Raw genomic sequence first — 72,089 nt, 5'->3', positions numbered from 1 at the left:
TGGTTTCAGCTGGATAGCTTTGAACAGATTATGCAGAACTTCCAAAGGGAGTAGCGAACAGCATTTCTCATCGATACAGAGCACTAAAGGAAATGTCAGAATATTTAATCCACTACACCCAAAGTAGTTAAATACTAAAATAGAAAAAACTGCGCTAAACCCAAAGAAATATATCAGAAAAAAGCAGCACACACTCAAACAAACAAATTAAAAAAGTTCAAGAGCAAAAAGAAAGTTTAGCGCTAATTACTGCAAACAATATATCAAAGTACTCAAACAGTGATGATATGATAAAATGGTGAATACTACAAAGAAAATAATAATGAAGTGTCAATGTGCTCAGACAGTGACAATGTGTAAATAGCAGCAGTATATGCAATGCTTATCCCAGATCAGAAATCAGTGTATATAAACAAATATACATGCATAAACTGTTTAGGGGATAACCCACGATGATATTAAAATAAAAAGTCCCACACAGTGAATAGTCCAATCAAGTGATCTGTGATTCAATTGCCCAAAGTTGTGGTGATATAACAGAAAATCCCACACAATGAATAGTCCAATTAAGTGATCAGTAACTCAATCGCCAGAAATTGTAGTCAGAGTGAATCTTGAATCAATCTCGGTAGCTTCACAGGTGGAAATCAGATAGAGAGATAAAACATTCTTACCAGATAAGTTGGATACAAGTACTATACAGCAATATATCATACAGGCTTGAAGTGCTAGAGCCACTAGCACACAGGGGGGACGGAGCCAGACGATCCAGGCTACAAAGGCGGCCATCATGGAGAGCAGCACCTATCCACACTAAACGTCTTGTGATGAAAATGTCTCAGCAAAGGTTCCAGAATGGCTCAGAACAATCCCATGGTGTAAAAAAACAAAAAGGCAAAGAACGCCAATAGTGTAGGTGAAAAATTATCTAAAACGTTATTCACATCTTAAAGTAAAACAGATGTGACATTAAATGTGATCACATAAAAAGATTAAAAGCAATGTGGGAAGCGTAAGATAAGCGTAGCCCAACACGCATCGACTGGGGTATATCTCAGACCACCCACATTGCCAGATTATAAATAGACAAAATCATAAAACCACCCCTTGGTGGCCACACCTACCAGGGCGTGACCTAAGGTGGGGCCTGCATCACTGTTTAAATCCCTCAATGGGATAATAAATATAATTCCCTATATATTCAACAGTAATTGTACAAAATAAATAAATAAATAAACACATCAATAAATATGTTCATAAATGCATACATATAAATACTCACTGTCAATCATAATAAAATTCCCGAAGGCAGATATCAACCATCCACTGTGTGTATGGGCAAAATGTATGTAGGCGTGATGGGGTTCTATACCAGCGAGTCTCTATTTTATAACAGTTTTCCTGTATGGCAACATTAAGGGAACCCTTGTGAACATACTCATTGATGCGGCCCCAATCATTGGCAGTGAAGGAAATCTGAAGGTCAGATGTCCATGCTATGCACGCTGGGTCTGAGGCGCCGAGGTTTTCGTCCAAAAGTATATTATTAATGAGTGAGATCAAGTGCCTTTGTGGAGGAGGTCATGATCACAATGTTTCAAATCGCCTCAACTGTCTTGTCCATAACTCTGTTATCGCCTCAGTGGAGAGAAAGTGTCTAATCTGCCTATATGACCAGAAGGGCAAGAAGTTGGAATGGGAGGAAGAAACGAAGTCCTCGTAGGGGCGGGGAGAGCCATGGGCAAAGAATTGATGCTCTACAACTTTGCCCACCTAAAGGTGCTAAGAGACGAATAAATAAAAGGGTGTGCCAAGATCTCTGAGGGCCAATGTCGGGGTAGTAACCAGGGTAAGGATCCAAGGGAGAGTCCTGGGAATGATTTTTCTAGAGTTACCCATACCTTTCCAGCCTTGTGAATGGGGCATGTGAGACGAATGTACTTAATGCGGGGTGGAGCATTCCTCCATATGAATAGGGAAGATGCTTTCTTGTATGTTGCAAAGAAGGATGTTGGCAGGGTGATGGGAATGCACTGGATAAGATATAGAAGGCATGGTAGAATTATCATTTTCAGAAGGGCCGATCGACCAAACCACAAGACGTTGAGATTTCCCCATTCAGGGCTACCAGAAAATTCTCATTATATAGATCGGTCATTCTTGTCATGATTCATATACCCAGATACGTGATGGCCTTCTGATTCCATAAGAAGGGGAAAGGGCTTTGGCAACATTCTACCTCTTTATTTGTAAGGGAGACATTCAGGGCAGGCAATTTCATGTAATTAATCTTTCTATACTCCCTATCTTGTATCGTAAAGGCCTTTAATATTGGGAATATCTCTAAGTCTATTAAAGTGGATGTAAACCCAGTGTCATCCTTTCTAAACTACTGCCATAGGAGTTATCTATAAGGATATACATGCCTCCTGCATGTATCTTTACCTGTCAAATGTCTCCCCTCTGTCTGCTATGAGACCCGAAAAACTGCATATTCTGTGGGTGGGCCTGTTGTCTGGAGCTTGGTGGGTGGAGTCATGATGTCTGTAGACTCCCCGCCCATCTCTACACTCCCCTTGTCAATATGCATATTCTACGGTCCAGTGTATTTCTTACATGGACTTCTGCTATGATCTCTAACATCCAGTTAAAAGACAAGAAAGTAACCACATGACTACAGCATGTCAAATCATGCTGAGGTGAGGCGAGGTGAGGCCTTTCACATTGATCAACACACATTTCAACGATAAAGAGTCATGGGTCCTTGCGTCTTTCTGCATGGCACTAGGGAATCGAGACCACTTGCCTTTGTTTACTGAATACTTGCCTTTACTGAGGCGGCTGAGCTGAAGGGAGAGCAAATGTAGTTGAAGGGAAGGCGGAGGGGGTCAAGGCGTGTGGACCAGGGGTAAGGGGGATGAGATAGTAGGGCAGGGGAGTGTGGAGAAAGGGAGAGAGGGAGAACAGAAGGATAGGGGGAAGGGGGCGGTAAAGAAAGAGGAGAAAGAGAAGGATAAAGGAAAAGATGAGGGGGGAAGAAGAGAAGGGAGAAGGTCAGAAATATGAAAAAACTGGAGATGAGGAGGGAGAGGAGACCTTAAGAGTAAGAGTAGAAGGAACACGAGGGGGAAAAGAGTTTGTATATATCACAGGAAAAAGAGGAAGAAGGGTACCAGAGGTAGAAATGGGGGTACCCACTCACCTAGAGAAAAGTAGGCTGGATGGGCAGCAGACTAGTTTAAAAGACCACTGCAGGGGGAGAGTGAAAATGTCTGGGATCAAATGTTGCTGCAGTATGGAGGACCTTGCGTACAGTAGGGTAGCAGGGAACAGCGAGACAGAAAGGGGGGCGGGCAAGCCCTAGTGACGTGAATCTGTTCAACAGCATCCAGAGGACACAGAGGAAACATACCCTTGGTATCAATCTGTAGGTGTCATACAAAACATAAACAACAATTCAACAATATTTAACTATAAGTAAAATAAATATGACCTCAATAACCCTTCCATCGCATATCCTGTTTTGCGGTCCTTATATAGGAAGGATATATATGTACTTGGGTAGAGCACTGTTGGGCACAGTATAGGGCCATGTTTAATGCGTGAATATGGGCACATTTAGTTCCCTCTGGAAAAAATGGCCCAGGGAAAAACGTGGCCCTTTCTGGAAGGGAATCTTATGTGCTAGAGATTCTGGTGGTTTTCACTTTTATGACCAACTTCTAGAGGCCGAGCTAAACTCAAGTTAAAGTTAAGATTACACCACTTCATTCTGATTTGAGAAAAGAAAATGGTGATCTTGTGTTCCCCCCCAAGCATAATTGCAGCATCTGCACACTCTAGAGTCAACCCCCCCCCCACCGCTAAAAGCTATTTGTAGTTTATGGAGTGCCCCTGGAGCGTCAATGTGTATTTAAATTTTTCTTCTGTAGAGTAATACTGCAGGATCCTATCAGATTTCCCTGTGTTGCTTATGCAGAAACTGATTTGGACAATTTTACATTGTTGAGGAAAGGACTGAGATTTGCCAGGGGGTGGAGAAGAATACCCCAATATATTGACTCAAGATGCCTATAATAATACACACGACCAGACTTTTCGAGGGATTAAGTCCGACAGACTTTCGAAGGAGTTCTGACGGAGTTCTGGCAGAATTCTGACGGACTTTCCGAATGAGCGGACTTGGCCACACACAATCACACCAAACTCCGACGGATTCGAACGTGATGATGTACGACTGGACTCGAATAAGGAAGTTCATAGCCAGTAGCCAATAGCTGCCCTAGCGTCGGTTTTAGTCCGTCGGAATAGCATACACACGAGCGAATTTTTCGGTAGGAACACGGTCTGGCAGAGTTCTGGCGGAAAAATTTGAAGCATGTTCCATTTCTAAAGTCTGTCAGACTTTTGCGAATCAAAAGTCCGTTGCAGCCCACACACGATCGAATAGTCTGCCGGAATCATTCCATCAGACTTTGGATGTTGAAAAGTCCCCTCGTGTGTACGGGGTTTTAGAAAGCGTGTATGGTGGCATGCGGTGAGGCATGTAAAGAGAAAGAAATTGCCTCAGCTCTTCAATGCCTCCCACTCTTCGCAAAGCAATTATGAATGTGGCTACATTTGCGTACCTTAGATACTCTGCGGTCCAGTTTATGCAAGCTTACTAGACTGTACTTGAACATTCTCTTACAACATACTCATTAGCAAGTGCGGATACGAGGCATTCATACCTTTAAGAAGAGGAGAGATCAAAATAGATTTACCTTTGTGGTCCTTAGATTAAGCCAACGCATATATATAATTCCCAGGGGCAACAAACAAACAAAACAAAGGGGGGTGGGGGGGCGGCCCCCCAAGCGATGGTGTGATCACTCCTGTATCCTTGGGCCTCAGATGAGCGTTAGATGTCCTTGTATGCGTGGCGGTGACATAGTGGATACTGAATCACAGTGGATGTGTCTTAAGCCTATAGTGATGATCAGTTCTCCTTGCACATTGGAGGGGGTCTGTGTATGAATAACCAAACCCGGTCCCAGGTATCAGTAGAAAATATCTTTTTTTTTTTAATTTTCAGTCTTTTTCCTTTTCTATCGTAAAAAATAAATATCGCACAGGCAATCAAATACCATCAAAAGAAAGCTCTATTTGTGGGAAGAAAAGGACGCAAATTTCGTTTGGGTACAACATTGCATGACCGTGCAATTACCAGTTAAAGCAGTGCAGTGCGAAATTGTAACAGTCTCAAGTTCCTTCTATGGCAGGCACGACTCATCACCCATTGCTAACAGCACGGGTGGAGGTTCAGGGTCTATTTGATGGTCAGGGCGGGGGTCATTGGAACAGACAGGCATGTAACAACGTTAACTTCCTCGGTATGCACTTATGGACTGGCAGGGTCCCAGCACCCGAAGGGACCTCATGCTTACAGGCAGTCTCTGCACGGAGTTTCAGGGGTCCCGGGGGTCTAGGGGGTCCAGGGGAGTGTTTGTTTGAATTTTGACGAGATGCCTGGGCTCCAGGAGAGGGAGGTCCTGATCTCCTGCGACTTAAGCGATGTCTCTGCGCTTTAGGAGATACGTTGTGTGACACCGGGCACCATGGTTCTGTCGGGAAGTGGAAAGCACACCACTCCGGAAGTTCCATTAGGGGTAAATCAAGTTGCTTGCAGAAGGCTGGCAGGTCGTCTGATGATCGCAGGAGGGCAGTGTGACCCCTAGCGGAGGCTGCAAAGCAAAACGGAAACTTCCAGCGATATTGCGAGCACTTAGTTGGTCCAGCAGGAGGCGCAAAGCCCTTCTGTTCTGCAAAGCAATTGGGGAGAGATCCTGAAAGAGCTTAATCTCAGTACCATTGTGCAATATTTCCCTGGCCTTTCGCAATATTTCTTCTTTTAAAGGGAAGTTCACTATGCAGCATTTTACATCCCTTGGGGACTCATTGTCATGGGGTGGAGGTCTCAGGGCTCTGTGGAGCCTCTCCATCTCAATAGGGGATCCAGGAACTCATTAAAAATGGTGCAAATTGTTTGCGGCAAGGGGACGGCTTCCAAGCCCTTGGGCACCCCTCTGACACTCACGTTGTGTCTGCAGCCCTGGTTGTCGATGTCTTCGACTTGTCAGTGTAAATCAAATTGATAAGAAAGCTGTGTATCATACGTGCGCTGAACTTGCCTTATAGCTGCTGAGTGGAGCTATGTGGCTTGTTCCACGTCTGATAGGCGGGAGGCTACTGCCTGAATGTCCCTTTTAAGGTCAAGAATTACGGCCGATAGGGTCAAACAGGCATGACCGAAAAAGGTCTGCTGACTGGATCCCAATCAGCACTCTCAGCCAATGGCTGAGAGCACTGACTGGAGTGTTCTGTCTGAAGTGTTCTGTCAGACCACAACAGAACAGCAGGGGAGATCGCTGTACCATGTCATGTAATTAGTATAGTGTCTCCTCTTTAACTGTCAGGTTTTTTTTGTTCAGCCCTACTGGGTTGAAGGAAAAAAAACTACTAGTGCATATGGGGCTAAGGGTCACTATACATGTTACAATCTGACCATACGATTTGTGTACAGGCACTTGCATTACATAGTTGTTGATAGATCTAAAGGAGATTGTACAAACATGTTGTAAGTTGTGTAATGAGTTTAACATGCTTGAAAAAAAAGAGGCGGTGGAACAGAATTATATCTTCTTGTGCAGGTAAGACTAGTTACAGTACATTGAAAAAGATAGTGGTATCCATCAAGTTTACTGTCCTACAGCCACTGCAGCTGTGGTCCACAGGAAAGCAGCAGATCCATTTGAAAATCCTCCCTGACACCCCAGAGGACAGTTGGATCAATTACCTAGATCAAATTTTTTTTATATAAGCCTTTAGTAATTTAATTTAATTTAATTTAATTAGTGGATATTTTTAGTTGCAAAAAAAATACACATAGCCTACTAATGCTGCCTACAGTGGTAAACCATTCTAGAGATTAACCAAGCTGGCTGTAAACAAATCTTTCCTAAATGGATACATAGCATATCTTCTTTCCTACGTATACAACTGCCACTTTTTTGTCTTTGGATAAAAAAAAAAATCCAAATCTTTCTACTTGCCTATTAAATACTGTGGATAATGAGAGAACTCTGGACGCCACACTCCAATGCTAAAATTATGCTTTATTCAAATAATATTTAGCATTTAGTGTGAAACGCGTCAGTGTTAGTATCTTTCGCTGTGATGTCATTTGCTGTGTCCTAAATATTATTTGAATAAAGCATTGTTTTAGCATTGGAGTGCGGCCATTCAGAGTTCTCTCATTATCCACATTATCTGCATGCTGTGGCTCACACCCGGATCCCTTCACCTGGAGCAATTATCTCTGAGTTCCCAGGACCTGCCTTTGAGCGGTGGTGTATATCTCTGTTGCCTTTTAAATATGTTGAGTATCTTTCACTGTAATATTTTACACTTTATTAATTCTAATACTATTACATTATAGTAGGTATCATTATTTATAATATAATGTAATACTGTAGTTATACATGTATTATTATTATTATTATTATTATTATTATTAGTATTATTATTATTATTATTATTACACATATCTTGATACCTTTTAATACACCTGCATATTTAGAATGAAATCTGTTGAAAAGACCCTGCAACATATGATATGCATTTACATAAAATATCTTGGATTGGGCCTATCATTTGTGTACCAACTAATATGAAAAACTATTCTCCAAAGGCACCTGCAATTTTCAGCTGATCATGGCAAGTGATTAAAATAATTATTTTGTTTTACATGCACCAACAGGGATTTTACACTTTTAGACCATTAGATGTCTTGTGATTTTAATCACTAGTTAATTCCTTAATGTGCTGAATTAAACATGGTTCCAAGAATCAAGGCTGGTGCTATCCAGAGTGTGAACACTTAAAACAGACATGTAATGATTCAGCCAAATTCCTTCGGGATGACCTGAAGCTCTTGCTAGATATTTAAGTTTAATTATTTTGAAAAAACGAAGATGCAAGTGTCAAGTAACTTTTTGCTTTTACGGTAAAAAAAAAACTTTATAGCTATATTCCTAGTACAAGAACATCAGTGCAGATTTACATGTAAATGTACTTTTTTTTTTTTGCATTATGTCTAATACTTTCAAAATTATGTATATTATGACAGTTACAATATTACTGCAGAATATCATTTCCAAACAGAGAAAGGGACTGCCCATCCAGATCTTGCTAGCTGGGGTCACAATTAATGTATAACATATTAAGAAGAAGAGAAAACCCACATACAAACCTGCACTGATGAGTTATAATGTCAAATGTTTATCTCCATACAAAAAATGTTTTAACCAACAATCGAGAACCCTAACTCATAAAATCATCCAAAAAGTCCCCATAACATAAATGACATCTGAAAGATCTTTCAGAAGTTTAATGGAAACGTCAACAATAATGCTGCTGTTTTGATCTATCTCCCCTGCAGGACCCATGAGTGCCTCTATACCAATTTTGGATTTGAATTTACCTCAAACACAGAGTGTCATGGCTTCCATGGGAATATGTGTGTGTGTGTGTATATATATATATATAAAGGAAGGCCAGTATGGTGGCCTGAAATTATGGGAGGAGCCCGGGAGTATTTAAGCAGACCACCCACACTGGTCTTTGTTGGTTCCAGTGAGCGGTACTACACGTCACTAGGCTGACTCTTACCGCTCACCTCATGTTCGTGACTCTTTGCATTCGATCGCAAGTGTCTCGCTGCTTCTCCGGTCTTCGTTGGCGGCTCCCGCTCACTGTTTCAGGTAGGATTCAAACCTTTTCGTAACATGTGCAATCTTGCTGTTTGTTATGCTTCTATGCTTCCTATCCCCCATCCCTTTTGTTAAAAAAACTGCAGCCGAGTTGTTGTCACTCATGTCCCTACATCATTTGGCACAGGCGTAGTACATTCATAGGTTCTTCTGCCTTGCTTGTCATCCGTCTGCAAACATACAATTAATTTGTAGATCCAAGCCTCCAAGCCGCTGTCGGTCATTGTCCGATATCACTCGACATAGGCTTCATTGCTTATAGGATTCACTGTCCATGGGGTTGCCGTCTCATCCATTTGGAGGTGAGCATGTATTGCTTGTACGGGTTCTGTGGCTGATTGAGGTGGTAATTAGACCCACCTGGTGCCTTGCCTGCTCCTTGATTAGCCTTGGGGGTTGGGTGGTTGGTTGTGTTTGGTTTCAGCGCTAGGGGTGGCATACACTCTACACCAATTCACATCAGATCCATTTAATACTACTTCCTAATGATTTCTATCGGATTTGTTTCATACATTTATAACCAATGTGTACCGGAGTCATCTCTCTTTACAAACCAATTCATAGCAGATATAATTTCATACATTCAAACAATTGCTATCATGTTCCCCATTGGTAAAACTGTCATCACCTCATGTTGTATGTCCCTTGCCTCATTCTCACTGCTTCGTAGAAATTTCACCATATAATTCGTATGCATTTGTACTTATTTATACCTCATTCAAGCCCAGTCACATCAGCGATGTAACAACACATGGCAGCCCACTGCTCGGAACCATTCGTATCTAGTCGTCTAGGTGACAGGAATGTCACAAATCCACATAACTCACTCACACTACAGCCACTTCTGAATCAAGTTGCATCGGCTGGGTATGTCCCAAATCCTCTGCCCTACATACCACACCTCCTACAAACACTATACCTCCTACAAACTCCACCATTACTCACCTTAAGCATTCATCAGTCGACCTAGCCATTCAAGCCATCGTTTGTATAGAAGTAGGCACTTGGCAGTCCAAAGTGGACATCCAAAGTGGACATCTCAGGCGCTTTCAAATTACTGCCTATCGAGCCATCCCTCTAGCGATGGCAGAGGGATCAAATGGAAAGGCTTATATTATTTTAACACCAAATTGTCATTTGGTACTAGAAAAAAAAAACACAACCCGTGGTTGTTCGATACTTTTGCCCAGTCACTTTTCTGGACCCTGTTGCATCAGGAACATTGCCAGAAAAGTCATCCACTATCTTAATGACTTCCTGCGCATCGAAATAACCGGTGAGCCCCCCAGTAGACTTTGACAGCTTAAGAAGGAAATTTGGTGATTTAATGTGCCCATAGCAGAGAAATAGTGTAATGCCCGGCACAGGCCATCACCTTCTTGGCTGTCACGCTAGACTCATGGTCCATGCAGGCCAGCTTGCCCCCGGTCAATTTGACCTGCATCAGGTCGGTCATTCACACCTTCACCCTTACTCACGGGTGTACCAAGAGACAGCTACAATCCTTGCTGGGCATGCTTAATTTCGCCATTAGGATCATCCCTCAGGGGTGGTCCTTCATCTCATGCCTCTTAGTTTCCTTTGGTCTCCCGACCAAATTCCTAGGCTAGACACAGCAGCAATAGTGGATTTGTCAATGTGGGACAAATTTCTCATGAACTGGAATGGCATATCAATGTTCATTCCATTGGCATCCTCTTCATGACCTCGGGTAGCCACGGATGCCACAGCCTCTACAGGCTCTGCGGCAATTTTTGGCTATCATTGCTTACAGGCATGGCAACCAGAAATCCTCCTGATCCTCGGGTTCAGTCAGTCCTTCTCACTATTCAAACTCTACCCCGTTGTGGCTGCAGCTCAAGTCTGGGGCAGTGCCCGGGCAGGGAAGACAGTGACATTTGCTACATATGATAAATATATGCAGGTCTAAATCGCTAGCCATCATGTCCTTCCAATGCAGGTTGGTGCAACTACAGTATCCCTGCAGCATCAGTTCAAAGTGCACTGCTTCTATATCTCAGGCAAGTGCAAAGACTCGGCTGAAGCACTATCCCGCTTTAACTTTGCGGAATTTTTCTCGTAAGAACCTGAAACCAACCCGACCACATCTCTTATCCCACCTTGGTCACAGCTGACATTGGATTAAAGCAACACCTACGCAATGCAACCCGCCTTGTAAATCAGTCGTTATCCCGCAACACCCTGTATGCCTATCATACAGCCTGGAATTCCTAAGTCAGGTTACTAGCCCCAAAACCTGGGCCAGTGTTGGGAGATCTTAAACAAATCCTAGCTTTCATATCGTACTGCCACACACAGCTGGCTCTATCACATAATACCATCAGACTCTACTTAGCTGGCATCCATCATTTTGTCTCCTTACAGGACCCTACCAAGCCATCCTTGTTCTCTACCTATGCAGTCAAAACCATCCTATGCGGTATACACAGAGAGCAACCCCAAAACTAGTAGCAAGTGCCTACCAGGCACTAGCGCTATCTTCAGAGACATGTCTCCCATCCTGTCATGTTCCCCCTTCGGGTTACTGCCCAGCCTAGTCCTCCAAGCAGCCATCTACCTGGCCTTTTATGGCTTTTTACATCCGAGTGAGTTCACCGCCACCAGCCCCGGCTGTCGGGTACTACGCAGATGCCATCTGACACGCCATCAGACTCACGTCATCTTGCACCTCGTAGTGTCCAAAAATGCAACAGTCCGGTCACAGGCTAGATTTCAAGCTATTTCAGACTCACAACATCTGGTGCCCTGTGCCCATTCTAGACCAGTCATCATCTTATCTGCCTGTCGGAGTCTAGCCCATTGCTACCTTTCCTTACCAACCCTCTGAGTGGTAACCAGTTCACCAGACACATTAGGATCCTTTCACTTAACTTAAGCCTTGACTTGGCCAATAATATGAATATTCCTTCTGGATCGGAGCAGCGTCAGCAGCATCACAACACAGGGTACCGGACCATTTTATTAAGAGAATGGGCTTGCTTTGCCTGATACAGTCTGAATCCACAAGCAGAGACGTTACAAGCCTTCAGCAAGCTTGCCCAGTAGTATATTATCAGCTCAAATAAATAATTACCTCCCTAAACAAGTGTTTTACCCCCTTCTCTTGGCATACCTTCCAGCAGACCAGGGCACAATTCAGGTCTATTTTATGTTGTTAGTCTTGTGACGTGTTTATGTGGTTCACATCTCTCATGGACTTAGAGCTCCGACCATAAATGGGAAGGTCAGTATGGGGTCCTGAAATTATAGGATGAGACCGGGTGTTATTTAAACAGACCTCCCACAATGGTATTTGTTGGTTCCAGTGTGTGGTACCCACTCACCCATCCCCCTTCCTAGGGCACTTTTCTTAAAACACTTTCTCTAAAAAACCATCTACTCACTTATCTGGGTATGCCCCCTTCTCTTGGCATACCTTCCAGTATACCAGGACACACTTCAGGTCTACTTTATGTTGTTAGTCTTGTGACGTGTTTATGTGGTTCACATCCCTCCTGGAAGTAGAGCTCCGACCATATATATACTTTATTTGAACACCGTTTTCATATGTGGGCGGGACTTATGTATGCGTTCGCTTCTGCGTGCGAGCACATGGGGACAGGGGCGCTTTAAAAAAAATTATTATTGTTAATTATACTTTCTTTTTTTAGTTTGGCACTTTTTTGAAAAAAAAAGATTTTTGATCACTTTTATTCCTATTACAAGGAATGTAAACATCCCTTGTAATAGAAATATGACATGACAGGTCCTCTTTACAGTGATATATGGGGTCAATAAGACCCAACATCTCACCACTAGGCTGGGAAGCCTGAAATAAAATAAAAAATAAACCAATCACGGCTCCTTAGCCAAGACGCCAACGTTTTTTTGAATGCAGAGGCTGGGCGTGACATCATAACATCGCGCCTGGCCTCCAACGATCATAGAGACTCCAGCAACCATCTGGTCCACCGGAAATCTCTATGATCAACATCTGGGGCCGGCGGATCCTATCTCCAACTCACCGATCGTAGCGGTGAGTCGGTAGAAGCACTGGAGGGCAGTGGGAGGGGGGCGTCCCCTCTTGCCTCCCGTAAGAATGATCAAGCAGCAGAACATCTGTTACGATCATTCTAATGGTGTAGGGAATCGCTGGCTGAAAACGGAAATATCTGAATGATGTCTGTAGCTACAGGCATCATTCAGATATCCCCACTCAAAGTCCATCACGTCATATGACGGTGGACGGGCAGCAACAGGTTAATGTAATTAACCCTTTTTTGGTTTCAGATGATGTCTAAAACCCGACTTGTATCTTAGTGCAGGGTTCTGGGAAAATCAGTGAGTTACTCGCACAAGCAAGAAATTACATTTCTGGGGGAGGTACATACACCAACTGTGTACATAATGCCTCCAGGTCATTGTAATGCATTGAGTTTTACAGAAAAGTTCAGAAGCTGCAGATTAAAAAACAAAGTTCATTTTAATAACATTCAATTACAATATTGCCTGTGTAGCAATAGTAAATGCTATATAATTATTTTTGAATTTCCTCTTTTTCCCCCAAAATTAGAGTTACCCTTTAACTGTATAAATTAGTAAACAATGTAAAATTTGAGAAAACGCCCCCCAAGCTAATAAATATACATATTTATGTGCATGAGCAGTAATAAACTTAAAGTGTTACTAAACCCAGAACCTGCATTCACTATATCTGGTCTCCCACAGTACACAGAACATGGAAATGGCAATAGTTTTAGTAAATATAAACTGTTAAATACTTTTTCTCATCAGCAGTATATAGGAGTCTTAAGAACTCTATCACTTTCTGCTTAAGCTTCATTCTCCCCTGATCCTCTGTCTGGACAGTGCTAATTGGCCCTGTGCTGATCAATGCACCCTCCCAAGAAAAAAAAAAAAACAACTCTATAGTAAAACACACAACTGAGCATGTGCAGTCTGACTCCTAATGCTCTGTTCTATTGAGAGATGGGCTGGAGTCCGCTAAAAAAAGAGGAGGATCAAAGAGACAGGATCACACATTCTTTATACACAGAGCAGAGGATTAACCCCTCAGGTTCCACAGTGAGTATAACAAGCATGTGTTACTGCATATACACACTGATTTTACTGTTGTGGGTTTAGTAACACTTTAAGATAGAGAAAGTAGTATTGTGGAAATTTATCTGGTTAACCAAAAGACTACTACCAGTACATAAGGGAATGCTAAGAGAGGGGATATTAAGAAATTTGTATACACTGGTTATATTACGCTAATATCCCACATCTCAAATGTACAAGGTGATTCACCTTTTGAATGCTGATCATGTTTTTGGGTTTTTGAGGTTTTAGATGATTTTTTTTCTAATCTTACTACGCTTCCGATATTGTAACCAAAGCAGCATGATTTTGGTTTTCTCTTATTCTTCATATGTTGTAGAATAGAATTATGGGATTCCCTTATGGCACATGGACAAAGATCACAGATGTATTTAAATGTTTATTTATTTATTTATTTATTACAGATACTTTAAAGTGGTTGTAAACCCTTACAAACCACTTTGACCTACAGGTAAGCCTAGATTAAGGCTTACCTGTAGGTCCAAGCAATATCTCCTAAACCTACACGGTTTAGGAGATATTTACTAAAAGGCAGGCACCGCTGTGTACAGCGCATGCACCGTAGACAGCGGTGCCTGTCTTTTACAGCCACTATCGCCGTTAGCAGCATGCCGCTGCTAACAGCGATATGCCGTTAGTGGCAGCACCTGTGTGCATGCGCGTGAGTGACGTCATCGCTGCTCCGGCACTGTGAGTGGCCGAAGCAGGGACACCCGGAAGAAGATGGGCGCTCCGAATTACAGGGGACAACTGTGACATTGCTGGCTCCTGTGTCAGGTAAGTGACACATAATGGGCTACTATGCAATGCATAGTAGCCCATTATGCTTTATCTTTGCAGGGAGACAAAGAAGAAGTAAACCCATCAGGGTTTACTTCCTCTTTAATAGCACTGCCAGTTACGCAGTGCTTTCATACTGTATACATTAATCATCTGCATCAGTAATGAGTAATCATCTCCAAAAACATGTAGCAAATTTAACATGTCCACAAGAGTTTACTATCATGTAAATCAAATGCAAAAAGTCATCAAATGTTTAAATAGCATATTTTTTTTAACTGCACCTTGTTACAGCCTGCTCATAAACAACAGTAGGCCTCCACCCAGCTGTTATTTACTCTGTGCAGCAGACTAAATTTTAATGTTTCTCATTCACAGTTTTTTTTTTTCTTGGAAGTCAGTTTTAAAGTATGTTTTAAAGTCGATCCTTTTTCTCCCTTTTAGTTTTGGATAGAGTATAGAAGGGTTAGTCCCCCTATCTATTACTGATGTCCGTGTTCCCACTAGGGAGATTTGCCCTCTCTAATTCACTGGTGTGAATCTCCAGGATGGAAAATGAAGGGAAATCTCCCTATAAGGTCACAGACAGGAAAAATCAAACCCGACAGGAGATTGATTTACTGAGGGAATGGAGGCTGTTCATCTATCAAAGTGTGTGTATGGAAAGTGCATGTTCTTTGTGCAATGTGAACATCAGTAAATCCAGTTAAGCTATACTCACCTGAATACTTACATTTGTGAGGGAAATAAAAACACAGAATTTTTGCTTGCACATGATAGAGTATTCAAATAGAACACATCTTATTTATTTTAATTCTTACAGGTAATTATATAGTACCAACAATTTATGCAGAGCTTTACATTTACATATACTGCACAATGACTTCACCTTATTTTCAAACATTTGCTTTGCAAAGTGAACATACACTTTATATGTTGAACATTCACTTTGCTAGGTAAAAGGCTTTAGTTTAGTAAGTTTAGTAAATCAACCCCACTGCCAACCCTATCCAAAAGCTAAAATAATATGCTTTGCATTTAGGTCCACTTTAGGTTATGCTCAAGTGTGTATGCTTTATATATTTAACATCCAAATTTCATTCTGTGTCATACAAAATGACTGCATTCATCTATGAAAGGAGTGGACAATGTTAATTTTGCAAAGTTAATATTAGCTTAGTAAATACGATGTAGCTTTGAAGCTTTGTTTTTTTTTAGTTTTGGATAGAGTGGATGGGAATTGAAACATCTGTCAGGTTTTTAATGCTGTCTGTGCCTTCATTAGGGAAATGCGTCCTCTCTATTTTTCCTGTTTACTGGTTATCCTGTTTAGAGATTTCTTCTCATGTTTTGCTTTGGCTATGGGACATGAATTAAAGAGAAATATTCCCAATGGGACACAGATGACAAAAAAACCCTGGTCAAAGGTTGTAATTCTCCCTTACCCCATCCAAAGTGAAAAAAAAAAAAACTGAAATTTGTATCATACTTACCGTAATTTTCTTTTCATGGTGCCTATCCATGGCAGCACACATATGATAATAGCCCTGCCTACTTTCGCCAATTACTTTCACCCACACAACAGCCCATTTCCTGTACATCGCTAGGAACAAACTTGGTGAGTTCAGTATGCTGCCATGGATGGGCACCAGGAAAAGAAAATTGATACAATTTTCTGTTTTACTGGTGCCTCCATGACATCATATATATGATGCCATGACAACAGCAAAGCTATGAACTTCCTGCAGCTCGAACAGCCTCCCCGAGAATTCTTATGCCAAAAGCTGGCTTCAGATGTCCACCCTGTATAAAAAATTATTGAGGTCTATCCGCAATACCCTCTCCATCTGCATCAACATACAAATCCCCAGGACAGGCCCTGGAATGCACCCCACTCAAGGGGGCACACCCCTAAAGCCTACCCCAAAAAATGCCAGAGCAAATGGAAAAAGGACAACAGGCAGCACCTAAATACCCCTGTAGCAAGTGCACTAATCCAGCTACAACCACCTCAAACCCCTGGTAAAACAAAGGGAAAGTGAGGATAGAAGCATAGGTGGCAGCCTTGTCTATCTAAGAAACAGTAATCTGCAGCTAAATGCTGAGGACACACTCATAGATTTAGTAAGGTGCACCTTTTCAGGACATGATGTAGCCTCAACCCTAGACCATGGAGTTATTTGATGGTTTGCTGAGTCAACTTGACATGATGGAGCTAGTACAGGGTCTATCTTGAAAAGCAAGAGGAAATTAAAGGCTGAGATAAACTTTCCATCCCGACCATGTCCAACCAAGAGATGGAAACTTCCTTTGGGTGAACTGGATGCAGACCAAAGAACAAGGATGTCCTGTTTGAGGAAACAGATAGAAACTACCCCGAGTAAGATGAAGAACTGGGGGCTTTAACAAGAGGGCCCCCAGATCCCGCCCCCCCCATGTGTATGAATGCCACTGCCATACTCATCCACCTTACCAGCCATTCAGTGTCCTCCACCCCTCTCTGCCAATCCCTCCACTGGCTTCCACTCCCCCAATGAATAAAATTCAAAGTACTAACAATAATTTACAAAGCCATCCATAAATCTGCCACTAGTTACATCACTAACCTAGTCCCAAAATACCAACCAAGCCGCTCTCTTCGGTCATCCCAAGACCTCCTGCTCTCTAGCTCCCTTGTCACCACCTCCCATGCTCGCCTCCAGGATTTCTCCAGAGCTTCTTTAGACGATCCCTGAAAACCTTTCTCTTCAAAAAAGCCTATCCTGCTTCTAACTAACATTGTTTTACTTCCATCAGCTCATCCCCCCATAGCTATTACCTTTGTATCAATTGACCCTTCCTTTTTAGATTGTAAGCTCTAATGAGCAGGGCCCTCTGATTCCTCTTGTACCAAATTGTAAAACTAGGTTAGACATAGGGCATTCACAGTCCTATCCTGGGAATGCCCTATCTGTAAGCCGCTGGGTCTTTAAATCCATGTTCCTCAACTCTTCTGTCTGCCTCCCACTCCTGGCAACCTTCGCACCTTGCCCAATTCAGAGCTGGCTTCCAGGCAGTCTTGCCCAGCTCCAAGATGGCCATTGGGGTAGTACTTGCCCAAACCAAAGATGGCCCCTTGTGAGCTCTATCCACTTCACATGTTCAACATAGTGTATCATTCCCTTGAATGTAGACACTTAGCTTTTAGTTCTACAATTGTCACTAGAATGCATACTGAAACATGGTGCAGCTGCAGTCCATCCGAGAGGAGATGTAACACACAACTTATGAGACCATTCACAGATAAATTCCAAAAAACTAGAAAACATATCTTATCTTGGAAATGGGTTGTCACAGTTCTTTGGATCCACTCACTTCTGGGAGGCAAGCTCCAGACACTGACAGATCTTCTAAGTAGTGATTTTGGAAAAATAGCTTATACCACAAAATGAATGATTTAGCTGTCAGAGAAGTAGAAACTCTCAATGTTGCTTATTGAGTTGCTTAGGCAAAATGTTGTGCACTGTTGGTTTACTTTTTTTTTCCACTGATTGTTATTATTTCCTTTCTTTAAAAATTAAAAAGCTTAAATAATGAAGCTAATGAAGAATTTTCTGGTACAAGAGCAAGTCCAGTGTAGTTGACAGAAGCTTCCATAACCCTCTAGGAGTAAAAACCTTCCAGGTTTTAAGCCCATTATACTCATAAACCACCAAAAATACCTTAACTTGACTATCCCTACTGGCTCAAATACATTTCATAAATTTTACAATTGTTTTCCTAAAGCTCTAGATTTTCACTAAAATTTCCATAAATTTAAGACAAATTAAGTATCTTTATGTTCTCAGATGACCTTTGTTTATAGTTTCTATAACAAGTAAAGGTTATTACCATTTTTGTTTTAAATGACACAGACTGATTAACTAATGCCCTGTCACTATCTAACTAGTTTTAACTGATTCATTTTAATTATTTATAATATACACTAACAATTCCATATTTATTTATTTTTAATTGAAACCTTGAAACATTTCAAATAATAAGTAAGTTAATTTGTATTTTACAGAACTTTCCAAATTGTTACATTATTTTCATCCCTACAATGACTTGCTGAGAAAATTAATATCTTCACCTTCCAATTAAATTATATCTTGGTAATAATTGCAGTAACTTATACTCTTGTGGCAGATATTTCTTTTCCCTAAGGGAGAAACAAAAGTGTTAGTTATTCATTACAAGCCCTGTAGAGTCTCCTTAGCATTCTAAATGGTCACTAACTGCTCGCAGGTTTATTACCTGACAGCCATCCATCACTTTTTCCGCACACTTTTTCCCTATGGATATATTTGGAACCAAGTCACAATGCATGAAAGTTCATTACTCAAAAAACAACCTATACCTTAACATTTAGATTTTAGTATGAAAAATTAGGGCAGATATAAAAATAATCACAGTTAAAATTAAATAGCTGAATTTAACATTTTACTTGAGTAAGCAGGTAAATAGTTAAAGTAAAGTATTTGTACTTTGTTGCCTGCTTATTGCTGACCTTGGCTTGACTGTGCTTCTGCCTCCGATTCTGCTTTACTCCATTGTCGAGTGCCTATTTACCTTGCATTGCTGATGTAACTACCTGTTTCTGTGCATTGTCCTGCTATACACCAGCTGACATCTTCTGTGAGCTCTGCCATCCAGAACTTTCACACAAGCCAGAATTCCCCTTTAACTTCTGGTGATTACTTTGTTGACTTCTTATCTGATGCTCCTGCCTGCACATCCTGCTGAATCTTCCAGGTCAGCATTTCCAGTTCGATGTTCCTACTGTCCCTTTGCACCCTCTTTTCCACTTTCCCCAGGCTAGTGTCCAACTCCCCATGCCATTTCTTTAACAAGCCTGTGCCTATTAGCCTGAAAAACAGCCATGACTATTTTTTAACACCCAACCCTTCAATTGACATTCATGGGGATTTGGTACACAAACCCACCTTGAACCAAATCCAGGCACATTCGGCTTTCTTTAGTATATAAACGAATGTGTAAACAGGAAACAGCAGACCTCTTGTAATATAACTGCCAAGAAATGTGCCCTGTAAAGATACTTGGGCTAAAGCTCATTTATGGTAGCAAAAAATGTCATAGATATTTGCCATATGTTGCAGTGACCAGTATACCCTCTGTTGGAATGTTTGCCAACTCCATGCAAAAAAAAAAATGCCTGCAGGAAATGTACATTTGATTCTTCTTATGCAGGTTTAGTTGAGCTGTGTAATTAAATACATATACATAAAGATGGATGCATAAATATTAAACATTCATATCTCTAAACTATGCTGTAGCACAAGTGATGGAATGAACTGCATTCAAATTGCTATCTGCCCATCCAGGATGGACCTAGTGCCTTTATGCAACATAATCCAGGATACAAACTAAATCAAGGTGAATATAGTGAACTGGAATAGAGAATCCATGTGTGGTCTTAAACCAAGGTGGCCAGAGTGAGCTCTTGCTGTGGTCGTGGGTAGGACAGATTCCTGCTCAAACAGTGTCATAGAATGATGGAGCTATTTTTGTTCAGACACTCTCCAGGGTAAGCATCTACTTACAAGGCTTAGATGTTGGCTCAGAGTCTACTCAACTGTAAATTCTGTTGCGCGTGCAGCTCTTTGCTGTATTCGCAAATGTATGAGCCTCTCACCTTTTGTTGCAGAGTGATGAGATAATTTCAGCATAGACAAGTCACCAAATTGGAATTTAATGTATTTAATAATATTTGTCAGGAAAGTATTCATGCAGTCACTAAAAGGTTCACATTATCCAGTTGCCCTTTAGCACATTTACTGCTACAGGGCAGCCACGCTGTGCAGGATTTGTGATCTTGCCCTTCTGTCTATTGGATGCGAGTGCACTCCGCTTGCTTCCACTGTGAATCTACACAGCATGAGCTTATCAGCGGGTCCCGTGAACATGATGTCCGCCGGTACCCACTGATCATTTTGTACACAGACAGAACAGTGATCTGCCTAAAGTATGTACACAAGGCAGATTGTCTTTCTGCCAGTAAAAAAGGCATGGATCCTGTTTTCCCATAAAGCAAGAACAACGATTCATGCCTTCCACTAGTAAATGCACCTCCCCCACTACACTGAAACACCAGCTAGGCACACATTTAACCCTTTGATCACCCCTGATGTTAAACCCTTCCCAGCCAGTGTCATTAGTATGGTGACAGTGCATATTTTTAGCACTGATGACTGTATTAGTGTCACTGGTTCCCACAAAAGTGTCAAAGGTGTCAGTTAGGTGTCCAATATCAGCAATATCGCCAGAAGAGAGCTATAAGTTGCTGATCGCCACCATTACTAGAGAAAAAATGTATGGATTCCGTAAATATATACCATAGTTTGCAGATGCTATAACTTTTGCGCAAACCAATCAATATATGCTTATTGAGATTTTTTTTACCAAAAATATGTAGTAGAATACATATTGGTCTAAATTGATGAATAAATAAACTTTTTTACTTTTTTATTTTATTGGATATTCAAATTAGTCAGTTGTTTTTTGTTTATGGTGCAAAAAATTAAAAACCGCAGAGGTGATCAAATACCACCAAAAGAAAGCTCTATTTGTGAGAAAAAAGGGCATCAATTTTAATTGGGTACAGTGTCACACGACTGCGCAACTGTCAGTTAAAGTAATGCAGTGCCGCATCGCAAAAAATGATCTGGTCATGAAGGGGGGGGGTGAATATTCTGGAGCTGAAGTGGTTATTAGGTTTAACTCTATTTTTATGGTGCTAAATTTGGGGAATTACTTTTTTTTTTGTTGAGTCTTCTTACCCAGATGCATTGCTTTGTAATGGATGGTAATTCCCTTTAAGCCTTAGTCCTTGTACACACGGTCGGAGATTCCGACAACCAAATCCGTCGGATTTTGTCCGAAACTATTGCATACACACGGTCGGACAAAGTTGTCGGAAAATCCGACGTGATTACGTTATTTCATTACGACGGTACTACGTTCACGCTAGTAGCCAATAGCTTTGGTGTAGGAATTTGATCTGAGCATGCGTGGCACTTTGTCGGATCGGAATTCTCTACACATGATTGGAGTATGTCCGATCGGAGCATTTGGTCAGAAAATTTTACCAAGAAGTTGGAAAACTTGGCCTGTCGGATACTCCGACGGAAACAGTCCGATGTAGACCACACACAGTCGGAATATCCGACAAAACGGTCCGATCGGACAAATTCCGTCGGAATCTCCGACCGTGTGTACAAGGGCTTAGTGGAACAATAAATAGTTCATGTTGGTAAGTGGGTAGTTTTTCATTTTAGTTTTGCTGTATTCTGCAAAACAAATACGATTTTAATTGCAGACAACATACTCATCTACAATACATACTATAATTGAATTAGACTTTTATTAATTTTTTATTTTTATACAGGACATATTTCGAGACTTGCAATTTTATGTACACTTGGCTAATTCATACAAATCCCCAGTCTTGCCTACATCAGTATTTCAATAGAATTTTAATTTGTTAGCATATCCCCTTTACTTGTTTTAATAAAGAGAATAAAGTGAAAGGGGTCCATTTCAATCACTTTCCATCATAACAATTCCTTGTGTTTTACTGGAACATGAAACCTTAGAGAGTTATGCCAATAGATGCACTGAAACAACATTCTTTTATTTGAAAATATGTTTATGAGAAGAACAAAACAGACAAGAGGAAGTAACTGCTCCCAAATTTTTCACGGGCACTTTAATTTTTTATTAATATGCAAATTTTGTTCTCTAGAAAGTCAATGTTGAATAAGATTTTTTTTTCTTAAGACTGCTTCAAAATTGTCCTATTTTCCCAAAAGTCTCTTCTGAATGATTCTAAGTGAAACTCTGTTTTTATGCAAATTCCCTGGAGGATTTTGAATGCATTACTTTTCTTTGAAAGTATATGAATTTCACATTTGTAAAACATTTAATAATTTATTTATCTTAAATATCCTTTCTAATAGACATGTCCCCTGGAGAGACTGTCAATGTAGTGTAGATATTTAAAGAAATTTAACTCCTGATACAAATAAAATAAAAGAAAATATTTACTTAAAAAGCATGTATTTTCTTGATTTTTGAAAGCTTAGTGAAATGACATGCAGTACAGTATTTTTACCAAAATGTATGTGCAGATATTCAGATAGTGAAGACAGTGCACAGCTAACAGACTCCATATTACTCACACAGTACTGTAGTGTAACATTTTATAGATTTCTGACCTAATGATATTCAGAACTTAAAGAGCCATCACATACAGTATATCCCCCAGCTATACTGAAAGAGTATGTAGATTGTCATTGCTGATCTACCCTTCTGGAAATGCTAGTTCCTGCCATGCTAATCTATTATATTCAGTGCTTGTTGACCTGAAGTATCCATTTCTGAAGTGAATGAATGAATTGTATAGCGCTACCTATGCAAACTGAATTGCCTCAAGGCACTTTGCAGCCGGTGTCCATCTGCGGTATAGTGCGGTCCTTTACCCTGCAGGGTCCCAATGTGCTTATAAACACATACACATATTTTGGCCAATTTTTAGACAGGGTCTAATTAACCTATCAGCATGTCTTTGGAGTGTGGGAGGAAACCGGAGTAGCCAGAGGAAACCCACGCAAGCACAGGGAGAACATGCAAGTTCTTAAACTGCTACTTGCTTCCATTTCAGTAAAAAAAAAGTGGTTGGCAGTCACTGCCTAAAAATTTCTTTGATTAAAATTTTCCTTTACTCTCTCTGTACTAGATCATAAAAATGTATCATCAGCACACATAACTCTGCCATGTTATAGCCCATGATCTGTACCCTAGTGTAGATTAGCTGGCTGTGAAACTGAATTCAAAAGGTATGGAAAGTTTGAGTCTTCTGGTATCTGCCTCCTCATTTTCAGAAGCAGTTGCATCATATATCCAATGCAATGTCTGTGCAATGCAAGCTCAGCCATACAGATTGTATGGCTGAATTCACATCCCCTTCAGACCAAATTCGCACAGGACCCTTTTTTGGGTCCGCACCAAAATCGCATTGCACGGATTGTTCACACCCACTGTTAAGTAAAACATGGCTTCCAGAACAGAATGTGATGGGAAATCTCTCGAATAGAGCCCCAAATGATAGTAAAAAATGACAGGGGTTCTAACCCTTTCCCATTGTATCCAAAAACACAAACATTCCAAATTTGAAATGAAACCCTATTGAAGTCTATGGGGGGAGAAGGCAGGACTTTAAAAACCTATCTTGGCATTTTTCAAGGCTAATAGACAATGCGTTGAAAAAAAAAAGGCATAGGGAACTAGGAAATGCCATGGGTCACATATATCAATTCAAAGCATGTAAAAAATACTTTATAGTAGGAGAATGTTTTCCTCTTAGGGCTCATTTACACTTGCTTAAAAATGTGCCATTGTGGGGGCATGGCCAGCGCACGCCTCAAATAGCAGCATAGGAGCCAAGCTCCAGAGCTAACAGTTTCATCAGCAGCTATAGGGGGACATACGCCAACAACACCACAAAACCTGCCTGGCACATGTAGAATCACAATAGCAATGTCCCGGAAACAAAAGGACAACCAACGCCCTCAAAAGCTGACGGCATTCTTTCTTCAGCCCGCAAGAGGAGGGTGACAAGACGGCGACACTCCTGTTCCAGCCCCTGCCTCCTCCTCTATGCACGCAAGGTACTACTCTGATTAACCTGGGGCTGAAGGAAGCCATGGAAGGGACACCTCACTAACCTCTCCCTCTTTACCAAGCCCAGCAAAAGTTTTGATGCGACTAGATGAGTGGATGCCTATGATGATAATTTGGAGGAAAGGCAGTTTATGAAAGCAAAAATAGCAGACCTTGAGAATAGGTTACGATGGAATAACTTCAAGCTGAGGGAAGTCCCTAAATCAGTTCTGCCAGGTGACCTACTGTGGTATACCAAATATATGTTCAGTTCTCTCATACCTGAGGCAACTCCTTTCTGATCTTACCATAGACCGCATCCATCGCCAGTCCAAGCCTCCTCATTTTCTAGACAACGTCCATGCAATGTTATCATGCGTATCCATTTTTCCTCATTAAAGAGCAACTCCTAGCTCTGAGTGTTGAATGAAATGTCACACAGTATTACTACTGTCAACAAAGGCTTGGTTCACCTCCATACCTGGGACATTATACCTGAGCTGCCACAACAAATGCCTCTCTTAAATCTCAATGCACCAATAGATAACTCTATAATAGGACCCCTCCAATTCAAGTTACAACCCTATCAGCCCTTGGCTCCAGCTGAACCTGTACTGTGTCCCATTCTTGGCCTTATGGGCCTTTCCCCCATGGGTTGCCAACAGCGGCATAGTTACAGCAAACACTTTAGATTTCTCCCATAGACTTTTACAGGGTGTTCCGCGGCTTTTAGAATTTGCTGCCAACACCCCAAATTGTCCTCTGTTCGGCGAACAGGCAATTTTCCAGTTGAACATGAGTTAGACTCAAACTCAAAGCTCATCCATAGTCTTGACCTACTCTTCTATCAACTCCACTGTAACCATAAAAATGATCTGCTTTCTCTCCGTCTGGAGCTTAGAACACTCCTGCTGGACTCTTATGAGAAGCTACAATGTAAGCTGTGTGCCACCTATTATAACACTAGTAATAAAGCTAACAAAGCCATCATAGTATGCATACAAGGAGCACGATGTAAATCCAAAATCCCCTTCTTATTCCACCCTGTAACCAAAACCAAACTTGTTGATCTCCAAAAGATAGTGGACGCCTTCAGTAGATACTACAACTATTATTATAATATTAAAGATGATATAAGTACCTCACAACCTTCCCCAGAACTTATTAACGCCTTCCTAAATTATAATGAATTGCCCTCTCTATCAGCAGAGCAATTACTTAATCTGAATGAGCCCTTTACCCATTCTGAGATCTGTACTGCCATAGATTTTCTACTAAAAACAAGGCCCCTGGCCCTAATGGACTAACAGGAGAATACTACAAACAACATAAATTGACCATGCTGCCTCCTCTTCTTTATTCCCCAAGGACATGTTAAGAGGGCAGATCATAACCCTATCAAAGCTAGGAAAGGACCCATCTGTCCCTCAAAATTTTGCCCCATCTCCCCCATTAATACAGACCTCTGTATAATCCACAGGGATCAAGCAGGCTTTATCTCAGAGAGATAGACTTCAGACACCACTGGACGCTAGATCAATTTCATACATTTTGCAGAATGCAAGCAAACGCCTTCTCCGCTTGTTTCCTTGGATACAGAGAAGGCATTCGATATGGTTCATTGGGCTTACCTGTGAGCTATCCTCTAGAAGTTTGGACAGAATTCTATATGTCTCTGAGATGCTCTTCACCCCTTTCCATATATCTAACATTACTAGACAGGGGTATCCACTGCCCCCCCCCCCCTGATTTTAATTTAGTCATGGAACCCCTGACTAAAAGCATTATATTTCAACCCTCCATTAATGGGTACCAGGTAGATTCACAATAACACAAAGTCTGTCTATTTGTAGACCATATTACCCTCATACTCACAAACCCCTCTACATCCCTGGCTTCTGTGCAATATACTCTAATAGTTTATTAACACATCATATCACAAGGTGAACACAACTAAATGTCATATTCTTGACCTCAATATAGATGGAAAAACATGCAACTGGCAATTGGCAACTAGCCTATCCCTAGCATTACTCTGACCAAGTCCAGCAAGGCATGTACAAGTAGAATTTCATACCCTTTAGATCAATATTCGCACAAGATCTTGACAAACTAGCATACTTTGAATTCTCCTGGGTGGGGTGGTATTCGACATGAACTTATTCCTCCAGTTTTATTTCTTTAGCACTCTCCCAATTCACATCCCTGTCTCCTATCTCTCACATAACTATCTAACACCCACTGGAGCACCTAGAGCAAACAACAGTACCGGGCCATAATCTAGAGTTGTGGCTGCACAATATGGACCCAAAAGGGAACACCCCCCACCATTACCTCCCAACAATTAGGGCCAACACACTAGCCTGGTGGAGGTTCTTGGACTACCACTAGAAGAAAACCCCCACAGTCCCTCTAAACATACCCTTACCAGCTTTATGGTTATTGATACCTGATGTACAGTACATCTTCCATCAAAACGAATAACTTCTCAGAGATCCCTTATTGACCTCTATGTAAAAGGGAGATTAAAATCATTCACCAGTTTACAACAGAACCAAGTATTAGCCCCAACAGAGTTGTTCCAATACTTGCAAATTAGCCATTGCTTACCTAAGATGCCTAACCAAGCATGGCCCAACAAGAAAGGGATTTCTCTTTTCTATCATCTTCTCCAGCAAAAACAGGCTTTTGTGAAGTTTCCCCCTCTTACGAAATGGAAAAGGGACATAGGAACTCAATTCACCCCATGTCAGTGGCAACGAGCACTGAGGACAAATTACTCAATGAGGGTTCCTAACCCCATTGAGGATCTCCACATTCGCCTCCTCCACCTAACCTCTCTATGCTGTAGAGGCTGCGAAGTAGAAGGTTCCCTATTCCATATCTTATGGAGCTGTCCATTTCTGAACAGTTTCCTGGCAGAAATCTTAAATCTTATCTCAGACATTGCCCAATCCTTAATTCCTCCTACACCCGGCATAGCCCTGTTTAACCTCCCTATAGAATCAATTCCTGTGCATCTGCGCACAGCGCTAAACACCACCTTTGTGATAGCTTGGGCACCAGACGTAATAACAAACCTGACAGGAAGTGACATCACAGATGGAGATCGCACAGCCTTGATGCATTTTGCATACCAAGTGAGCTTCCTCATGACACTGGTATGTGAAATGCATTGAGGCTGTGCGACCACCATCATGACATCACTTCCTGTTGGGTTTGGCTACTTACTACATCTAGTCATTGGAATGCATTCTGGCTTGTCCAAGTGGCTTGCAGGAGTTATTGCAAACCAAGCTTTTTGTGTTGGTACTGACCTGAGCACCACGGAATGTAAGTGCACAACTGTTTTTATCTCTTCTACTTTTAATTAAAAATGGAATTGCACTATTCTGGAATTTATATTTTTTCTGGGTGTGGGCTGCTGGGGAGAGACAAAAGCAATCTTAGAGATCAGAGACTGGTTCCTACTGCTTCTAGGAAACAGGTGATACCCCAAGCTATCAAAGGCGCACATATTATATATGGTTGGTAAGGGTCCATCTTGTACACACAGTGGTGGAGTACGAATTGTAGCAACTATCTGAGCACTTTTATATTAGAAGACACATCCGTTGGAGTCTTAAAATGACTGTTTTATATGGACTTTTTATTTTAAATATGAAAGATGTTTATTATTTTGCTTTTGTTATTTCACAATAAGTGAATTGATGGTTCTGTTTTTTGTGTGGGAGAGCCTTACTTTTATATAAAAAAATAAATAAAATACTGTGGAATTTTAACAGGAAAGACAATATTGGTCTTATCTTGAAATAAACAGAGTGTATTTCAAGATAGGAATAGCTACAACTATTTGCCTGAGCACTGGTATAGGCAAAACATTTAGAAGTCTAATTTACTCTGAAACAAATATTAGACATTTTGTAGCTATAGAGTCATCATGTGTGACACTTTCACAGTGCCAGAGCAATGAAATAGACCATAAATTTTAAGATGCATCACAAGATTTTCTCAGCAGCATACATTACAAATTTTGCAGCTGAGGCCCAGCTTTTAAGCCATTATATGTGGCTTCTTCACAGTGCCAGAGAACCAGAATGGGCAAGGAGAGGTGACTGGGCATGATATTAGTGGCAGTCCAACATAAATGGTAAGAGCTGGTAATGTTGGCAGGCCAGAAAAGGTGTCATGAGCTTGTAATTGTCGCAGGCTAGAAGAGGTGGCATGAGCTGGTATTGATGGAAGACCAGCAGAGGTGTCAGGAGCTGGTAATTGTGGTAGACCAGTAGAGGTGGCCAGAGCTGGTAATGGTGATAGACCAGTAGGGGTGATAGTAGCTGGTAAGGGTGGCAGTCCAACAAAGCTAGTAGGACCTGGTAATAGTGGCAAGAAATGTGTAATTAAGACAGGTCATAAGGGGTGGCAGCTGCAGGCAAAAGGTACAGATTAGCAATGGTTGCATGAGCTGGTACTGGTGGCAGGCCATCAGAGGTGGCAGAAGCTAGTAATTGTGGAAAGTATAATTTTTTGAGCCAAATGAGAAAGAAAAAATGAGTTGGTAGCATCAGCTTCAGGGGTTTTATACTCATTATTGATCCAGGACTGGTTAATTTTCTGAAAGTGGGCCAGTATACAGTTTTAGGAGGTCTCCATATAAAAAAAATCACTTGCTACACTGAAGGCCCTCTCAGACAGCACTCTGGCTCTAACCAGAAGCTCCAGTGTGAATGGCGTAATGTCCAGCCACTGGTCCAGCCTGGACATTCAAAAGTTCATGGGATCCTTATTTCAAAGAGTGTCTACATCAGTCCTGAACCCCATGTAGTCTGCAGTCATATGATTGGGGTGCTGCCTGCACCCAAGCCTATCTGCAGTGCTTGAAAAAACATCTTCAAAGCACCGTGGAAGCAGCTATCACTGCTGACCTTCATTTAAGAGATCTGAGGATTTCAGGCATTTTGGCATGAGATTTATAAGATGCTGCCACTATTTAGAAATGTTTAATAGATGTTCTTTCACTGTGCCTTTTCTAAGTAGCACATTTTGTAAAAAAAAAAACAAACAACAAAAAATAAAATGCATGAAGCTCTCAGGAAATCTATACCAAACTATACTAAAGTATGCCTAGCTAGCCAAGAAAGGAGGACGGCACAAACTTGAACCTCCCTTGAACCATACCAGGCTACATGCCCTCAACACTGGTATGGCTCAGGGGTGGGAAATTATCAGAATCTGGAAGCCCCTTTAATAATAAGGGGCTTTCAGATTGCTCCCCCATGTGAATATAGGGTAAATAGTACCCTTATACATTAAAAAAAAAAAAAATTGTAGCCTAGAAATAAATACACCCAAAGTCCTTTATTAAAAATTAACCCCCCCCCCCCCAAATATCGCTCATTGTAAATCTATCATCAATCACGATACCCACCACCCCAACTCATTTAAAAAAAAAAAAAAGTGAACATGAACAATCCCGAATGACAACTGAGTTTTATCAGTTATTTAAGGGATGGAGTAGGGACAGTGGTGACATAATTGACCAAATATTGCCATACCTGGTCACTGTCATTGCCCAGATATAGCCAGTGGCCATATTTGGGCAGTGATGCCACTGCTTATCCCCACCCTTATGCTTATTTAGCGGATGACATTTGGGATCGAATGTCACATGCCTGTAAATTTAGTTTTGTAACCTTTAGTGTTCTGAGGGTTAATTGTGTAGGTAGGCCTTAACATCAGTCTGGCCAGGCTGTGTTTGGAAGTTCTGCCTGGTCATGTGGATGGTGAGGTGCACATGACAGGCTAGAACCAAGTCTGGTTGGATGTTTGGGTATCGGCCTTCTCGGAGCCAATCAGTGGGAGTGCCGGGGCCCGCTGAGGAGTTTGGAAAGGGGTATTTAAATGGGTGTGGGTCACGTGTTTGATGTTCCGGAGTTGTTCGAGAGACCCGTGTGGTCTGATCTGGTTCCAAGACCGAGGTAGCCCTGTGAGGGGTCCCGGTCATGGGTGTTCGACACCCCGCAACATGTTCCTGTCAGTGGTCCCTGATAGACCTGCCTGGTCTGGGGTAGGGATCTGTCTGTTCCCGAGTCTCGGAACCTGCTGGTCCAAGGCGCGGTAAATGAGGGAGGATTCAAAGTGTCTGGGTGTGCTCTCGGCTTGGAGGGACACTGCAGCTCTTGGAAGTGACCGGGGAGGGCTCTTCAGAGGAGGGTCCGGCAAGTGGCATCCCAAGAAGTGCCTGGTTACTGAGTTGAGAAGGACATTGACGAATTCACACTTTTACAGTACCATAAAGGAGATGGGAATCGTTCCAGGTATGGAGGAAAAAGGTTCCTGTTTGCCCTTAGTTATTTGTTCAAGTTTGAGTCAACGTGCTGACTGCCATGATCTCTGGCTAGAGATCTGCTCAGCCTTGAAGTACCCGGCTGCGAGTGGCTACTCTCTGGGTGGAAATAGAGACTTTGCTAGATCTGCAGTTCAAGGTGACCAAGTTCTTCATCTGTGCCCTCTGTTCCCTAAGAAACTGTGTCAATTGGAAGTTCTACTGCAAAATAAAACCTTTTTGAAAGAACTTTATCTGTGTCAGTGTACAAGTCATTGGGTATCAACCCGGGGAACCCCTAGAAGTGGAAGAGCAGACCAAGAGAAGGTAACCGACAAGCCCATTAAGTCAAGGCCACCCTGCAACGGGTTATGCCTGCTACACTTAAAAAGAGTGGGAAATCCCCATGATGTTAGGGGGTTTACGAGGGATGCCAGAAGGAACCTGTTATAAAAAGAAGCTGTAGAAATACCACTTCTATATATTATTTTCAGTTCCCATCAAACACTGAATGGGTTAAAGTTTGGGTATTCATCTGAATGCCTGAACAGTTAAATTTAATTCCAAACCTGGGTGCAGATCGAACCATCAGCTCAGTTTGAGGACATGTGTCAGGTAAGGTGCAAGTGTCACATAACCTTGCCTGCCAGAAAATGGTGTGAGGTAATCCATATCTCAGCCTTTCCCTAGAGAGCTTCCATATTTTTGACCCACTGTGGCTCCTGTCCTCCGGGCATGCCAGCTGCAAAACACCATGGCAACATTTTTTCTGGGCTGTTGCATAGACCCTGAGGCTCTTGAGGGAGCTGATGGTTCTGAGGAGTAAGAGGATGAGGCCATTGAGGAGAAGGTAATGGTGACTCCACTCTGCACTGTCCTGAAACCTACCCTGACACCAAAAGATTCCCCCAGTGTGCAATGATGGAGATATAGAATCATTGGCTATATTTACTGTCCATGGTCATGTACAGTGTGTGTCTGTGTGTCTGTGTGTCTGTGTGTCTGTGTATTTCTGGGTGTTGTGGCTGCTTTTAGTTATAACTCTGCTTGGATAAAGCAGCTAGCTAGATTCTTCTGTCCTATAAGTGTAAAGGCTGACCGCAGGGTAAGCCTGTATTTGTAGGAGGAGTCAGGCTGCATAAAGCCTGCCCTCCTCTGCCTCCTTCTCGTTGGGCGTCGGGTCTCGTGTGGCTGACGTCACTTCCGGCGGGTCGGAGGAGGAGATGATGCTGCTCTGTCGTTCATGGACGGGGGTGCTTGTGGCCCCCGCCGGCTCCGTTTATGGGCATCTGTGGGTGGGGGGTTCTCCCGCCGGCAGCTTCTGTCTGCACGGGGGAGCCTTCTTTCTGCCCGCCTCTTTCTCCGGCTGCCGCCCACCCACCTCCTTCTCCCGCTGTGCCAGCCACAGGTTTCCCCCGTGTGGTGCTGCGGGGGGCGCTTCACCCGCCGGCGGCTGTCTGCACGGGGGAGGCTTTCTCCCGCCCGCCTCGGCTGGAGGGGAGGGAGGTTTTTTGTCCCAGGCTTCCCCCGTGTGATTCTGCAGTAGCGCTTATCCACTAGGGGGGGGCTTGCAACCGCCGATTCTCCTGGTGGGGGGAGGGGGAGGTATTCGGCCGTCGCGGGCTCCCCTTCCCCCCCGCATATGCAGTGCACCCGCCGTTTCTCCTGGGGGAGGGGGAGGTATTCGGCCGTCGCCGGCTCCCCCCCCTCACATGTGCGGAGTGCCGGCCGGTTCTCCTGGTGGGGGGGAGGTGGGCGGCCGTCGCCGGCTCCCTTCCCCCCCCCCCTCACATGGGCAGTGTACCGGCCGGTTCTCCTGGTGGGGGGGAGGGATCGGCCGCTGTGCTTAAAAGGGGAGTTCTGGAAGCATGAAAAAAAAAAATGTAAATAAATTTTTAATGCATGGTATGGTTCTTCTGGGAGGTGGGGGGGTGCAGGGGGGAAAAATCCTGGACATGGATTTGAAGCCACCTTAACTGAGGAAATCAATTTTAATGAAGCTCATATCGTTATGCAAATATTATCCACATGGATTAAAGGGAACCTGTCACCACAGAACTTTACTTCATGTTTTGTTGTCCTGGAAAAAAAAAAATGCCTTTATTTTAAATTTCTTTTATTACTTGTTATATGCATGTTTGTAATTATTTTTAGAGGTACAGCATGGCAAATTTAATATACGCAAATTGACACTATTGCATAGTGCTGCCACATTTGGATAACTTCGTTCAATTCAAAATGGTATTCTGGCTTCTATTCCCGTCTGAGCTCCACGTGGCGTGCCCAACCCCCGCCTGAGCTCCACGTGGCGTGCCCAACCCCCGCCTGAGCTCCACGTGGCGTGCCCAACCCCCGCCTGAGCTCCATGTGGCGTGCCCAACCCCCGCCTGAGCTCGCTCCACGTGGCGTGCCTCCCCCCCGCCTGAGCTCCACGTGGCGTGCCTCCCCCCCGCCTGAGCTCCACGTGGCGTGCCTCCCCCCGCCTGAGCTCCACGTGGCATGCCTCCCCCCCCCGCCTGAGCTCCACGTGGCATGCCTCCCCCCCCCGCCTGAGCTCCACGTGGCATGCCTCCCCCCCGCCTGAGCTCCACATGGCGTGCCTCCCCCCGCCTGAACTTCACGTGGCGTGCCTCCCCCCCGCCTGAGCTCCACGTGGCGTGCCTCCCCCCCGCCTGAGCTCCACGTGTCGCCCCCACCCCCCCGCCTGAGCTCCACGTACCATGTGCTATTTGCGTTCTTGTGCTATTTACGTTCTTGGGCAATTTATTTGCGTTCTGGTGCTATTCAATATTCTCATGCCATTCATGTTCTCGGGCTATTCACGGTTTTCTCATGCAGTTTTACGTTCTGGTGCATTTTATGGTTTTTCCATGTGATTCGGTCCCATGCGTTTCCGGTCTCAGGCCATTCACGTTCTCATAGCGGTCACGTTCTCAAAGCAGTTTCGTTGTCATGCATTTGCGTTTTCATGCATTTGCATCTTCTTGCAGTTGCGTTTTTCATGCATTTGCATCTTGCAGTTGCGTTTTCTCGAGCAGTTGCGTTTCCTCGAGCAGTTGCGTTTCTCAGGCAGTTGCGTTTCTCAGGCAGTTGCAGCTTCTTGCAGTTGCGTTTTTCATGCATTTGCATCTTCTTGCAGTTGCGTTTCTCAGGCAGTTGCGTTTCTTGCATTTGCGTTTCTTGCATTTGCGTTTTCATGCAGTTATGTTCTCGTTCGTTTACATTCTCATGCAGGTATGTTCTCATTTCGTTTTTCGTTCTCATTCGATTTGACATTCTCATGCTTGTTGGTTTCAAGCACCTTGCTTACGGTTCTCACGCAATTTTGTTTTCATGCGATTTGGGTCTCTCACGTGATTTACTTTTCTTATGAAGTTGTTGTTTCTCATACATTGATGATTTTCCATGCAATTTTACGGTTTCTCATGCAATTGCGTTTCTCGGGCGTTTCGCAGGCAGTTGGCGTATTTAAACGATGTACAGTTCTTACGCATTTATGGTTCTCATGAATTTATGGTTCTCAGGCATGTTAAATTTTTCATGCAATTTACGTATCATATGTAATTTACGTGACTCACGCAACTTCTTGCATTTCCTATGTTTCTGACGTTTCCCCATGTTTTCATGGCGTTTTCTGACGTATTCCCGTGGTACAGTTGACGGTTCATGCAACCACGGTTTCTTGTGCTTTTTTATGTTTTCTCTCGCTTTCCAGGTTTTCTCTCGCTTTCCAGGTTTCTCTATCGCGTTCCAGCGTTTTGCGTTTCATGCGTTTTACATTTCATGTTTTGCGTTCTCATGCACTCATGTCCTCGTTTCAGTTTACGTTCTCATGCACTCATGTCCTCATTTCAGTTTACGTTCTCATGCACTCATGTCCTCGTTTCAGTTTGCGTTCTCATGCACTCATGTCCTCGTTTCAGTTTACGTTCTCATGCACTCATGTCCTCGTTTCAGTTTACGTTCTCATGCACTCATGTCCTCGTTTCAGTTTACGTTCTCATGCACTCATGTCCTCGTTTCAGTTTACGTTCTCATGCACTCATGTCCTCGTTTCAGTTTACGTTCTCATGCACTCATGTCCTCGTTTCAGTTTACGTTCTCATGCACTCATGTCCTCGTTTCAGTTTACGTTCTCATGCACTCATGTCCTCGTTTCAGTTTACGTTCTCATGCACTCATGTCCTCGTTTCAGTTTACGTTCTCATGCACTCATGTTCTCGTTTTCGTTTCAACGTTCTCATGCACTCATGTTCTCGTTTCGTTTCAACGTTCTCATGCACTCATGTTCTCATTTCGTTTTACGTTCTCATGCGATTATGTTCTCATTCGATTTGACGTTCTTATGCTTTGTTTTTCACGCACGGTTCTCACTCGTTTTACGGTTTTACATGCAATTGCCGTTTCTCATGCAATTCAGTTTATGCAATTCACGGTTTCCATGCAGTTGGTGTTTCATGAAGTTACGGTTCTTACACAATTTTGGTTTTTCATGCAATTTAGGTCTCTCATGTGATTTACATATGAAGTTGGTGTTTCTCATACATTTGATGGTTTTCCATGCAATTTTACGGTTTCTCATACAATTGCGTTCTCGTGTGTTTTGCTGGCAGTTGATGGTTTTTAAACGACTTACAGTTCTTACGCTTTTATGGTTCTCATGACTTTATCATGTTTCCTTACGTGTTGTCGGATGTAATGTTCGTGGCTGTTATTTACGTAATGCAACTTCTTGTGTTTCCCTTGTTTCTGACGTTTCCCCATGTTTTTCTAGCATTTTCTGACGTATTTCCATGGTTTTGACGTTTTCACATGTTTTCCTTCCGTATTTCCCATGTGCCGTACGTTTCTTATCTTATGCCTTTCATGTCATTACCCTTGTGTTATTTCATGATTCTCAGGCTTTTTTACGTTCCTCATGCTTGTTAGTGTCAGATGTATTGTACGTGTCTGACGCTATTTACGTGTCTCATGCATCTTCTCGCGTTTCCCATGTTTCTTTTGTTTCTCGTGTTTTCCTTGCCTTTTCTCGTGTTTCTTACATATTCCTATATGCCGCACGTTTCGTGTCTGATGCTTTTCTTTTCTCTTGGGTACCCCCTAGGGTTTTCTCTTGGGTACCGCCCAGGGTTTTCTCTTGGGTACCGCCCAGGGTTTTCTCTTGGGTACCGCCCAGGGTTTTCTCTTGTGTTTTCCATCGATTTGCGTTTCTTGTGCAACCTGCATTTCCTAGGCAGGTCGTGTTTTCCAGCAGCCATGGTTCTTAAGCCGCTCACGGTGATCAGATCACGCTACTCATGTTTTCGTTCAGTCACGTTTCCTTATCGCAGGTTTCGTTCTTGTCGCAGGTATTTTTTGTCTGATCACGATTCTCTCGCTAGTTGTGTTCCTGATCAGTTGGGTGCCATTCCTCACTATTTATTTTAATTTCCTAGCTGCGTCCGGCCAGGAGTTGCCCTGGGGCATGGAAGTTTGGTTAGTCAGTTTTTCACTGATCCACAGTTTCTACTGGCTCAGGGACTTTCGTGGATCACTGGGCCCGGGCCAGTATCTGTAGGCTCGGGTCTCAGAAGCGGGTTCCAGTTACGCACTTTCTTTTCAGTTCCAGTTGTGGTAGATTGGTTTTCCATTTGGTTGGCACTGCAGCCTTGATCATTGGGTTTTGTTTTAAATTCTAGGAAGGCCCATGACACTGCTTGACATGTTTCCAGGTTAGGTTTCCAGTCCTGATGATGAAACATCTAGTTCCTTTTGCTTTTCTGTTTTGTTTAGTTTTCCTTTTTTGCCTCCTCCAGCTTGTATCAGCCTTCAGCACTTTCTGGGCGTATCCAGTTAAGTCCCAGCATTTCATGCTGAATGATCGGTCAGGTTGTTTTATTTTCTGCTTTTCCGTTTGAGGCCATCCAGGTCTCCAGCGGTGGGCACTCCCTGCTGTGCTTAGCTGACTTTCCATTGTGGGTTTCATTTTATGACGTTCACGTACTCTCAGGTTTATCTTGCGTTGGTCGCTGGGTTGGGCTCAAGGGGGTGCTATAGCTGGCCTTGTGGTTCCTGAAGCCGGGGGAGGGGCTACTGCCTTTCTTAGCGTTTCCTTCTCTGCGGCAAAGGCATAACTCATTTGCCGCCACTTCAGGTTAGACGTTATTCACTGGGTCATCTGGTTGTTGAGCTTTCTTCCTACTGTGTTATTTTTTTGCCCCCTTTTAGGCATACTGACCACGTGACCTTTGGCACACTTCAGGTCTTTGTTTCCTTGTTACTCTTTGTTCCTTTCCTCACCATCCACAGAGTGACTCTGAGAAAAGGTGTAAAGGCTGACCGCAGGGTAAGCCTGTATTTGTAGGAGGAGTCAGGCTGCATAAAGCCTGCCCTCCTCTGCCTCCTTCTCGTTGGACGTCGGGTCTCGTGTCCCACCCACCCATTCCCTTTTTCTTTTAATTTCATTCTTTACATTTCATACTTGGGTATGCCCCCTTTTAGGCATACTGACCACGTGACCTTTGGCACACTTCAGGTCTTTGTTTCCTTGTTACTCTTTGTTCCTTTCCTCACCATCCACAGAGTGACTCTGAGTACAAATTATATTAATTAGACATGATGAGAAGGCTCTGATTCACTCAGACCTATTTGCTCATACCTAGCATCTACGTTCTCATCTAGGATAATAAAATATTGCATCTTTTTGTTCGGTTTGGATAGCAGATATTCTGTTGTATTTTGTATTTTGACTGCTCTATGATCTGTATGATCTAGGCAGATTTTGAGCTTCCAGTCTGTTTGATAAACATTTGTAAGAACCTTAGCTAAAGACAGATAAATAAAGTTAGGGACAGAAATAGAAAAAAAAAACACTCAATGAGGAAGACAGGAAGGGCACATGTTTTATACCTGGGTCAGATGTGACCACCAAGCTCACTGTAGTTAGTTGAAGACAATTATGCCGCGTACACGCAATTGGATTCTCCAGCAGACTTGGTCCGGCGTACAATCCGCCGGACTTTGCAGCGGAGGTCAGCCGGACTTTCCGAACGAGCGGACTGGCACACACACAAACTGACTTTCTGGTGGACTAGGTCCGACGGACTTCCCGTCTGACTTTTGGCGGAGGTCCGACGGACTTTTTAAAATTAATGGACTTGCTCAAACACATAATAAAGTCCATTCCTTTTGAACGTGACTCCAGGTACAACTCCAGGTAAGCATGCCAAGAAACACATGCAACACATAGGTAAAAAATGTAACCATGCATGTTTGATTTGTTTTGGGATCAAATTTTCTTTTGTTCTATTCTTTGTTTCAAATTCTTGCCAACCACAAGCCAAACAATAAGTAAATTATGCACATATGTTACAAAACAAATCCCTTAGAAGGCTACCCTCATAACAAACCACACCCACTGAGCTCCTTCAGGTTGTGCAAAACACTGTAATCTTCCTCCCTTTCCCTCCAAAGCTTCCTCTATGTAAAAAAGGAACTGAGTGTTTGCAGAACACTTGCACCATGTAAGGGCTGAGCCTTGGAACATATGATTTATTATTTAAAGTATGCCATTCATTAGCATTAATATGCTTTTAGAAAGAAAATATACACATTTTAGAGAAAAAAAATACACAACATCAAGAAATTGCTTACGCTTCAGCCTACGCAGGGTTTAGAATGTTCCTCTTTAGTTCTCTGCCAGTAATGGAACACTTTGAACATTTCCTATCTGTAGTGTTTCCCTGAGCTTGCAAAACTGGTATGAAACATCTCTTGCGTCAAATATATACTTCTTATAATTTATTCCTGTGTATTTATTTAAAAAAAAAGTAAAAAAAAAAATCTATAGGATACTTGTTTTTAGATAGTAGTAGTTAGTCAAAGTCAACTGTGCATTTTCTGTAATGTTGAAGGTCTTTAACAGTCCACTTCTTGAGTTTTAGTGATACTCAGGAATATACCCCAGCATTTACTGTATATCCTCATGGGTAACGCGTGCAAAGTAAAACTTGGCATATGCAGTGCAGTGTAGTGAGGATTGCAAAGACCTGTATATTGCAGAGGCAATGACAACCCTTTATTAAATGAATGGCCCAACATAGGGGAACAGGCTCTTTAGATTAGGACTCAAGGGCAGTGAGGTGCACATTTTGTACTGGGTTTCAAGAGGTGTAAACTGGGCCTCTTAGTCAAACTGGAACAATAGTTCCCTATGTTCCCTAACAATTAGTTACCTATGTTGATATACATGCTGAGGTATGTTGAAATTCATTAGAACTGAAGAAGTGGTTTGGATAAGCTATGAAATGTCTTCAACTTCAGAGAACAAATCCAGTTTAATGTGATTAAAGTCTACTGGATATACCATGACCTTCAAAGAGATTCTTGTCTGTGGTAACAGTTATTCAAGGTATAGTAAATGCCTGTTTGAGTCAAACTTTATATAATTTCTACAATCAATGTAGGAGGTTAGAGGACAGGAAGAGAAAGTCCAGTCCAGTCAATGGGCTTGATTTACTAATACAGTACAGGATGCACTGTCATAAAAAGTCATATTTTATATACGCAGTTGTTTGCAGGGGAAAATGGATTTGCATATTGTTTTGGATGGTTGGAATAAAAAGTAATAAAAAGGCATCAATTTTGCTAGAAAAACATTGGCCACTTCTTTAAGTGTTTTGGTGAGTGGACCTATACATTTTGCAGCAATACAATGCACTACAACAAACATTGCCTTTACACCTGTGAATTTTGGTGTACTATAATGAAATGTAATTTGTCTTATTGTACATGTTCTTGGGGGTTGTATTTCAAAATTAATGGCAATGCAAATATACAGCATTCTGTGTTGCAAATATACATGCTAAAATGAGTTTTAGTAAGTGTTATCACATCAGATAGAAGTGAACCAAGCCACAGTATATCAGTCTGCAGGAATGGAGAATGTCCCTTCAGCTTAGTAAATTTTAATATTATGTCCACTGTAAATACACAACCATGTGTAAGGGTCACTGCAGTAGCAGGATTTTTTCTAACAAATGATTGCATAATTAAAGTGAACAGGAACTCTGGGAACTCTAGGCAATTTGGGCCAGTCAATCATGAGAAAAATACACCTCTGTCAGTAAGGTCATGTTCCCAAGAGTGGCTGAACCAAAATTTCAAATATTTTGGCAGGTAAAACATGCAAGATCCATCCTAATTAGGAACTAGATATGTCAAGAGTCTGACTGTGCAGGGTAAACAATGTGTGTAAATCACAAGATAGGCCTAACAGAATAACGAATCCTCTGACAGGTAAAACAGTAAAAATGTATCTACCTCAATTGTGTATTTAGCTATATGCCTGGAGTTTTACTTCGAAGTGCAAATATATTGCATCATATTAAGCTTTATTTTCAAATAATTTACTAAAGGGGAAACTGGATTACTGAGCAGTAATAACATAGTTTTATAAATATAGGTTTTACAATTGCTTAGTGGACACATAGATGTGTATACGCAGTGGGATGCCATAACACTCATTTTATTGCCTATCAAGCCTCAGCTAATACATAGTCTCGGTAGCTGATCAGCTTAACATGTTGGAGTGCAGTAAAACAAATGCTTGTCGGCAGGGAATAAGGATGGTGTCTTTTTAAATAAGATGGATGATAAATAGCCAAGTGTTATCTCCTTAGGGATTTGATAACATAAGTAGAATCAGTTTTCACAAAATACATATGTAAGATTTTGCCCAGCTGGCTAAACTTGTCAACTTTACCAAATAACTATGGATAATGTAATTTTTTTTTAACTTAACTCTATTCAGTTAGCCAATAAAGAGCCTGAAATATATTCCACTGTTTTTATCAGTTGCTAGTAAAATACAGCCCAATATCTACAGAATTTTGCTATGTACCATATGACCAAAGATAGCAACTAAAAAGCAGAACATGCATATACACCAAATTGCTTTGCTTTGCTCTGATTTCTCTGGGAAGATAAGATGAGCAAAACATTACAGTTGTTGTCAGTAGTGTTCAAAATTCCTGATTCATTAATTTTTTTTAAAAAGGAAGCCAAATGGTGAGTCCATTAAAGGCTAAGTTCACCTTTTTTAAAAACAATAAAAAATGCATGTTTTTTGGTAAAAAAACCCACACTCACCCCACATTCACCCCCCAGCCATACCGAGTGCCAGCCAATAATGTCCTGCAAGCGGACCTCAACAACGGTGCAGCAACCAGGGATTCAGAACCTACCAATCCCTGATGATCACCTGATCCAGTTGGGCCACAACCACAGCAATATTTCTCCCTCGCTACCTCAAGCAAATCTCTCAGTTGTTCCTAGTTATTAACTGTTTCCCCCCACCAGCGGCATAGCTACATCTAGCTTCCTGTTACACTCGCTGCCGCGATCCTTTCATTGAAGGATCATTGTATGACAGTAGAGTTGTTACTTTTTTTTGTTCTCCCTCTTGATCTTTTAGTCTTTCTGACTTGTTGCTTTTTCCCCAGCCCTTTCTCGCAGTTTTAGCTCCAGAACAACAACATCACAGCACCTACCTTCCAGCGGATACACAGCTTCAAGTGGCAGCCACCTACCCATCAAACGCAGAATCACAAGTAACTGTAATGTCGCATACACACGATCAAACAATCTGGTGGAAAAGTCCGGCGGACTAAGATTGGAGTTTTGCACATCAATCTGTCCGCCGGACTCACATTTCGGCGGACAGTACGGCCCTGTGTGTGCCAGTCCGCCGTACTTTTGAAATGAATGGACTTTTCCCGCCTGGAGAAAAGTCCACTCATTTTGAGCACGGCTTCAGGTAGCCGGGACCAGCGAAGGAAGCGTTGCTGGCCCCGTCACCTGGTATGGACTTAAAAGGGAATACCTACGCCAAAAAACGGCGTGGGGGTCCCCCCAGGTCCATATCAGAGCCTTATCCGAGCACGCTACCCAGCCGGCCAGGAAAGGGGGGGGACGAACGAGCACCCCCCCTCCTGAGCCGTACCAGGCCGCGTGCCCTCAACATGTTGATGAGGACAAGGGCCTCTTCCCGACAACCCTGGCCGTTGGCTGTCAGGGTATGCGGACGGGGGGCTTATCGGAATCCTCTGGGGTGGGGACATCATCCGGTGATGTCCCTATAAAAGTCGCCGCACGCCGTGTGTCCTGTCATAGTGACCGGAGACAGCGACAAGGCAACATCTCCAGGAGAGAAGAACAGAAGAACAGAAGAACAGAAGACGGTGACAGTGGCAGCAGCAACAGAAGACCAGGCCACCGCTTGTAAAAGAGCTAGAAGAAGGCGTGGTGGCCCAGCAAGAAGAACCGAAGAGGGGGACAAGACCCCCGAAGTCGGAAGAAGAGGGCGGTGGCGAAGAAGAAAGCCGAGCTCCTCCGCTAATAAAAGAGCTAGCAGAAGATAGCGGAGGAGTCTGGCGAGAAGACCCCCGAAGACGGAAGACCACCCCGGAGCTGTGCAATAAATTATTTTAACCCTTGTGCGTTGAGTTTTTTTTTTTTTTCACAGATGAATGGGTAGGGGTACATTGTACCCCATACTCATTCACATAGGGTCCGCACCCCTTATTAAAGGGGCCTCCCGGATTCCGATAAGCCCCCCGCCCACAGACCCCGACAACCAACGGCCAGGGTTGTCGGGAAGAGGCCCTTGTCCTCATCAACATGGGGACAAGGTGCTTTGGGGTGGGGGGCCCCACGGCCCCCCCTTCCCCAAGGCACCCCCCATGTTGAGGGCACGCGGCCTGGTACGGCTCAGGAAGGGGGTCGCTCGCTCGTCCCCCCCCCTTTCCTGGCCGGCCGGGTAGCGTACTCAGATAAGGGTCTGATATGGACCTAGGGGGGACCCCCACGCTGTTTTTTCGGCATTGGGGTTCCCCTTTAAGTCCATACCAGGTGACGGGGCCAGCGACGCCTCCTTTGCTGGTCCCTGCTACCTGGAGCCGTGCTCAAAATGAACGGACTTTACTCCTTGTGTGTGGGCGAGTCTGTTCATTTCAAAAGTACAGCTTAGTTCGCCGTACCTAGTCCGCCGCAAAAGTACCGTGTGTGGGCAGGTAGCTCGTTCGGAAAGTCCGGCGGACAGTCCGGCAGACAGTCCGCCAGACTAAGTCCGCCGGATAGTCTGATACGTGTGTATGCGGCATTAGTGTTATTCCCCCACTTGCACCCCCTCTACTCCTGGTCACTAGCCATGTGGTTTACCATCCTATACCTAAATGCCAAGGACCTAAACCACCCGGCTAAATGACACTCCCTGTGGCACACAGCTGTAAATCTCGATAGTGACATCCTGTGTCCATAAGACACACCAACTTCCCATGTCAACAGCCCTATGCTCCAACAGCAAATATCCCCAAATATACCATTTATTTATTTATTAGTTCATATCAGTGCTTTAATACACCTTTTATAAATATACCATGCCACCTACACCTCCAAGAAAAGAGGGGTCCTCATAGCAATAAAAATGAACTTGACTTCCACTTGCTTCAAGAAATCTCCGACCCCAATGGCCGATACCTAATACTAATATTTACTCTCAACAAAGTCAATTATACCCTACTGAATGTCTACACCCCCAACACCCGCCAGATCAGCTTCCTCAGGAAAGCTTTGAGCAAAGCACAATCTGTGTGTCAGGGCCATTTGTTAATATGTGGGCACTACTTCAGTGGCGAAAAGAAGAGAATCCCCCCTAAAACAACTCCTGGCATCACAAGATGTCTTTGATGTTTGGAGGTGTCATCACGGGATGGAAAAAACTACACCTGCTTCTCCCCCACCACAAATCGTACTCAAGAATAGATATGTTCCTCACAGACAAGTGGTTGTTACAAAACATTGGCGCATCTGTAATCCACCCCATGATGATTACTATTTCCATTCCAACGACACTGCACCCCAGCGGAATATTTTCCTCTGGCATGCAAACAATTACATACTACAACACCCCAACTACTCTAAATAAATTAAAAAACACCTGCAAGAATACTTCAGTTTAAATAAACGATCGGTGGGAGACCCCAACATGGCGTGGAATGCGCACAAAGCGGTTATTAAAGCTGCAATAATGAAACTGAGTTCCATATTTAAAAAGAAGAGGATGCAGCAAATAGATACCCTTACATTCCAAATCAAAACTCTTGAATCCCAACACAAGACCAATCCACATCCGTCACTTCTGACCCAACTGCTGACCCTACGACAGGAATTACATTTGCTAGTCCTTAACTCATACGAATTAATTCAACGCAAAATCAAAGCCACCCCCTACTCCACATCCAATAAGGTCAGTAAGAGACTAGCGCAACGCCTCATGGGGCAAAGAATCAAATCTAGAATACCCCACCTATTCCACTCCCACTCCAATGATAAATTGACCAATCCCCAGGACATAGCGAATGACTTCAGTGAGTACTATAGCAATCTATATAACATCAGACTTGATCCTGATAAATACCAACTGTCAACCGACGACATCAATGAATTTCTGCACCAAATTAAACTCCCAACACTGACAGACACTCCACTTTCCTCCTTGAACAAGCCATTCTCTGAGCAGGAAATCCTGAAATAATATCCACATTGCTCTCAGGTAAAGCTCCAGGACCAGATAATCTATCAGGAAAGTATTACAAACAATTCTCAAGCCACTTACTCCCCCATATGATGTAATTTTTCAACATTGCTGCCTCCTCTTCAAAGTTCACGTTCACGTTCACGTTCATTAAATGCTCTTATAATTACAATTCCGAAGCCAGGGAAAGACCCAACCTCCCCTCAAAATTTTTATCCTATCTCCCTACTGAACCTTGACCTGAAAATATATGCCAAAATGATTGCCAGACGCCTGATGGTAGTTATGCCAGATCTCATCCATAAACCATTGCCGATACATGTATGCTCGAACCCCCTAATAACAGGTCTAACCATAGGCAAAACCTCACACAAGATTAGTCTCTTCACAGTCAACGTCATATTGTTACTCACTAATCCAACTTCCTCCCTGAAAGAAGCCCAAAAGATGCTAGATTTGTTTGGAAGGATATCATACTACAAACTGAACATAACTAAATCACATATTCTAGACATCAAACTAGACGCCACAACCAGAAACCTACTACAGGTCCAATTCCCCTTTGTCTGGTCAGATAATAGCATCTCATATCTGGCAGTACATCTCACTATATCAATAAAACACCTCTTCACAGCCAACTTCAAACCTCTCCTTGCCAAATTGAAAGTAGACACCGAAGGCTTAACCAAACACAAGCTTCCATGGTCTAGTAGACTCACAGCATTTAAAATGATCCATCTGCCACAAGTTCTCTACATGTTCAGAACTCTCCCCATCCCCATACCCAAACATTATTTTAAATCTCTACAAACACTGTTTAGCAAATGCATATGGAATGGGGCCAAACCTAGGAGTGCACACTCGACACTTAGAAGCCATAGATTGGCAGGCAGCTCAGGAACGATCAACTTTGAAGATTATCACACAGCGTCGGTGCTGGACCAACTCACTGAGTGGTTCCAGACAAGTCCTGGTAAAATCTGGAGCTCAATCAAGAACTTGACTTTACTACATCCATATCTAAAATGGTGGGTAATGAGCACAGCCTGGGGTCCAAAAATATGGTCGGCAACACCTCCCACCATGATAGCATCGGCCACGGCATGGAAAATACTAATTCATAACAGCCGTGACATACCTAATACCCCACCCATTCCAATTCCGATTGAATCTCTTCATCATCTTTCACCTGACCTACTGTATCTATGATCCAGTGGTCCAAACAGGGTATCCATACTATCCAAGATGTTCTCCAAAACCACAGGCCAAAACCCCTCCCCCTCCTTCAACACAAATTTAACTTACCCCACACAGACCTCTTTACTTATATACGTGTCACACACTGCCTTAAAGTAATACAATTTCCTATCTACACAGTGCACTCTAAAGCGTGGGATTATCTAATGTCCTCTTCACCCAAAATGAAAGAGATATCTCTATTTTATATTCTACACCAAAAGCTTCAATTTACTAAAAAAAAAAACACACCCACTGGGAACACCTGGGATTGACCTACATATAAAACCAGTGGAAATGGGTACTACAATCGATATACACAAAATGCTCCGCTCTGTGGGAAACCACCCAAAAACTGTCTCTCAGATGGTATCTGACCCCCTCAAAGTTTGCTAAATTTGACTATACCACACAAGACCAATGCTGGAGATGTAATTCAACTAAAGGAGATATATTCCACATCTTCTGGAGATGCACACACATCCAGAAATACAGTTTTTCAAATACTGTCAGACATATCACACCAATTAGGGATGAGCTGAACACCCCCCGGTTCGGTTCGCACCAGAACTTTCGAACGGACCCCAAATTCGTACGAACTTTCGAACCCCATTGAAGTCTATGGGACTCGAACGTTCGAAATTAAAAGTGCTAATTTTAACGGCTAATATGCAAGATACTGTCCTAAAAAGGGTTTGGGGACCTGGCTCCTGCCCCAGGGGACATGGGTCAATGCCTAAAATGTTTTTAAAAATGGGCGTTTTGGCGGGAGCACTGATTTTAATGATGATTAAAGTGGAAAAAAAAGTGAAATATTCCTTTAAATATGGTGCCTGGGGGGTGTCTGTAGTATGCCTGTGAAGTGCCACGTGTTTCCCGTGTTTATAACAGTCCCTGCACAAGATTACATTTAACGGAAATAACGTCATTTAAAGCTGCTTGCGGTTTTAATGTTATATCTGGTTCCTGCAATATGGTTGACAATCATTGAGAAAAATGGCATGGGTAGCCCTTAGTGATGGCCGAACGGTTCGCCCGGCGGTCGTTTCGCGGCGAATTTCCGACATTCGCGGTCCGCACGTTCGAACGCCTTTTTCCGTCGTTCGCCGCGGCGGACTTACGTGTTTAATGTATACAAGAACTTTAACCTTTGGTGACACGTTTATCATGTGATACAGGACAGCCAATTGAGACATGACAGCACATGGACACTTGTACATTCCCCCTAACCTATAAATACACCCGATCCGGTGGCCATTTTACATTCTTTCTTCTGTTACGATAGGGACAGGTTCCTGTGTGGAGTAGGGAGAGATAAACCACTAGCTATTTGGTACACAAAAGTTCTTTTCAGGACTGGTATAGGTGTTAGGTGTTGATAGGTTTGCTGTGCTGCTGATTCTTGCAGCAGCCTGAGTGTCTTTTGTTAGTTTAGAGAAAGGGAAAGGACGGTGTATGCTACAGGGACAGCCAGATTAGTCTTTCATCATCATCATCATCATCATCATCATTAGCTGTTACTATCAAGGTCCACAAAAGAGCTGTTCCAGTAACCACTAATCGTTCTCTTTTTTTGCCAATTTGTATAGGGACAGGAAGGAAGCAGTGTTGTCAGGCAGTGAGGGTAATTTTAAAGACTTGCTGTTATTATTAGTTCCACAAAGGTTCTTTTCAGGACTGGTATCAGTGGTACAGTAATAGGCTTGTACATGTATAATATTCTTTCTTCCAAATATAGAAAGGATATTATACTTGACTGCTGCCCTTCTGCTGCAGTCTGCTAAACATTCACAACTCACTTGTTCCACAAAAGTTCTTATAAGGACTGGTAACTTGGTATAGGGTGCTACGGTACATAGGCTTGAGTGCGGTACAGTCTGCTGTTCTGTAAGGACCGCTATCGGTCCACAATAGATAGGGTTGACGTGCACCACTGCTGACCGCTCACCTATACTGCAGCAGTCCTTCAGCGGTATAGGGACTGACGTACAGTCTGCTAATCACTAACACACAACCTGCTTGTTCCACAAAAGTTCTTATAAGGACTGGTAACTTGGTATAGGGTGCTACGGTACATAGGCTTGAGTGCGGTACAGTCTGCTGTTCTGTAAGGACCGCTATCGGTCCACAATAGATAGGGTTGACGTGCACCACTGCTGACCGCTGCCCTATACTGCAGCAGTCCTTCAGCGGTATAGGGACTGACGTACAGTCTGCTAAACACTAATACACAACCTGCTTGGTCCACAAAAGTTCTTATAAGGACTGGTAACTTGGTATAGGGTGCTACGGTACATAGGCTTGAGTGCGGTACAGTCTGCTGTTCTGTAAGGACCGCTATCGGTCCACAATAGATAGGGTTGACGTGCACCACTGCTGACCGCTCACCTATACTGCAGCAGTCCTTCAGCGGTATAGGGACTGACGTACAGTCTGCTAATCACTAACACACAACCTGCTTGTTCCACAAAAGTTCTTATAAGGACTGGTAACTTGGTATAGGGTGCTACGGTACATAGGCTTGAGTGCGGTACAGTCTGCTGTTCTGTAAGGACCGCTATCGGTCCACAATAGATAGGGTTGACGTGCACCACTGCTGACCGCTGCCCTATACTGCAGCAGTCCTTCAGCGGTATAGGGACTGACGTACAGTCTGCTAAACACTAATACACAACCTGCTTGGTCCACAAAAGTTCTTATAAGGACTGGTAACTTGGTATAGGGTGCTACGGTACATAGGCTTGAGTGCGGTACAGTCTGCTGTTCTGTAAGGACCGCTATCGGTCCACAATAGATAGGGTTGACGTGCACCACTGCTGACCGCTCACCTATACTGCAGCAGTCCTTCAGCGGTATAGGGACTGACGTACAGTCTGCTAATCACTAACACACAACCTGCTTGTTCCACAAAAGTTCTTATAAGGACTGGTAACTTGGTATAGGGTGCTACGGTACATAGGCTTGAGTGCGGTACAGTCTGCTGTTCTGTAAGGACCGCTATCGGTCCACAATAGATAGGGTTGACGTGCACCACTGCTGACCGCTGCCCTATACTGCAGCAGTCCTTCAGCGGTATAGGGACTGACGTACAGTCTGCTAAACACTAATACACAACCTGCTTGGTCCACAAAAGTTCTTATAAGGACTGGTAACTTGGTATAGGGTGCTACGGTACATAGGCTTGAGTGCGGTACAGTCTGCTGTTCTGTAAGGACCGCTATCGGTCCACAATAGATAGGGTTGACGTGCACCACTGCTGACCGCTCACCTATACTGCAGCAGTCCTTCAGCGGTATAGGGACTGACGTACAGTCTGCTAATCACTAACACACAACCTGCTTGTTCCACAAAAGTTCTTATAAGGACTGGTAACTTGGTATAGGGTGCTACGGTACATAGGCTTGAGTGCGGTACAGTCTGCTGTTCTGTAAGGACCGCTATCGGTCCACAATAGATAGGGTTGACGTGCACCACTGCTGACCGCTGCCCTATACTGCAGCAGTCCTTCAGCGGTATAGGGACTGACGTACAGTCTGCTAATCACTAACACACAACCTGCTTGTTCCACAAAAGTTCTTATAAGGACTGGTAACTTGGTATAGGGTGCTACGGTACATAGGCTTGAGTGCGGTACAGTCTGCTGTTCTGTAAGGACCGCTATCGGTCCACAATAGATAGGGTTGACGTGCACCACTGCTGACCGCTGCCCTATACTGCAGCAGTCCTTCAGCGGTATAGGGACTGACGTACAGTCTGCTAAACACTAATACACAACCTGCTTGGTCCACAAAAGTTCTTATAAGGACTGGTAACTTGGTATAGGGTGCTACGGTACATAGGCTTGAGTGCGGTACAGTCTGCTGTTCTGTAAGGACCGCTATAGGTCCACAATAGATAGGGTTGACGTGCACCACTGCTGACCGCTCACCTATACTGCAGCAGTCCTTCAGCGGTATAGGGACTGACGTACAGTCTGCTAATCACTAACACACAACCTGCTTGTTCCACAAAAGTTCTTATAAGGACTGGTAACTTGGTATAGGGTGCTACGGTACATAGGCTTGAGTGCGGTACAGTCTGCTGTTCTGTAAGGACCGCTATCGGTCCACAATAGATAGGGTTGACGTGCACCACTGCTGACCGCTGCCCTATACTGCAGCAGTCCTTCATCGGTATAGGGACTAAGAGTTTTGTCACAGGGTCATTTAAAAAATGACAGGCAGAGGAAGAGGCAGGCCCTTCCGCAGGGGTGGTAGGGGTAGGGCAGGAGCAACAGGCTTGAGCCAAAGTGGGAAGTTGCAGAAGGTGCGTTCAATTACTTTAAAGGATGCACCAGACTTGGTTGAGTGGCTCGCTCAGCCTTACTCTTCTGCACCCTCCTCATCCTCTCGATCTGCACCCTCTTCTTCACTCTCTGCTATGTGCACCCCCAAAGACACTACCACCAACAACACGACCACCACCACCACCACCACATACCTTCCGCTTGAGTCACTGGAATTATTTTCCGATCCATATCAAGAGGACATTTCTGATGCGCAGCCACTCTTGGTATTGGATCAGGAAGAGGAGGTAGCAACAAGCGCTACTCAGCAGTCTGACGCCAGTACCCAGATCAGCCCAAGGAGGAGGTTGGTCCCCGGTGTTGCTGCCTACTCCGAGATCTCTACTTATAGCGGTGGGGAAGGTGACGTTGATGATGACGTGTCTAGTGATGTCACGTGGGTGCCCACAAGAGAGGAAGAGGAGGGGAGTTCAGAGGGAGATATGGACCAGCAGATAGGGAGGAGAAGCAGCAATGACTTACATTGCACAGCAGGGACAAAGCAGACTGCAAATGTATCAGGAGCGAGTCATCGACCATGTACGGTCACATCTGGCGCTCCCAGGACACCGGCACATGGCTCCGCAGTGTGGGCTTTTTTTAACGTGTCCGCTGCTGACAATAGCGTTGCCATCTGCAATCTTTGCAGTCAACGCGTTAGTCGCGGTAAGCCCAATACTCACCTAGGGACGACCGCCTTAAGAAGGCACATGAGCAGCCATCACCGAGCCCAGTGGGAGCAACGGAACACACAAAGCCACACTGCAGGCTCTCACCGTCCAGCCTCGTCTTCTACTTCTCCTTCTCCTCTCTCCTCACAATTGTCCTCCACTCCACCTTCCATCACGCCAAGCTCACATTTTTCTGCAAAAAGGCAGGCTTCCGTGGGCCTAATGTTTGAGCGTAAAAAAATGATGACGCCGGATAACCCTCTTGCCCAACGGTTGGCGGCTGGCTTGTCAGAACTCATAGCCCGCCAACTACTGCCATATAAACTGGTGGACTCGGAGGCCTTTCGCAAATTTGTGGCCATTGGAACACCACAATGGAAGGTCCCAGGAAGGAAGTATTTCTCAGAGAAGGGCATCCCAGAGCTATATGGCCATGTTCAGCGGCAAGTGAATGTATCTCTGGCACACAGTGTCGGTGCCAAGATACATCTGACCACAGACACGTGGTCTAGCAAACACGGGCAGGGAAGGTATATCAGTTTTACTGCCCACTGGGTGAACCTTCTGACGGCCGTCAAGCATGTAACCCGTGGCACCCGTGTAGATTTGGTTTTACCGCCACGGATTGCATGCAGGCCTGACTCTTCTTCTCCTCCTCCTACTCCATCCTCCTCCCTCTCCTCCTCAGCTGCCTCCTCCTTTTCCGCTGCTAGCGTCTCTTCCACTGCACCGCCCAAGCTCCCCAGAACCTATTCCACATGCCAGGTGAGACGTTGCCATGCCGTGCTGCGTCTGTTGTGCCTGGAAGCAAAGAGCCACACTGGCCCGGCACTCCTTTCAGCTTTGCGTTCACAGGCAGATGAGTGGCTAACACCGCTCAATTTGACAGTTGGTAAAGTGGTGTGTGACAACGGTGCCAATCTGCTTAGCGCATTGAAACAGGGCAAAATCACGCACGTGCCGTGCATGGCACACGTCTTAAACTTGGTCGTGCAGCGATTCCTTGTCAAATACCCTGGGGTCCAGGACATCTTGCGGCAGGCAAGGAAAATCTCGGCCCATTTCAGAAGATCTTACACGGCCATGGCTCGCCTTGCTGACATTCAGCGGCGACACCATCTGCCGGTCAGACGTCTTATTTGCGATTGCCCGACGCGATGGAACTCAACCTTCTATATGCTTGATAGGCTGCTCCAGCAGAAACGTGCAGTTAACGTCTACCTGTATGAACTCTGCGAAAGAAACGGTTCTGGGGAGCTGGGTTTTTTTTCACCGCGCCAGTGGCTGCTCATGCGCGACACATGCAGACTTCTGCGGCCATTTGAGGAGATCACCAAACTGGTCAGTCGCAGCCATGGCGCCATCAGTGACATGGTACCTTATGCCTTCTTTCTGGAGCGTGCATTGCGTCGTGTCATTGATCAGGCTGTGGAGGAGCAGGAGCGGGAAGATGAGGAAGTCGCAATGCTGGATGAATTCCCAGGGGGGGCTACTCTATCTGAGACAAGTCAACAACAGGAGTCTGATGAGGAGTCAGAGGAGGATGGTGCCGGGGCGGATGAGCAGGAGCAAGAAGAGCATGCTTTAAACCTTTCTGGGATCCCTGTTGTGCGAGGATGGGGAGAGGAGAATGAAGAGGACGACATTATCCTGGATGATGAGCAGGAGCCAGGCCACCACACCGCTTCCACTTTAGTGCAAATGGGGGCCTTCATGCTCCAGTGTTTTAATAGGGACCCCCGTATAAAAAGCATGAGGGTCAAGGACCAGTACTGGGTGGCAACGTACTTAGACCCCCGGTACAAACACAAAATGGCGGAAATGTTACCGCCGTCGCAGAGGGCTGTCAGAATGCAGCACTTCCAGGCCTTGCTTCGAGAAATGCTGCATTCTGCTTTTGCGTGCGCTGGCAGAGGAGCAATTCCCACTCCCAGAGAAGGATTTGCGGGTACCAATCCAACAGCGCCTGCAAGAAGAGGCCGGTTTGAAGATGTGTTGGTGACTTCGGATATGAGGTCATTCTTTCAGCCGACCCATCGACAGGTGTCATCCGGATCCAGCATCAGGGAACGCCTAGACCGTCAGGTGTCCGACTACATTGGGTTAACGGCCGATGTGGACGCTCTGAGGAGTGATGAACCCCTAGACTACTGGGTGGGCAGGCTTGACCTCTGGCCAGAGCTTGCCCAATTTGCAATCGAACTGTTGGCTTGCCCCTCATCCAGTGTCCTGTCCGAAAGGACGTTCAGCGCAGCAGGGGGGATTGTGACCGATAAGCGTACTCGCCTAGCTCACCACAGTGTTAACTACCTCACATTTCTAAAAATGAATGAGGCATGGATCTCGGAGGAATTCAACACATGTGATCAGTAGACCATGTATATGTCTATAAACAATTTTTGGAATCAAGCACACAGACCTTCTTAATTCATTTGGCTCACTTCCCTGACCCAAAAAAGCACACCGTACTATATGCCCCTACCCTCCTCTTTGAAGAGGTTGAGCGGTGTCATATTTCTACTGGGGCTGCTTATTATGAGGGGTTCCCACCATCCCTGTGCTGTGCTGACTTCCTCCTGGGTGTTCTTATTATGAGGGGCTCCCACCATCCCTGTGCTGTGCTGACTTCCTCCTGGGGGTTCTTATTATGAGGGGATCACACCATCCCTGTGCTGTGCTGACTTCCTCCTGGGGCTGCTTACGGTGCTGCTGTCAGCGCTGTATGTCACGGAGCTGCTGTCAGCGCTGTATGTCACGGAGCTGCTGTCAGCGCTGTATGTCACGGAGCTGCTGTCAGCGCTGTATGTCACGGAGCTGCTGTCAGCGCTGTATGTCACGGAGCTGCTGTCAGCGCTGTATGTCACGGAGCTGCTGTCAGCGCTGTATGTCACGGAGCTGCTGTCAGCGCTGTATGTCACGGAGCTGCTGTCAGCGCTGTATGTCACGGAGCTGCTGTCAGCGCTGTATGTCACGGTGCTGCTGTCAGCGCTGTATGTCACGGAGCTGCTGTCAGCGCTGTATGTCACGGAGCTGCTGTCAGTGCTGTATGTCACGGAGCTGCTGTCAGCGCTGTATGTCACGGAGCTGCTGTCAGCGCTGTATGTCACGGAGCTGCTGTCAGCGCTGTATGTCACGGTGCTGCTGTCAGCGCTGTATGTCACGGAGCTGCTGTCAGCGCTGTATGTCACGGAGCTGCTGTCAGCGCTGTATGTCACGGAGCTGCTGTCAGCGCTGTATGTCACGGAGCTGCTGTCAGCGCTGTATGTCACGGAGCTGCTGTCAGCGCTGTATGTCACGGTGCTGATGTCAGTGCTCTGTATTACGGTGCTGCTGTCAGTGCTCTGTATCTCCTGCACCCTCTTGTTTGCCTACCCTGGTCCCTGACCTTCCCTCTCCTCCATTGCCTTCATTAGCTCCATAGTCCTGAATTGTCAGAACAATTTCCCAAATAAAAAAAAAATGCTTGTAGTTATCGATCCCAAATTCACCTCATACATGTATTATGCTATTGTCCAGGTGGTGGGACTACGTGCTACCCCCTAATAATTACCCCGTGGCCGCAAATTCGACCTAAAGGTTTGCGAAATTCGCCTCCCATTGAAGTCAATGGAGCCCGCGGCGAACGGTCGTTTTCGCGAACGTTTGTGTCCGTTCGCGTTTCGCGTTCGCGAAACGTCCCGTCGGAAGTTCGTCCATCACTAGTAGCCCTCCCTGCTCATTACCAAGCCCTTTGGGTCTTGTACGCATATTAAGGGGAACCCTGTACCCATATTAAAAAAAGGAAATGCGATGGGGCGTGGCGACCGCGCAGCGTGATGGCCGCTATCTAAAAGAGCTCCGCTCAGCGCTCGGGGAATCAGGCCGCAATAGCCCGCTCTAGGCTCGATGCAGCCGAAAGAACGACCGATCCGCATCTCAGAGACACCCGCCGTGCAATCCACCATGCCGCGGAAATCTCAGAAGCCGCCGAATGAGATGAAATTGCCGGACTTTTACCCGGCCATAGACCGCGGGCCACGGAAAGATGGCGGAGGGAGACAGCACGCGCCGCAGCTCCAGCAGCCTCAAGTGCGCACAGAGCTACTAGCCAGTGCGGAAGGCACAGCGCAGATGGAGGAAGACACAGGCACTCCGTCTTCAGACTCAGACTCTCCAAATACATCTCCGTCGACCAGGAGCCCTGCCAAATCTAAACCCAGGATGGATCCAGCCACCCACCCGCAACCCAGAGCAACAGACAGGGACATGGAGGTGAGTGGCCCGCTCAGCGGTCGATCTGCCCTTCACTGTACACAAGACCCCATTGCACAGTTCCCGACCACAGGGCAGCCCATCTCAGATACTACGCTGAAAGAATTATTAATGTTACTGAGATCCTCTTTGCAAACAGACATGACGACATGCCTACGCCAATGCAAAGTTGAAATAAATGAACTGGGTGAAAGAGTGCAACAGGTAGAATCCAAAATGAGTGATGTCACCTCCTCATTCAATACACTGGTGGACTCACACTCAGTACACCATGAGGCGATAGATAAACTCCAACGGAAAATGGCGGACCTTGAGGACCGTTCCCGTAGGAACAATCTCAAAATTCGGGGGGTCCCAGAAGTGATCACAACACAACAACTCTTGCCCTATGCCCAAGACCTCTTTCGCACCCTAGTACCGTCATTGTCACCACTGGATCTGACAATCGACAGAATCCACAGAGTCCCTAAACCGTCTTTCCTGCCTCAAGAAATTCCTAGGGACGTTCTGCGTAGACTCCACTTCTTTACCACTAAAGAAAAAATCATGGAAGCATTGCGTAAAGGTGATAATATCCCTGAGGCGATATCCACCCTCAAGATTCTGCCTGACCTGTCGCAATACACTTTGCAACTCCGCCGCAATATGGCAACGTTAACTAAGGCCATGAGAAATCACAAGATTTTATATAAATGGAAATATCCCGCTACCCTGCAGGCAACCCATAATGGTTCCACCCACATCATCCGCTCTTTGGAGGAAGGTCTCCCCCTTCTGAGGCAATGGCAAATAGTGCTTCCCGACTCAGCACCTTCTGTTCATCAACAGGTAGGACACCTCCCAGTCAAGCTTCATGACGATTGGCAAGTAGTACAGCCAAGAATATCGAAAACACGTCGCACCTGAACTGTTCACAAGATCTCCCCCCGTTTAATGGATATATCAAGATTCCCCGAGTGCACCTGGTACCTGTCATCGTACCATTACCCCCTCACACTGGGCACCTCAGTGCCCGGCCCCTAGAGGCCTTACTTTTTACTATGGTTATAACATTTTGTTTTACTTTGTTTTAGGTTATTTATACCTTTTTTTCCAACTATTGCATTCACGGTTTGCTATCTCTTGGCGCTCATCCTCGTTTAACAGTTTAACAGTCTACAGATGGAACTATTTCTTCACAGGTTGCCTTCCTTTGTTACCCACCTTGCAAAATTTCTACTACGTTTTACATTTGTTTGGTCACGGGTGTTCATTTCCCACAAGATTATGCTGAATTTCTGCTACCCTGCAGCGTACCATACCGTTTTGGCCCTGTTCTCAGGTTCATACCTCTCCAACAGAACCTTTCTAAGGCCCCATTGTTAATCCGATCTCTCTGTTATTCCATTGCTTACCGCTGGGAGTACTCTCTAGGACAACACTTCGGAGTCTATTTCATGGTAGCACATACCACTCCATGCTAATGACTTATGAGTATTAATATACTGTCGCTTAATGCGCGGGGACTCAATCACCCTGCCAAGAGACGATCTCTATGGCAAGAAGCAACTAAACTGAAAGTAGATATACTGGCAGTACAAGAAACGCATTTCCACAAGTTGTCTATGCCTACTTGTACCCATAAAAACTTTCCATTCATCATGCACTCCTCGATCGCAGCAAAAAAAAGGGGTGTCATGATTGCGGTAAGAGACTCAGTTGATTTTGAACTTAACGACTCTTTTATTGACCCTGATGGAAGATTCCTTATTCTAGTGTGTAAAGTGAACAAAGTCCCTATTACTTTTACATGTATTTATGCTCCTAACTCGCACCAGTTAAGGTTCTTGAAAAAAGTTCTCAACCGCATAGAGCTGATGCGGGTTGGCAGCATCTTGATATGTGGGGATTTCAACATGATATTGGATAAAGATTTAGACACATCCTCTGGAGTCCGGAATCATCTCCCCAAATTTAAAGATCTCTTGATCAAAGAGGAACTATTTGATGCCTGGCGTTGTCTCAATGCTAGTGAAAGATCTTATACATACTACTCCACTAGATTTAATTCCTACTCCAGATTGGATATGTTTATTACTGATAAGACCATGTTACATAGGATTACAAAATCCTCTATTTTTGATATTACTTGGTCAGATCATGCCCCCGTTCTAATTCATATTGAATGTGGTAGAACCCATGTCCCAGTACGCATTTGGAGAAACGATGAAACCATTCTACAAGACCCGAAATTACACAAAGAAATTGCCCAACAGCTCGAAGAATACTTTATTCTTAATGACCCTAACAGTACTAGCCCTTTCAATAATTGGAATGCCCATAAAGCATTTGTAAGGGGAGTCCTAATTAAAATCAAATCCAAGATTCAAAAAATCCGAGCTTCCACATTAAATGACCTATTAGCTGATTTACGTAATTTAGAACTCCGTAATTAATTAGATCCGTCTGCTGATCTCGCAAACCAACTATTTAACCTACGTTACAAAATTAGAGAATGGTACTGCGCAGTACATGACCGAGCCATGAAAAGGCTTCGTCTTAACTACTACGGGAATAATAATAGAGTAGGTAAATTCTTAGCCAATCGCCTAAAGGAAAAACGAATCAAAACGGCAATCCCCTTCTTATTCCACCCTAAAACTGCAAATAGACTAGAACACCCTCAAGAAATCGCAAATGCCTTTGCGGATTACTATGCATCCTTATACAACCTGCACACTGATCCTAACACCTCCAGACCATCTAAGGAACAAATTAATTCCTTTTTAGATAAAATCCAACTACCTTCACTATCCAGTACCCAACTACATGACCTTAATGACCCATTCACACTTAGCGAATTAGGGAAAGCTATACACTCCCTACCCTCAGGAAAGTCCCCTGGCCCTGACGGACTCTCAAATGCATATTACAAAACTTTTTCCAACATACTGTCCCCTCACCTTCTTTCTATCTTTAATACAGCCAGGACAACGGGTTCGTTCCCAGCCGAAATGCTCAAAGCATATGTTGTTACCTTACCCAAACCAGGCAAATCTCCCGATATACCAGCTAATTTTCGCCCCATTTCCCTCCTCAATGGAGACATCAAATTATATGCTAAGATGGTAGCCAATAGAATTTTTGAACTTATGCCAACCTTAATAAGTCCGGATCAAACTGGCTTCACGAAGGGGAGGCAGGCGTCGGACGCCACACGGCGCTTGCTTAATATCATCCACCAGGCGGAGACTCGGGGAACGCCTTCTCTGCTTCTCTCTATAGATGCAGAGAAGGCGTTCGATAGAGTCCAGTGGGACTACATGGCGGCGGCATTGCGGAAATTCGGTTTTCGGGAGGAGGCCCTTTCGGCTATCCTTGCATTATACTCCAACCCCTCAGCTCAGGTGTTTACTATGGGACACTTGTCTAAATCCTTCCACATATCGAATGGCACCCGCCAGGGGTGCCCCCTGTCACCTCTTATATTTAATCCGATGATAGAACCCCTGGCGGAGGCCATTAGATCACATCCACACATATCAGGACTCAAGGTCCAACGCAAAGCCCATATAGTTAATTTGTTCGCAGATGATCTCATTCTATACTTAACTAACCCAGCTGTATCACTACCATTCGCACATGAAATCTTAGAAACATTCGGTCAGATATCGTACTATAAAGTGAATTTTACCAAGTCTCTAAAAACCAACACACGAGCTCGCATCTCAAACAAACATTTTCATACGTATGGACCTCCAAACAAATCCCCTACTTAGGTATCCAACGACTAACCTATCTCATATAGCAGAGGTCAATATCAAAAATCTTCTACAAGACGTGAAGAAAGCTATATCACACTTCTCTAAAACAGAGTTGTCATGGGCAGGGAGAATAGCGTCCTACAAAATGATGATTCTGCCGAAAATACTATACATATTCAGGACCCTCCTGATAGTATATAAACAGTCACACTTCCAAGACCTAAATAAGCTCCTTAAACAATACATATGGCAGCGCAAGAGGGCCCAATGCCCTTCTAACAAGCTCATACTGCATAGGAATGCGGGAGGTATGGGCCTCCCCGACCTTAAGGATTACTACTGGGCAGCTGTTCTAGCGCAAGCCAAACATTGGTTCCTACAAAGCCCTGATCCTCTGTGGGCTGACCTAGAAGCCTATATATCGAAAACCTCTCACTTAAGTCTTTTTCTACTGGCAGACGCTTGGAAGCCTAGAGCCTTAACATATCTCTCCCCTACGATCATGGCGACTATCTTAGCTTGGAGACACTTACGCCTGCAACAACCGAGAGAAAACCTTGGTGCTACCATTAGGTTCCCAATTCAAACACTGGAAATTCTACTCCCGTATAGTAAAGTTACTTTATGGAAGGAGAATGGGTTAGAGTGGGTTGACGACTTATACTCCAATTCAAAGCTACTGCCTTTCCACTCCTTGAAATCTACTTATGACATTCCCCAATCGAGTGAATTTCTATACAACCAGGTTTCATCCTTTCTCCTGAAGACCCCTCCACCAGTCATTGAAATAGATAGTTCAGCATGGAAATTCCTTTTCTCCTCCACCATGGTGGGCAAAGGTATTTCATTGTTCTATAACATCCTTCAACATAAAAAGGAAGTGGTGAAATCCCCGTCCATGCTTACGTGGGAAAGGGACTTGAACAAATCCTATGATGTTACACACTGGAGTAGAGCCCTTAAATATACTTATATTGCTACTCGCTGTGACAGTCACTGGGAGCTTACCCAAAAGATTTTGCATAAATGGTATAGGACTCCCCGTCAACTAGCTAGGATGTTCCACACACAATCTCCTCTCTGCTGGAGAGACTGTGGTAACGTAGGTACTACATTACATATATTTTGGCATTGTAAGGGTATTTCTAGTTACTGGAGGAAGCTGTTCAGCATCCTCGCTGAAATTACTGGTGTGCTACAATCTCCAGACCCCGCCTTAGCAATTTTACACCTTGGAATTGATAATTATCCGACCCAATTCCGTACAGTAGTAATTCAAGTTCTGAACACATTGATTATCGCACGCCACTGGAAAAGCACACTGTCCCCTAACCCATCGGAAATTTTAACTCAAGTGAACCTCAATTTTCAATATGAAAGGTTGTTGGCCCTTAGGAATTCTTGTGGTAAAAACATAGACACGCAGTGGAAATGTTGGACGGAATGGTATAAAAAATAGCCTCTTCCCCCCTATCCAGTGCACTGCCATACTTTTTGTGAGGTACAGTCGTATTAGTCAACTCTACCCAACGAAGCTCTGGATGGCCCCTCTGTCACAGCGTGATCCCATTAGGGGTGCGGAGGAGTCATACAGATATCGCTTCCTCATAAGGGTATACGTTTCATTTTAAAGCATTAGTTACCTTTGTTGCGCCAGAGCTAAATGTTAGAGATAAGCCTATTGTACTTTGCTGTGAATTTGATCCAAGTGAGAAGAACCGGTTTTATGCTTTCAATCGTAATGCAATATCTTTTTTCTTTTTCCTTTCGATTCCCCCTTTTCTTTTTTTTCTGTGATTTTGTATCTCCTTTTTTATTTTTATCTGATGTAAGCCATGTACTTGTAACACATTTTCATCTGAAATGATTGCATTATACCTGTAATGTATACCAATTCTTTTCAATAAAAACAATTTAAATAAAAAAAAAAAAAGGAAATGCGTGTGGCTCCCAGGCCCTATATACTCAGAACAGCAGTATACAGGCGGTGCAAACAAGACAGGGACTGTGTAGGTTTGTTGTGTTAAGTTGAATCTGTTTGTAATTTTCAACTGGTACATTTTTAAAGTGTAGCTCCAGTCAAAAAACAATTTTTAAGCTTTTTGGAAAACATAGGGAAGGGTTATCACCCCTGTATAATTTGTTTTGTCGTCCATCTTTTTTCATCTCACTTGCTGTTGTCTCCTTCCGTTTGCAAGTAGGAGATGTTTGTAAGTTGGATGTTTGAAAGTAGGGGCCTGCGCTATATGCTCTGCAGAAATGGCGGAACAAGGTGTTGGTTTTGCCACAACATTGTAAGCCCTCAAAGTGACTCTTGGTGGGCGCTGGAGCGCCCTGCTGTGAACGATTATATCAAGAATTGTAATTACATGCAATTGTTGAAAAGTGGTAGAAAAATTGACATTTGGTGGTTGTGGTGCTGGTGCCACAACACTATAAGTCCTCACCGTTACTCTGGGTGGGCACAGGAAGGGGCCCTCCTGTGAAATATTATATCAAGAATTGTAATTACATGTCCCTGTTAAACAGGGGCAGAAAAATTGGGCCTTAGGCACTGGTGCTGGTGCCACCACACTGCAACCTCTCCCATATACTCTAGTTTTATTGCAGGAATTAGCCCTGCTGCAAAGCTTTGCATCAAAAATTGTAATTAAACGCCCCTTTTAAACAGGGGCAGAAAAATTGGGCTGATGGCATCACCCAGAACCAGAAATGTTCTTTCAACATATCAACGGAGGAGGAAGAGGATAGACAATCAACATAAAAGGACAGTCACTCAGCATCAGCATGGGCAGTCTTGAAGGGATGTGATATTTCAAAAAAAATTATTCGGTTACATTAGCTTCAGGTGCTTGGTAGCTGTGGGTTATCCAAGACTGATTCATCTTGATGAAGGTCAGTCGATCAACTGATTCGGTGGACAGGCGCACCCTGTGAACGGTAACAAAGCCACCAGCAGCACTGAAGGTGCGTTCCGAAAGAACGCTGGATGCAGGACAGGCCAGTAGCTCAATTGCATACTGTGCAAGCTCTGGCCAGTGATCCATCCTCAAGACCCAGTAAGCCAGAGGATTTTCAGTGGGAAAGGTGTCCAAGTCTGACCTTGCCCCTAGGTATTCCTGCACCATGTAAATCAGACGCTGGCGATGGTTGCTGGAACCGATCATACCTTGGGGCTGCGGACTAAAAAATTGTCTAAAAGCATCAGTCAGATGGCCACCTTCTCCACCGCTCCTTCTGACCGATGCCTCAGCAACACGTTGTCCAGGACCAGGAGTTTGTAACCTCCCAGTCTCTGGGAACGCGCAGACCTTTCTGCAAGGCCTCCCGGAGATGTCTCATCCTCTGCTCCCTCTGCGATGGCAAGATAAGGTCGGCAACCTTACCCTTGCACTGTGGATCAAGGAGAGTGGCCAGCCAGTAATGGTCCCTTGATCCGAAGAATACGAGGATCCTTCCGCAGGCTTTGCAGGATCAGGGAGGCCATGCAGCATAGGTTAGCTGAGGCATTCGGTCCGGAGTCCTCTGGGTCACTAAGGACAAAATGATCCACAGCTACCTCCTCCCAGCCACGTACAAGTCCACGTGTTTCTTGGGACTGTAAATCATCCCTACAAGACTGCTGCTGCTGCTGCTGATGCTGAGTGCCAGCTTCCACCTCCATGCTGACACAATCATCCTCCTCCTCCTCTTCTTCCTCCTCCTCATCCTCTTCCTGTGTGATGGGTGGCACAGCAGGAACACTGTCTGGATAAAGGGGGCCTTGAGAGGCAAGGAAGTCCTCCTCTTTCTGCCTCTGTTCTGCCTCAAGTGCCCTGTCCATTATTCCACGCAGCGTATGCTCCAAGAGGTGGACAAGAGGTACAGTGTCACTGATGCATGCACTGTCACTGCTCACCATCCTTGTGGCCTCCTCAAACGGTGACAGGACAGTGCATGCATCCCTGATCATGCCCCACTGGCGTGGTGAAAAAAAACCGAGCTCCCCTGACCCTGTCCTGGTGCCGTAGTCACACAGGTACTCATTGATGGCCCTCTGCTGCGTGTGCAGCCGCTGCAGCATGGCCAACGTTGAGTTCCACCTGGTGGGCATGTCACATATAAGGCGGTTCTTGGGCAGGTTCAACTCCTTTTGGAGCTCAGCCAGCCGAGCACAGGCATTAAATGATCGGCGGAAATGCACACAGACTTTCCTGGCCTGCTTCAGGACATCCTGTAAACCTGGGTACCTGCCCAAGAACCGCTGCACCACCAGGTTAAGGACGTGAGCTACACAGGGCACATGGGTCAGTTGTCCCTGTCGGAGGGCGGAGAGGAGGTTGGTGCCATTGTCGCAAACCACCATTCCTGGCTTAAGCTGGCGTGGCGTCAACCACCTCTCGGCCTGCCCCTGCAGAGCTGACAAAACATCCGCCCCAGTGTGGCTCCTCTCCCCCAAACAAACCAGCGCAAGCACGGCATGGCATCGTTTTGCCTGCGTACTTGCGTAGCCTCTGGAACGCCTACGGAGCACCGCTGGTTCTGAGGACAGAGCACTGGAAGAGGCCATGGAGGAAGAAGAAGAGGAGGGGGTGGAGGAGAGAGGTGTGTCACAACCAATATTTTGGAGGCGTGGTGGCGGAACAACCTCCAACACTACTGCACCTTGTCCTGCATCCTTCCCAGCTGCCAGAAGAGTGACCCAATGGGCCGTGAAAGACAGGTAACGTCCCTGTCCATGCCTGCTGGACCATGAGTCAGCGGTAATATGCACCTTACCGCTGACCGCCCTGTTCAGCGAGGCAAGGACATTGCCTTCCACATGCCGGTAGAGAGCCGGAATCGCCTTCCGTGAGAAAAAGTGGCGTTTGGGGACCTGCCACTGAGGAACCGCACATTGTACAAACTCACGGAAGGGGGCCGAGTCTACCAACTGAAAAGGCAGCAGTTGAAGTGCTAGCAATTTAGCCAAGCTAGCATTCAACCGCTGGGCATGTGGATGGCTGGGAGTGAACTTCTTTCGCCGCTCCAGTAGCTGGGGCAGGGACATTTGCCTGCTATAATCGGACGTGGGTGTACTGCTAGCAGAGTGTCCGGCAGCACTTGGCTGGGACACACCTAATTCTACACCTTCATTCCTCTCAGAGCAGGTTTCAGAGAGGACTGAAGGTCTAGTGGGGTTGGAGATGCCAGCTGATGAGGAGCAAGGAGAGGTCCGCTTTGTTCTTTGGTGTGGGTCTTTGAGGTACGCTTGCCAACGAGCTGCATGGCAGGTCAACATATGTCTGGTCAAGCATGTGGTGCCCAAGCGGCTGATGTTTTGGCCACGCAAGATACACTTGAGACATATGTTGCAAATAGCTGTGGTGCGATCTGATGTACTCGTCTCAAAAAAGGCCCACACCAAAGAACTTTTAGAATAACGCGCAGAGGCAGCGCCCTGCACAGGCGGAGCTCTGCGGTGTGATTCAGTCGGTGTGCTGCCCCTAAGCTGGCCCCCGGAGGGCATCCTGCCTCGTTGGACATGTGCCTCCTCCTCCTCCTCCTCCTCCTCCTCCTCCTCCTCTCTCCTACCAGGCACCCACGTGGAGTCAGTGCCCTCCTCATCCCCTCCCTCTTCATCACTGTAGTAAACCTGGCAGTATGCTGCAGCTTGTGGAACATGACTGCCAGATTGCTGTCCTTCTTGAGCATCCCCTCTCTCTGCATTCACGCTACTGCCTTCCTCTAGCTGAGTGTCATCATCAGAGCCTACAAAACACTGGGCATCCTCCTGGAGCATGTGCTCAAAGAGTTCAGGAGACTCCTCAGGAGGACGTGGTGGGTCTAGGGAAGGAGTCACTGATGATGACATTGAGACGAGGGAAGACGATGCGTTGGCAGCTGCTTTGCTAGTACCCTGAGACTGGGTGAGAGAGGATGAGGAGGATGAAGAGGGCTTGGTCATCCACTCTACCAAGTCGTTGGCATGTTGCGGCTCAACATGTCCAGCTGCCGAAAAGAAGGACAAGCGTGTCCCATGGCCATGTGCTGATGACAATGCACCGCGTCCATGACCAGCACTGTTGTCTCTAGACACAGAGCCTGCTTGCCCTCTTTTATCGGCTCGCGCCTGTCTGCCTCTCCTTGCTGGCCTTCCAGACATGGTAATGGCCTGAAGGGACTTGGGTAAAACAGCAGTTGGGTAGTGTATATTGTGCTGGATGCACACAACACCCACTAACTCCTGCAGATGCCTTTATTATAGAACACCAGAGATAAAGGGGTATACTGTAATGGAGTCACACAACACCCACTAAGCCCTGCAGATGGCTCTATTAGAGAACAGCAATAAAGGGTAGATAAAGGTGTATATTGTGCTGGAGGCACAAAACACCCACTAACTCCTGCAGATGCCTTTATTATAGAACACCAGAGATAAAGGGGTATATACAGATGTATACTGTGCTGTGCTGGAGGCACACACAACTTCCAATAACTCCTGCAGATGGCAAGTGGGCTCAAATAGAGAAGAGCTATGTAGGTGGATATAGCGGTGTGTACTGGGTACAGAGCACGCAGACAGCACGCACAAGCTCCTAACACTACTGACTGCAAGCTCTATTATAAAAGATAGATCACTAGCTATATAGGTGAGGTGAATATAGCGGTGTATACTGCGGTCAGGGCACGCAGACAACAACCACTACAGAAGAGCAAGATCGAAAATCGGCCGATAACGATCGGTGTGTACTGTGTTGAAGGTACACAGAACACCCACTAACTGCTTCAGATCCCACCACACTACACAAGGCCGCCGCGCTGGCGGCCTTATATAGTGTGGGGCGTGCACTACACAGCCTGAGCTATGGCTCTCCTCGCTGCTGGCGCTGTGATTGGCCAAGCATGCGGGGTCACAGTGCATGCTTTGCCAATCATGAGCCAGCAATGCACTGCGCCATCGCAGTGCATTGTGGGCCGTGAGCGCCACACGAATTTTGTGCGAACGACCCATAACGTTCGTAATTCGCCGAACGTGCGAACAGCCGATGTTCGAGTCGAACGTATGTTCGACTCGAACACGAAGCTCATCCCTAACACCAATATTAGGGATGAGCTTCGAATTCGAGTCAAGCTAATGTGCGACTCGAACATTGCCTGTTCGCCTGTTCAGCGAACAGTGAACAATTTGGGCTGTTTGCGGCAAATTCGAAAAGCGGGAACACCCTGTACAAGTCTATGGGAGAAATCTAAAGTGCTAATTTTAAAGGCTAATATGCAAGTTGCTGTCCTAAAAAGTGTTTGGGTAACTGGGTCCTGCCTCGGGGGACATGGATCAATGCAAAAAAAAAGTTTTAAAAATGGCAGTTTTTTCAGGAGCAGTGATTTTAATAATGATTAAAGTGAAATGATAAAAGTGTAATATTCCTTTAAATTTCATACCTGGGGGGGTGTCTATAGTATGCCTGTGAAGGGGCGTGTGTTTCCCGTGCTTAGAACTGTCCCTTCCCCAAGGCACCCCCCCATGTTGAGGACATGTGGCCTGGTACGGCTCAGGAGGGGGGGCGCTCGCTCGTCCCCCCCTTTCCTGGCCGGCCGGGTAGCGTGCTCGGACAAGGGTCTGATGTGGACCTCGGGGGGACCCCACACAATTTTTTTTGGCATTGGGGTTCCCCTTTAAGTTCATACCAGGTGGCGGGGCCAGCGACGTCTCCTTAGCGGGCCCTGCCTACCTGGAGACGTGCTCAAAATGAGCAGACTTTCCTCCGCGTGTGTGCGCGAGTCTGCTCATTTCAAAAGTATGGCGGATAGTACGGCGGACTTAGTACGCCGGATTAGTCCACTGAAAAAGTGCCGTGTGTGTGTAAGTAGCCCGTTCGGAAAGTCCGGCGGACAGACCGGGGGGAAGTCCGCCGGACTAAGTCCGCCGGATAGTCAGCTACGCGTGTACGCGGCATTACTCTTCCTAAACAGTGTACGTAGCATTTTCCCCTAGCACAAGCAACAAAACACACCACAGAAAACAGATCTGCTTCAGTTGAAATTTTAGCACAAATCCTGAATGAGCCCCCATTGTAATGCTTTACGTCTATCTATTAAGTTCTTGTGGTAAAACCAAGGAAGCTTAGACTTCTGAAGTGTATCAATGCTTTACTAAACAGGGAAAAATCTGCACATACAAACTGTAGGATGAACAATACAACACAACTTATAGCTTATAAAATATATGCCTACACATATAAGCATGTACACTTTGTACACATTAAGTAAACTAAACAATTACTCAACTTAGGGGTCAAGATGTCCTTCATATTTCCTTTCTCAGAGTCCAACTCACAAAAGTGTCTCCAAAGTTATCCAGCTTCTGGCAGCCATGTCTTCCTCTTTGTCCTTCCAAACACCATCTCTTGCCTGAACACAAGTTTTTTTCAAACCCTCTCCATGCCCCTCTCACCCATTTCCTGCACACACCAACTTCCTCTGCTCAGCTCCAAAACCTACCTATCTGGTCTATTTACATATCAATGGAGGGGGAAGGGCCTCTGTAATCATATGCACTTACCAAACCTACGGTAACTATATTATTGCTATCAAGACAATATGCAAAATTGGACATAGCAACATAGATATATAGTCCTCAGAAATAAAATGTAAACAGCTTAGGTGAAGCATGTAGGGAATCTAAGATGTTCTGGTAAGAGATAGTCAGCAGACAGGCAGCAATCACAGAATGAAAGGATATGTTTTAAGTAAGTTTATATTGGATTCTCAAATATAACTATCGTTCATATTGTTATTACAATGATGATGTCATAAAATCAAAGTGTATGCTATGACCAGTGATTTCCTACAGTACTTGAATAATATTTTACTTATTTCTGTTTGCCATATGTCTTTGTGCACCATTTGTCTTCACACAGTTTACATATTCAGGAACATAAGCACATGCCTAACACCACTATGAATCATTTTTTCTCAGACATCTTTATTGCCAAAATGTGACATTCATTTTATGACAGGCAAGTATTTCAGCTTTTGTTTATTTACATACTGAAAGTTCTTCATATCAGTAATTCCCAATATAAGGAATGCAATGAGATTTATAAACCTTATTTATTAGCATTCACTTTACAAAGTGAATATACACCTATCAAAGTTAAAAATTGTAGTATATTCACGTTGTGAATTTGTAGTATGATCTCATTATTGCCTTGATCAAAGTTAACATTACTTTGCAACAATGGTATAAAAGCATATCAGTTGTTGTTTACTTAGCAGTGGTAACAATTAACTTCTATGTAATCAAAACCCTCCACCGATGTGAAAATTTACACTGGTAGTTTAAGGAAATGTATATTTCGATTCAATTACTTTAAAGTCTATTTTCAACCACAATAAATGTATTTTCCACAGAGTCCTAATGATAAGGACATTATAAATAATAGTATAAAATACTAGTACAATTAATCAGGCTGGCTTTGTGATAACATTTATCTTTCTAAGTAGTCTCTATGGCAACATTTCAGGAACTCTCCTTTATAATAAACCTCTTAAAAATATATATTTTTTAAAGTTGTTTTAAGTACTGTGAATAATAGCAGACTAAATAAAACACTAAAACCCTCTACCCACTATATGCGTGTGTGTATATATACATATATATACGTATATATATATATATATATATATATATATACGTATATATATATATATATATATATATATATATATATATATATATATATATATTATACATATTATACACAGTATCTCACACAAGTGAGTACACCCCTCACATTTTTGTAAATGTTTTATTCTATATTTTCATATGACAACAATGAAGAAATGACACTTTGCTACAATGTAAAGTAGTGAGCGTACAGCTTGTATAACGGTATCAATTTGCTGTCCCCTCAAAATAACTCAACACACAGCCATTAATGTCTAAACCGCTGTCCTCAAAAGTGAGTACACCCTAACTGAAAATGTCCAAATTGAGCCCAATTAGCCATTTTCCCTACCCGGTGTCATATGACTTGTTAGTTTTACAAGGTCTCTGGTGTGAATGGGAAGCAGGTGTGTTCAATATGGCACCTCATGGCAAAGAACTCTCTGAGGATCTGAAAAAAAGAATTGTTGCTCTACATAAACATGGCCTGGGCTATGAGAAGATTACCAAGACCCTGAAACTGAGCTGCAGCACGATGGCCAAGACCACACAACGGTTTAACAGGACAGGTTCACAACTGGCCTTGCCATGGTTGACCAAAGAAGTCTCATGCATATGCTCAGCATCATATGCAGAGGTTGTCTTTGGAAAATAGACATATGAGTGCTGCCAGCATTGTTACAGAGGTTGAAGGGGTGAGGGGTCAGACTGTATTTGCTCAGACCATACACCGCACACTGCACCAAATTGGTCTGAATGACCATCGTCCCAGAAGGAAGTCTCTTGTAAAGATAATGCACAAGAAAGCCTGCAAACAGTTTGCTAAAGACAAGCAGACTAAGGACATGGATTACTGGAACCATGTCCTGTGGTCTGATGAGACCAAGATAAATGAATTTGGTTCAGATGGTGTCAAGTGTGTGGCAGAAATCAGGTGAGGAGTACAAAGACAAGTGTGTCTTGCCTACAATCAAGCATGGTGGTGGGAGTGTCATCGTCTGGGGCTGCATGACTGCTGCCGGAAGTGGGGAGCTATAGTTCATTGAGGGAACCATAAATGCCAACATATACTGTGACATACTGAGGCAGAGCATGATCCCTCCCTTCAGAGACTGAACCACAGGGCAGTATTCCAACATGATAACGACCCTAAAAATAACCTCCAAGATGACCACTGCCTTGCTGAAGAAGCTGAGGGTAAAGGTGATGAACTGGTCAGTCACGTCTCCAGACATAAACCCTATTGAGCATCTGTGGGGCATCCTCAAATGGAAGGTGGAGGTGCGCAAGGTCTCTAACATCCACTAGTTCTGTGATGTCGTCATGGAGGAGTGGAAGAGCACTCCAGTGGCAACCTGCGAAGCTCTGGTGAATTCTATGCCCAAGAGAGTTAAGGCATTGCTGGAGAACAATGGTGGCCACACAAAATATTGACACTTTAGGCCCAATTTTTACATTTGCACGTAGGGGGTGTACCAGTGGTTTAGACATTAATGGCTGTGTGTTGAGCTATTTTGAGTGGACAGCAAATTTACACTGTTATACAAGCTTTACACTCACTACACTCACTACATTGTAGCATAGTGTCATTTCTTCAGCGTTGTCACATGAAAAGATATAATAAAATATTTACAAAAATGTGAGTGGCGTACTCACTTTTGCGAGATTCATTTGTGCTTATAAGTTTATATACCCTGGCAGATTTTATGATTTCTATTTTGGGAAAAACACATATATACACAACATTACATTACATAATTTAACTGTATGAAACTCCAATGTGTTTTGACCTATTCAGTCATAGTCTTCTTCTGGGGGATAGTTTGCTTTAAATGAATACATTAAACATCTCAGTTTTCAGAAGACATTTCACATTGTGCACTAAAATTTATGGACACTATGATGTTATATTTGCCGCTGAGAGATGAAATACATGACCTCATATCCAGAAATTTTAAAATCAGTTGAATGATCCATGATTGTCTTCGCCTCTTCAAGAAAGGAATTCAGCCCAAAAGGGCTTGCAAGAAGCCACACTTTTTTAACACCCTCAGAGAAAAAGGTACTCTTGGTACTCTAAATATCTGACTTATTTATTATTAAGGTGTACATCTGCTGTAAATCTTATTATTAATATGTGTACTCATTACAGTGATATTCATGTCCTATAATAAATAAAAAATAATGTAATAATAAGTATTTAAAATGAAAGGGATAATCCCTTGAATAGTGAGGTTAACAAATTTAGTGCTGTGTATTGGGGGCTAGATTGTGTGATGGTGAAAAAAAATCTGGGCTAAAGAAAATGTATAATTTAAATATAATTAATAGTGACACGCCGCTATATGCTAGCATGAATATGGAAACAACAACATATTTAAGTGGATGATGTCGACCCGCTAATTATTAGCAGGAATTTATGATTTCTTAGCCATTTTTCAAAGAATATGAATGAAAACACAAAAACATTTCTTTTACTCATGGTTAGTGTTTGGCTGAAGCCATTTATTATCAATCAACTGTGTTTACTCTTTTTAAATCATAATGGCAACAGAAACTACCCAAATGACCCAAATGACCCTGATCAAAAGTTTACACACCCTGGTGATTTTGGCCTGATAACATGCACACGTTGACACAAAGAGGTTTGAATGGCTATTAAAGGTAGCCAGTGGCATGTAAAGGGAGGGCAAGCCAAGGACCGGATTGGACGGTCGAGCTGGAAAGAGGCATGGGGGACAAAAATAGGCAAAATATCACTGGGCGTCCTTACGGCCCCACATCGGGTTCAGCGAGGGGCCATCCAGGCAATCAGCTGCAAAGCAGCCCCAAAAGGAAAAGAGAAAATCGGTGGTTAAGGACGGAGAGTACAGGCACTGTTCACCGAGGGGCCATCCAGGCAATCAGCTGCAAAGCAGCCCCAAAAGGAAAAGAGAAAATCGGTGGTTAAGGAGAGTACAGGCACTGTTAGAGTTCAATATATTACAGTCCATATATTCTAAACTGCAAGGGCACCTGAGGAGGTAGACAACACACTTGGTCATGCATGAAATGAAGGATTTGATTAGGTAAGTTGCCTCTGTACCTTCAGAGGTAAATTCTGTAATCCTCCTCCCTCTAAAAGAATTGATTCCACAGGCCTGACACTTTCCACAGAGAGAATAACGTTTTTTAGTCACCAACAAAGGTGGGCCTAATGGGGGAAACCAATAAATTAGATGCCATTGTGTTCCTCAAGTTTGGAGATTCCCTGAATATAACTCGAGGTTGGTTGACCAGAGCACCTTCTTCCACGTGTTTGCTGTGTCCCTCACATGGCTTCTTGCTAACTGAAAACGGGACTTCTTATGGCTTTCTTTCAACAAAGGCTCTCCTTGCCTGGACTGACAGTTTAGGTGGATGGCTATGTCTTGGTAGGTTTGCAGTTGTGCCATACTCTTTCCATTTTCATATGATAGATTCAACAGTGCTCCGTGAGATGTCCAAAGCTTAGTATATTTTTATTATATTATAATGGATGTAAAGAAAGATACTACAAATATACAACTACAAAAAAAAAATAATAATAACAATAGAATAAAGGAATTTAAGGACATACTGAAAAAATATCAATTAATAGATATATGGAGGGCCCAACACCAAAAGGAAAAAAACTATACATATTATTCAAATATACACAATTCATATCATAGATTGGATTATTTTTTTATAAATAAAGAGGGCTTAATGATGAAACCAGTAACAGAAATAGGGGGATTCCTTTGGTCGGACCATGCCCCAATATATGTGGAAATTTCAGTGATTGAAACAAAGAAAAGGAATGGGATATGGAGATTGAATGATAATTTAATTAAAGATAGAAAATGCGTGGCAGAAATACTACAAGTTATAAAAGAATTTCTGATAATTCATGAAAGGGACGAAACCT

The sequence above is a fragment of the Lithobates pipiens genome, unplaced genomic scaffold, assembly GCF_037356315.1.
Source record: "Lithobates pipiens isolate NorthernLeopardFrog02 unplaced genomic scaffold, aLitPip1_a1.2 Scaffold_3, whole genome shotgun sequence".
In the NCBI taxonomy this organism is placed as follows: Eukaryota; Metazoa; Chordata; class Amphibia; order Anura; family Ranidae; genus Lithobates; species Lithobates pipiens.
This window is presented reverse-complemented; position numbering follows the sequence as displayed.